This window comes from Aethalodelphis obliquidens, unplaced genomic scaffold (genome assembly GCF_003676395.1).
Source record: "Aethalodelphis obliquidens isolate GAN/ISIS:26980383/991018 unplaced genomic scaffold, ASM367639v1 scaffold2, whole genome shotgun sequence".
Classification (NCBI taxonomy): Eukaryota; Metazoa; Chordata; class Mammalia; order Artiodactyla; family Delphinidae; genus Aethalodelphis; species Aethalodelphis obliquidens.
In genome coordinates, this window is record NW_020837946.1 from 54,654,850 (window position 1) to 54,726,938 (window position 72,089).

General features: G+C 37.8%; 2 protein-coding genes across 7 annotated transcripts; one reads left to right on the forward strand and one right to left on the reverse strand.

Moving 5' to 3' along the window:
- Positions 1-5,751: 5,751 nt before the first annotated feature.
- Positions 5,752-24,620, reverse strand: RBM45 (RNA binding motif protein 45). 6 transcript variants are annotated; one of them, XR_003437183.1, is made up of 12 exons: positions 24,177-24,620; positions 20,214-20,336; positions 18,223-18,349; positions 15,942-16,063; positions 14,943-15,129; positions 11,805-11,934; positions 11,550-11,634; positions 11,189-11,352; positions 9,445-9,645; positions 6,907-6,985; positions 6,171-6,202; positions 5,752-6,005 (listed from the first exon to the last, which is right to left on the reverse strand). XR_003437183.1 is itself a non-coding variant. In XM_027127206.1 (11 exons), the coding sequence occupies exons 1-9, from the start codon at positions 24,474-24,476 to the stop codon at positions 9,453-9,455; spliced, it is 1,431 nt and encodes a 476-aa protein (XP_026983007.1). In that variant the 5' UTR covers positions 24,477-24,619; the 3' UTR covers positions 5,752-6,005; positions 6,171-6,202; positions 9,445-9,452. The 6 variants fall into 6 exon arrangements, 5 of the variants coding, with proteins under 5 accessions (XP_026983007.1, XP_026983030.1, XP_026983038.1 ...); XM_027127206.1 differs by lacking the exon at positions 6,907-6,985 and having other exon boundaries at positions 24,177-24,619; XM_027127229.1 differs by lacking the exon at positions 6,907-6,985 and having other exon boundaries at positions 14,943-15,125; positions 15,941-16,063; positions 24,177-24,619.
- Positions 24,621-30,657: 6,037 nt separating this feature from the next.
- Positions 30,658-53,174, forward strand: LOC113631136 (cytochrome c 2). Its single transcript, XM_027127310.1, has 2 exons — positions 30,658-30,826; positions 52,883-53,174. Exons 1-2 carry the CDS (start codon positions 30,658-30,660, stop codon positions 53,029-53,031), a joined length of 318 nt encoding a protein of 105 aa, XP_026983111.1. The 3' UTR covers positions 53,032-53,174.
- The last annotated feature ends 18,915 nt before the right edge of the window (positions 53,175-72,089 follow it).

Here is a 72,089-nt window from a genome sequence, read left to right on the forward strand (position 1 = left end):
CCTTTATTATCTTCTACTTTCTAGATGAGAAAACAGGTCCAAAAAGGCAATGTTGATACCATATGTGAAATATGCTCTTAGGAGAACTGAAGAATAACAATATTAACAAGACCTAGAAGACGTGATACATTCCTACATTACAAGTAACTGAAAGCTATTAAAGAGAAGCTGGGTATTGCAGGCACACTACTAATCTTGCAGGATGATGGAAGATCTACTTCCATTCTTTTTTATGAAATACTTTCTTTGAGTTACTGCAGTGAAATAAGACTGGGCTGGTGAAAGATGGGACTACATTACAGTGCTTACAGTTCCCAGATTTAGGGTAAAAGTGGTAGAAAATGAGCCCTGCTAGGAGTTTCTGATGAAGGGATTAAGCCAAGATGGTAGTAATGGGAGATGAACCCACACAGGAGTTTGTGATGGTAAAGAAAAGGTGGGTGCTCTCTCCAAGTGTACTTTTTCTTTGCCATTGTTGGTCCAATTTTGACACTGCCGAAGCAGGTCAGTCCGTCCCAGCGCTCTCATCAACTACTATAGACTCTTCCTAAAGTCAGTCCTACAAGTAACAAACTGCGAGCCTTTCTGTACCTTCCCCCAATGTCACACGGACACTTAAATTTCTTAAGTTACTAATGTACTAATGGGGAAAAGGAAGAAAGTTTTTTGTGCTAATGGATCAATAATAAAAGAATGCAAAAACTAACTTCTAGGGCCCAAAACCAATACAACAGACAGATTTGTCGATGATGAAAGGAAAATTATGTACTTTTATATATCAGATCTTCCAGTAAATCAGTAGATAACTTTAATTAGATGACTTTAAATCTCTTCTTTTAGAGTTAAAAAACCGCACAAAAATAACAGAAGAAACAAAATCCCTAAGAACTCTGTGCTAATGAATGCTGTGACCTGTGTATTACTGACATTGGAAAATGATAATATATGAGCAAGAAAATTAGTAGTACCACCATTTACCTACAAAATCAGAAACGGAAAGGTAGGACAACTCAGAATGTAGATTCATAGGAGTATCTGTGAGTAAGCACTTTGATTATCCTACTGTGCTCAATATTTTCCCAATGTTTGTGGAAAACAGTACTTGCCTTTTCACACATTCCTGATTTTTGTATCTCCAATACAAATAACTTTGCTTAAACAGCCCCCTGAGGCCTTCCTTCTACCACTTCTGCAGCAGTGTAGTCAGAAAGGCAGTCTCTAGGGTGCCACAGTAGTTGTAGTCTTGGTCAGCTAGCTCACATGGACCTGGACGTCTAGATACTGGCTGCAATTCATATACGACAGTCATTGGACTCCCTTTCCTGTGATAACCACTCAAATGGATTTTCGCAGGGCCTGGTAACTTTCTCAAACTTTAGTGGGAACTGCATATTCTCCTGAGGACAAGTCTCTTCTAATTAAATAAAGCATGTTCATTGTAATGAATGAACTGCAATTTCATATTTTAACTAAATATTTCTGTTTGACCCCCTAGCAATACCATACCTTTGGTTCCCAGGATCCATTGTTCTTGAGTTACTGTTTCTAGAAAAGGAAATAATGCAATCCATTTATTAGAATTCAGATATTAAAATGGAACTTCTTATCTAATAAGGATGACCTTTATGTTTTCTCTCTTTACTGAAATCGTATGTAAAAATTAACTGCCACGATTTTTAATAGAGCTTACCATCCACATACAGAAGAAATAAAACTTGCATGTGGCTGTACTGCTGGGTGAAAAGGCTATATAAACATTTCATTTGTTTTTGCCTTTACTGATTTTTAGTTTTACTCATTCATAACAAGTACTGACAGGTAAACTGCACTTACAAATCAACAGAATTTTTGGGTGCACCAAAAAAGCATTCATTTTATAAGAAGATTCACTTTAGGACTGCAAGAATACTCACTTACACATACAAGATTTCTGTACCCTTGTGAATATTCCATTTCAGTTTTTTAGACACTGATGATAATTATATCACCTTCATGCTCTTTTGTCATTTAAAAAGAATGACATGTACCTATGCACTTCTTTAGAGACAAAATCTGAAAACTTATTAACATAATTCACTTCAAAATAAATGTAAATAAAAAATAAAATTAGGTAGGAGCTTTGAATGGCATAAAGCAAATAATTACCATCCTTTATAAATATCAAAAAACATTTGCCAACACGAAAAAGTTGGCCTGACATTTTGCTATTTGTAAGACTGCTTGTGTTTTTCAATTTCTTATTGTAATTAATACCTACTGATATTAAATTGAGGGAAAGCAGATGCTTAATTCTATTAAATAATGCTCAAGGTAAACGACTTGGAAACTTCTCAGTGTCTTACTTTTACAACAGTCCAACCTAAGGTCCAACACACAGAATCTCTTTAGGTCAGTGAACCACAAAGTCAATGCCAATGACTACCATATTAGAATCACTTAGGGAGCTTGTTGAAAAACTCACCCCAAACCTATAGAATCAGTGCATTTCAAACAAACACCTGAGGTGACTCTTATAGACACTGAAGTTTAAGAACCACTGCTCTAGACAATACAAATTCTATCATTTCAGGCTCAGTGCCTTAGATAACATTGGAATGTTGCACTTTGTTTTTGAGTGGCAATGTTTATCACCACCTAGTGGTAAAGTCTCTTATTTCTATTCTCTGTCCATTAATACTGAGTAGGTTGAGAACTAATTTCTGAGAAAGCTACAATTTTAGAGTAATAATTTCCTTAGTATTTTGCATTAACTTTTTATCAAGGGTGGGATAAAAAAGTTAAAAAAAAAACTAAACTTGTAGGGCTTCCCTGGTGGCGCAGTGGTTGAGAGTCCACCTGCCAATGCAGGGGACATGGGTTCGTGCCCCGGTCCGGGAAGATCCCACGTGCCGCAGAGCGGCTGGGCCCGTGAGCCATGGCTGCTGAGCCTGCACGTCCGGAGCCTGTGCTCCGCAACGGGAGAGGCCACAACAGAAAAAAACAACTTGTAAATAAAACTGCACCATACCATATGAATAAAAAACAGTCTATATTTCAGAAGGATCTTTCCTAAAATCTACTCCTTGTAACACTAGTGCCTCTAAAAACATACTTATTTCACAGTGCAAACTATGGTCCTCTTTTAGAGATACAGGGATGGGGTACATTAGCATATTAAAGGCCCCGGAAGCTTCATGGTCAAAAAACCTGTGAACTAATAAATAACTGAACATTTCCTAAATATACTGGACCATGAAAATTTCTTTCCTAAAGAATACGTATTGACTTCTCTCAAGAGAACACTATTTCAAGGAACATAGTTTGGGACATGGTGCTCTAGAAGAGCAAATCTGATAGCTGCTTTTAGCATCTGTGATCTACTGTAAAAGACCTGACAATAAATTTACAAGCAAGTTTGATTGGGCTTTATTTTAAACGTTAGTTATTATGCGAACCACTTATTTGAAAGAGAATTTTATTGATCTGTATTGCTTAGCATTTTCTTTTAAGTAAAAAAAACCCATACCTAATAAAAACCCCACTATATTGGCAATTTTATTAACTGACATATGCATGGTATCGAAATATCTATACATTATATTCATATACCAAAAGTGCATTTGAGAAGTAAACATTTAGGTGAAGACATAGGCACTAGATTATTAAATGCTATTTCTTAGGTTCTAGAATTTCCTCATTTTATGAAAAATGTGAGATTCCGGCTTTTAAAGTTTTAGGGATCAACTGCAAGCACGAGAGGAAAGCAGGAATAAGGCTAAACGATTAAGATTAAGTGCAACACTGAAGCCAAAGTAACCATTATTTACTGAGGCATGCAATTGGGAGAGAAAACACAAGAGAAACTCACACTGTAAAAGCCAAGAACTGTTTTGTAGACAGAGTATACATGTATACATGTTTTTTTCAGAATTTATATGAAGGACTCAAGGAAATAAACATAGACGAGGCACTTCACTGAAACCACGACGGTTTGCTGCAACTGGCTACCTGAACTTAAATGCAGAATAGAAAATTTGGGGTCATTTAATCTGCACTAGAAAATCAGTGGATGGCAGGAGGGCATATGACAGCTACCATGTGAAATAGCTAACGTCAACAGGGTCCAGTGAAAAACTTTAAGACTAACAAGTAAAATAGCAGGGAATCAGGTTTTATGTCAATTATGGGGATTAACCAAAGATGTAATGGACTTAGGCAGGCAGTAGGGAGCTTCCCATTTTTACATGTTTAGATTAACCACCTGGCAGGAATATCTTCGGGGGAATTCAAGCATTACTTGAGTGTTAGAGCCAGATAACCTACAAGGGACAATTTAATTCCAATCTGTGAAAATGGAACTATGTGTGCAGTAAATGAGTTTGGGATGAATAAATCTATCTATTGGTAATTAATCCTCAACTCTCCTCAGTTAAGTTTTTCATTTCTAAAGACCCATTTGCTTCCTTTTTAAAATATGGCCTTTGGCTCACAGAAAGATACTTGGTTCAATTCTTGTTCAGTAAGTCTTGCCTGGGAAGATAAGACAGGATATTTTCTTATCTAAATTTATTAAAATTACTGATTCAAAAAAAAAAGGATTTAAATTTTTCAGCAGAGAAATGTCCAAGTATGAAATATGCTATTATGCTCAGTGAATTTAATCTTTTCACTATTTTTAATTTAACTCAGGATGTGAAAGGCATAATGCGGAGGTAATTAAGTGATGTTTTAACAACTGCATGCCATTTAATGTCTTTTTTTTTTAAGGTGCCAAACTCTTGACTTAGATATACCTTTTCTGATACATATCATTCACCTCAAGAGCAGATAAAATTTTTTTTCTTGGATTTTCAAAATACAAGCAGAGTAGGCTCCTCATTTTTAATCTTTTATGAAATGACTATTCTTCCTATCATAGTCTGTTCTGAAAATTGCTTATATATCATATTTTTGGAGTGGCCATTATGTTCTGTACTTATAAAGGGAAAATGTCCACCTACCAAAGCCATTGATATTTATTTAAACATATTATCAGTGATAACTTAAATTTTTTTCCCCTTAGCACCACTGCTCTAAAATCTTGAAAGGGACTTCCCTGGAGGCATAGTGGTTAAGAATCTGCCTGCCAATGCAGGGGACATGGGTACGAGCCCTGGTCTGGGAAGATCCTACATGCCGTGGAGCAACTAAGCCCGTGCACCACAACTACTGAGCCTGCGCTCTAGAGCCCACGAGCCACAACTACTGAAGCCCGCACCTAGCGCCCCTGCTCCACAACAAGAGAAGCCACCACAATGAGAAGCCTGCGCACTGCAATGAAGAATAGCCTCTGCTCGCCGCAACTAGAGAATGCCCGCTTGCAGCAGCGAAGATCCACAGCAGCCAAAAATTAAAAAAAAAAAAAAATCTTGAACGATCTGTACAAGATTACCAACAAACTGTTGTATCTTGGTATAAAAAAATCATTTCTAATGATATGTCTTTTGGCTCTTGCTTTAGAGTAAGTGTAAGGAGCCAATCTATATGTGTAGGTTGAGTAGCAATTATATTTTATTGAATCTAAGATGCAACTGATTGAAAACAGCATCTTTATGTTCCACTAAGAAAAAAAAAAAGAGGTTGTCAATTACAGTAATGGATATCAAAATATTTCCAATGTCAGAAGTGTAAAAATGTGCATCTCAAAATCAATGAAATATGTCATTTAGTCAAATTCTAAACACTGACTTTCAAGTTTTTTCATTTCTGATCTTTTACATAAATAAGGCATGATTTAGTTAAGCAAAGAAAACTTTATTTCTGCCACACATAACAACATATTGCTCTAAGAAACAACTACTATATTAGTTTTAGCATTAACGTGTGGTTTAAAAATACATGTCAACAATCCCTGCTCCCCAAGACAAAACAATGCTGTGCAGAGACTATCAGGTATGTGAAAAAAAAAAGCCGTCAACTGTCCACAAGGAGTGCGTCCAGTCACATTTTCAGTCAGTCAGCTGAGGATTATGTCATTAGTCTTTGTTCTGTAGAAAGAACACAACACAAGTATGAAAATCATCACCTGAAAGGAAATAGCTGTTGTATATAGTATACCTAAAAATGTTAGGAGTTATTCCTTTATTTCGTATACCCAATGTTACCTGCTTACTTAATCATAGATGCCCCCAAATAAGCAAAACTTAACTTACTCAGAAGGATGATGCAAGCGGGTACTGAATTTCTGGAGGGAAAATATTGTAAATTAATACAAAAATCATGCATGTGAGGATGACAGCTTTGGGTTTTATCCCTACACACCAGGCTGATGAGTGGGTGTTCGTAACTGTCTTCTTAACCATGAGTCCAACTAGAGCATGTACGCTGAAATATTTTGTTCTTTTGGGTAGCTAAACTCAACTAACCATAATTGTTCAATCATAATTGAGGGACAAGGATAAAATTCAGAGGGATTTCCTCAAAACAATATGTCAAGATAGAAAACATAGGAAGTGAAAAAAGTGACAGTTGTACAAACCGTTTTATGTGATTAAAAAAGAAGGAAATGGACCTATAAAAAAACACACACACAAAAATCAGGATGTTCTAAAATACTAAAATTTCTGTTTTCCTCAAATAGAAGAAGAAACATATTTTGCACATCAGATCCACCTCAAAATAGAACTCAGCTATTTTCAAAGTGATATTCTTAGACCAGTTTCTTCTCCTATTTCCTAGTCATGGCTCAGTTAATCCTAGGCTTACTCCTCAGAGACAAAAGGAACTAGCCTTCATGAGTAGTGTTCGTGTTCTCTTAAAATTAAAGAAACAAATGAAAAAGTGGCCCCCATCTCCCCTAAAATCTTCAATGGTTACAATCATGTAAAACTTAGAAAAGTCTTTCATACTATCTTATTGAACCTTAAAATAATATATTATTTAACGTACCAACAAAAGAGGTGAATCTCATTATGAAGTCCATGGTAAATGGGGATTCGAAGCAAAAATAAAAAAAGCCGTGCTGCAACTAGAAGACATTCAAAACCAATATAGCTCATTATGTCCTACCATTTTCAACTAATCTGACCCTACTTTACCTTTGCCCTGAATATGTATAACAGCTCACTCAATAAAGGGAAAAAGGATAGATTTATATTTCATGACTAGTCATGCTGAAGAATATGCACTTCCTCTAATGTAGGGAATTGGATGAATGCATATCACTTAAATGTGATATTATAAAGCTTCATTCTCACACACTTGCTGGCCAGAAGGTAGTTTTGTATCATTAATCTTAGTTTCTCATTGTTTTGATGAGATGACATAAAGGTTTCACTGAAGTCATCAATGCACGAGTTTAGCTCACACTTTCAAAGCAAATTAAAATTTTATTTTATAAGGAATTTTGCTGACTCATTTTTTCTCAATAACCCTATGGAAAAACTCGGCCTCAGAAAGGTGAAAAGATCTGCCAAATCATAGTTAAGTGTCAGAGCTGGAACTCCAACTCAGATCTTCTGATTTTAAGTCTAATATTTTCTATACTAGATAAATAATTATTTTAAAAAAGGCTCAATCACAGGAGTAATTTATATATTTTCCCCTTACTAAGAAGTTAGTATTATTGTCCTTTTTTAAGGACAAAGATTCTTCGAGTAAGAGTAAGAATTGTTATCTATATTTTGAAAGACTCACAGACATGAATAAGCAGTTTTGTATGCTATTTTAGAAGACAGCTTGTGTAAAGAGAATTCAGTTCTTAACGTTTTATTTGCAAACACAAAAAACTGCTTTGTTATAAGAAAGACTTGCTAATTCTTTTTCACTGGCAAATTTAATATTTCTGAATTGTATGAAGTAACGGGAGTGGATTTTGTAATTAAATAAAACATTTGAAAACATTTCTAAATTGAGATTATTCATAATGGGCCCAAAAGGCACTTCGTATTGACAACTGCCTTCTGTAAGGAGGAACTAATCACTTGACTTGCTCTATCAGAGGAAAGGTCATCAGCAGTTAGAATTCAGACAATTCATTTTGATACTTCCTAGTTCTCATAATTGGTCAGAAAGAAAACCTGGTGAAAAGAAAATTGCTTTCAAGTAAGTAACTTCAAACTGACTCTAAAGTACTTGCCAACTGCTATTATTTGACCAGCAGTGGACTTGGGAAGCTGGTGTGTGTGTGGGAACGGGGAAGCTCTCAGCTTCCCCTGAAACTCAGGATTCATTTCCAGAATGAAAAAGTGAAAGAATCAAACATTTCTAACTTTCAATAATGTTTCTCCAAACCGTGGAGATGTGAGCTGTCCTAGATATAGAAATTTAGGTTTGATTTCTTAAAACTAAAAGAAAAAGGAATTCATAAGGCTGTATGTAGCATTATTTATAATTGACAAGAGTTTCTGGAAATTGTCAAGGTTATTTTTGAAAATATATATATGCACGAGAGTATTTTCTGAACGTGCAGTTTTAATGTACAAACTCACAAATATGAGTGCAGAAAAACACCAACGTTTAGGTTCAAAAGGTTCAAAAAGATGCATTACAATTGACCCTTGAACAATGTGGGGGTTAGGGGTGGCTACCCTCCACCCAGTTGAAAATCTGAGGATCACTTATCATGGGCCCGCCATACACGCAGATACTCCTTACCCACGGTTCTGCATCCACAGATTCAATCAACCTCGGACCCAACCAACCTCAGATCATGTGGTACTGCAGTATTTACTACTGAAAAACATCCACATGTCCACAGTGGACCCATGCAGCTCAAACTTGTGCTGTTCAAGGGTTAACTGTATTTGGTATTGCTTTTTAGGCATTTCACTAGTGAATGTCAAGACATTCTTTATAAAGACTGTCATAAATTACCTCAATTCATAACTCAAAACATTAACTGTTCAAGTTAAAAATCTTTAGAAGTATTCCAATTTTAAAGTTTATGTAACCATATAGTAAAGTCCAATTCTTAATAGCAAAGACATTCACACACACACAGACACACACACAAATACCATTTAATTTTCTAAACTGAAATCTGATTTTATTTTATAGGATAGACATTCTCCCAGTAAACATCAAAAACATTTTTTAAGTTTAAAAAGTTCAAGTTTAGGGCTTCCCTGGTGGCGCAGTGGTTGAGAGTCTGCCTGCCAATGCAGGGGACATGGGTTCGTGCCCCAGTCTGGGAAGATCCCACATGCCGTGGAGCGGCTAGGCCCATGAGCCATGGCCGCTGAGCCTGCGCGTCCAGAGCTTGTGCTCTGCAACGGGAGAGGCCACAACAGTGAGAGGCCCGCATACCCAAAAAAAAAAAAAAGTTCAAGTTTAAAAAATATACTGTAAAATTATCAGCACAGTGCTTTTAAGCCACAGTGCTTTTAACCAACAACTTGTAAATCCTTAAAAAGAAACTCTATACATATTCCTTTCGTTACACTATTTAGCCAATGTGTTTCAGAATTTAGATTAAAAATAGCATACCTCAAGAATCAGTAAGTTCTTTGTCGTTTGTTAGATTCTTCTCTTGGGGAGTCTGCCAGCATAACTTTAAGTCTGACTCCATTCAGGATCTTTCCATGTAAAGTAGTAATGGCATCATTAGCACTTACTCTATCTGCATACTTGGCATACCCCACATTTTTTCCTGACACAAGGTAAACTTCGATCAGGTTACCAAAACGACTGAAACAAAGTAAAAAAAAAAGATCAACTGAAATTGATAAGTAAAGATGCTCAGGTCTAAAAGTTGGGGTCCATTCTGGACTCCTTTTTTCACTCCTTTTCCCACATCCAATCTCTAATAATGTCAATCTTCCTTCTTAAACATTTCCTCTATCAGTCAATTTCTCCTCATTATCACTCAGATCTCTTTCCTCATTCTGACCATCATTATCTTTTTCTTAGTTTACTCTAATACCTTCTTCACTAGTTTACCTGCCCCCTGGGTTTATCCTTCTCCAATCTATTCTCTATCCTGTCTTCTGAGTGATCTTTCTAAAACACAAATATGATCATTTCCTCCCTAAAAGTCCCTTCAGCTGCTCTTCATGCGTCCAGGGTAAGGACAAGCTCCCTAATATAGCTTGTGGGGCTTTCTTGACTTGGGTCCTTGTCCTCTGCAGCTTCATCTTCCCTCAGTCTCTCAAATCCCATATTCCAACAACCTCCTTCCACGTTCTCTCCCGCAGGTATAACCACCCACACGCCCAGCTTTCTTCCCTGGTTAAATTATTTGTGTCCTCCAGGCCTCCACTATACCTTGCTTCTTTCAATAAGTCTTCTCTGAGTTTCTAAGGCAGGTGCCCCTCCTATGTATTTCACAGACTGAATATTCCTTTTCACCACACAACCTCTCTAGGTTGTAATTTCCTATTCACTTATCTGTCTCCTACATGTGATTAGTTCTAAGAGGACAAGAACTATTACATCTTGTTTACGTAATATAATGTTTGTTTACACAATGTCTCTGGCACTTAGCACAGTGACTGCCTGGTACAGAGGAGAGGTTAAAAAAATAAACGAAATAAATTGGTTAAATAAAAATCAAAATACTTGAACCACATCACTGATATTTTGTGAAGTTCTTTAACAAGCTTTCTATCTTTTAAATAAATTCGCTAACATTGTAAGGCAAATAGGAAAAAGACCAAAAAGAAAAAGTTAAGGTTAAAGAAGTTACATTAAAAACAAACAAGAGTCTTCCCCCTTTTTACACTTATTTTATATACGTATGTACACACACACACACACACACACACACACACACACACATACACACACTCTTCCCTACAATCAAGTAATTGTTTACTCAATGTAGTTATATAATCTTTAAGGGTCCAATAGAGTGCTGACAAAATAGAAGATGCTTAATAAGCACTGTTCAGCTGAATTCTAGAGGACAGGTCTATACAGATGTATCTTCTATTAAGAAACAAATGATTTGTTCATTCTATGTATGCAACTTTTCAAAACAATACTCCATGTTTTATGTCTTCAAAATAAAATAAAAGGAAATTCTGTGTGGAGACTTATGACATGTAAGTAACAAAGAAGAGAAGGAAATAATTATATATTTTAAAAGGTGATATAAATAAGAACTTTTTTAAACCACAGAACGAATCAGCTGTACCTGAAAAGTACCACACACAGGAAGCTGCAAGGCTGCTTAAATGACTGGTTTAAATATATTATTTAAAAATGTAACTCTGTGGAATTGAAATCTTACCAGAATATATCCTCTAGTACATCTAAAGGTAAAGGATGTGGATTAAACACGATAAAAAGTCTTTCTTTCACCGGAGTTTCAGGAGGGGCTTTTTTTTTGCATGACGGAAGTACAACATCTGTCTGGATTTGAGGCAGCTGTGATCCAGAACTTCCTCCAAATTGCTGTTGAAGAATTAGGTTCAAAACAAAAAAGAAGAAAAACTGCACTTTAGGGATTCTTAAGTCAAGAGCTAAAGAGATGTGTATCATGGCACCTATGTGGTCTTTTACTATATCTCTGAAAATTTTCTTACACAGGTAATAAACAAAGGCCACATTTATTTTATACTACTGTGAAGGTTAAATTCTTACCTACTTACCAGAAATTGCTGCTGACTTGGGTTATTCCACACCATTGATGCAAGCTGTGCAGCTACCATCTGCGTTGCCATTTTTCTAAGGAGACTGGAGATAAGAACTGGTAATACACAGAAAACTAGAAATATTCAGTCTCTAAACAGTAACTTCTTTTGTGTGACTTCCTCACCTGAGAGGTCAATTCTATTTTTATTCTCCAAGTCATATCACGTATATCCAAAGCTTGGCTTTAGGCTAGCTCCTGGAATGGTACTTACTCTGATGCATTACTCCCATCATCAATGAAGGAAACACCTATCCGATTCCCAGGAGGATACTGAAATCCATGTAACTTGTATTTTGCATAAATAGCAGATGCTACATTAAAATACTGAACCACTCCATGACCTAAAATAAAGCAGAGAATATACGGGAATTAGAAAAAAAGCAGATTCAGTAACTAAAGTTTGTGTTGCCATAAGAATGAAACAATAGAGAAAAACACTAATATCACACAATTAGTAAATATATAATCAAATGTGTCAGAAAACCAAGTTCTGTTATACATGTGTTCAATAGCTGTGTTCCTATAAAGCAAAGTATAAACCAGATGTTGGTAAAAATATGAACATGATATTTTAAAAAAAAATGGTATCATTAGCTTAAGTTCTGTCCAATGAATTTAATTTTAAGATCTTGGCTTTTCTTATATGACAGAGAAACAGCTAAAAGCCAACCAGTTTTTCTTAAAATTTTCATTCTTTGAAATATACTTTGAAATTCTAAAATTTTCCCTATCATAGTAAGAAATGAAATGAGAAGTGATATATGAAAAGAATATATAGTCATCTTGGCTAGCTGAAGTGGTAGACAGAGAAAAAGTGATATATGTAGTAAAACCAAAAAGCAGGGTAACAGAGGGTTTCGGATCAAAAGTCACATATTTCACATTCCTTTGAAGAGCTTTTAGCTAAGGGGGTAGATTTCAATTCAGGAAGGTGATGCTACAGGGGGGGAAAATTTTATACAGGAGCCCTTACATGGCAAGCCCAGGAGCTTGTAACACAACCAAAAGGTTTTCACAATACGTTTATACTATAACTCACTTTGGGAAAAACAACGTTTTAATTTAATGTTCCTCTCTAAATCTAAGCATCTCAACATTTTAATGAAATTGAAACTCAGGAGCAAATGAACATATAAAACTAATTCAAATAGGATTCTAACTATATAATACCTCTATTAATAAAAAGGTGTTCCAATGATACACATATTTATCAGACACATCCAACCAGAGAAACAATAGAGAAGGTAAAGGAACAAATACATTTCAAAGTACCAGATAAAAAGGAAAGAAAATACAAAACAAATAGAATTACATATGAATATAATAACAGATATGCCAAAACCCACAAAATGTGCGCCTTAGAGTCACAAAAAAGAATGACAGCAGGGACTTCCCTAGTGGCCCAGTGGGTAAGGCTCTGAGCTCCCAATGCAGGGGGCCCGGGTTCGATCCCTGGTCTGGGAACCAGATCCTGCATGCATGCTACAGCTAAGAGTCTGCATGCCACAACTAAGAAGTCCACAAGCTGCAACGAAAAAGGATCCTGCATGCCGCAATTAAAAAAGATCCCACATGCTGCAACAAAGATCCTGCATGGGGCTTCCCTGGTGGCGCAGTGGTTGAGAGTCCGCCTGCCGATGCAGGGGACACGGGTTCGTGCCCCGGTCTGGGAAGATTCCACATGCCGCGGAGCGGCTGGGCCCGTGAGCCATGGCCACTGAGCCTGCGCGTCCAGAGCCTGTGCTCCGCAACGGGAGAGGCCACAACAGTGAGAGGCCTGCGTACTGCAAAAAAAAAAAGATACTGCATGCCACAACTAAGACCCAGAGCAGGCAAAATAAAAATAAATAAATTAATAGTAAAAAAAAAAAAAAAAAAAGACTGATAGCATAAGACTGGGTTAAAGTTGGAGATGGTACAAAGTAGGTCAATGACTTTTTAGTAGGTCCTGCTAAAAGACCAGTGCTGGGTAGAGTAATATTGATTATGTGGGAGTGTCTGTATGAAGGGTGTGGACACTCTAGGTCAGTCAGTCTATATAATCTGACTCATCTATTTCCCCTCAACATCCATAAAAAGACACCCTAAAATGACTAAATCAAGTATATCTATAGTACTGGAAGAGATGCCAAGTATGATTTCTCTATACCACCCCTCACCTCCAATTCTTTAAAAACCAACAAACTGAGTGCCTATTATGTGCCAGGACTTGCAGTAGATATCTTATATATATTATTTCTAATTCTTATCTAACCCTGGCATAGAAGGTACTAATAATCCCATTTTACAGATGAGGAAAGAGAGACTAGATAGAATAAGCAATCTGCTGAGGTCTTACAACTACGTGTCATTGTTGGGATTTGCACCTGAGTTGGCTGCAAAATGGAATGCCAACCTTTTCCCATTACACCACTAGGGCATTTTAAAAAAGCCTTAAAAAAATCAAAAGGCTTACAAGAATACAAAGATGGATTAACCTAACACTAGATAATAGGTTTAATCAATGAACCAGTTACCAAGTTCAAATGGCTGACATTAGAGTCTTGCTTCTATTAAGAGTGGGGAGAAGCAGAGAGAGAAGTAGGGCAATTAAAATGCTTGAAATGGGAAAAATGCTGGAAAAGGGAAGGAGCTCCATTTTGAGGTATAAAGTTTAAGAAAAAGAGACTTAGGGAAGAGGAGAAAACTTTAAGGGTTTTATCACTTTGCCTAGCATTAATGAGAAGTACAGAAAGAGACCCTATTCTAAAGTATTTTTGTTGTACAACTGGAAACAGAGAATGCTCTATTTTATGGGCGTTAAAACAGTTTTAAAAAAATACATGACTATAAAGTAGATGTATTCCCAGGGATTTGTTTATTGAGGTATCACTATATTTGAAAGTTTAAGGTAGAGAAAAAAGAAACAAAAAACTGTCATACAAACAGTATCTGACATAAAAAGTGCCATCGGAACAAACGAACTTATTTACAAAACAGAAGTAGAGTCACAGATGTAGAAAACAAACTTATGGTTACCAGGGGGAAAAGGTGGGGGGAGGGATAAATTGGGAGATTGGGATTGACATATATACACTGCTATCTATAAAAAAGATAACTGATAAGGACCTACTGTATAGCACAGGGAACTGTACTCAATACTCTGTAACGACGTATATGGGAAAAGAATCTAGGAAAGAGTGGATATATGTATATATATAACTGATTCATTTTACTGTACAGCAGAGAGTAACACAACATTGTAAATCAACTATACTCCAATAAAAATTAAAAAGAAAAAGTGCCACTGGAGGAAAGCCAGTTTAACAAAACACAGTATATTAAAAAATAATACAGACATTATTTTTACCATAATTAGAATACGGATCTCGTTGAACTTCACAGTATTCCAACCCTGGTACTATATCAAAAATGCTGAAAAGCTGCTCTTCAGTGAAAGGAACTCTTGATACAACTGACAGGCGTTTGGAGATGGATTCCTGGCCTCTGTTGTCATTCTTGTCAAAACTTGAAAATTCAGATTGTTGTTCTCCAACGATATAAAAAAAAAAAGCAAATCTTTAAATTTCTATACATTCAGAGATTCATTTAACATTTTAGATACTAGAAAATAAAATGAAGTGTCATTAAGTCCTCTGCATTGAACAAAGGCACTGTCTTTTGTAATATGCTCTTGGTCATCAGCACTATCAGGAGAGACAAGGACAAGAAAACAGACAACTCTCCCCATTTCCCTGCCTTGATACAGAAATATAAGCAGAAATGTGTAGTGTAATTTCACAGGAATACGTTTACTATGCAAAACTGCAAAATATGGCAAGTGTTTCACCTAAAGGGAAGTTTATGCCGAATAACATTTACAGGTCTTACTTTCATCACTCATGTTCCCCCTTTTCTAACTTCTACTTTTGTCATTCCTCTCCTTTCTCTAGCCCTAATTTTAAAGCAGCAGTAATTTAGGGATAAAATTTTAGGATTCATACTGAGGGGATAACTGTATATGTCTTTCATATTTCTTGGTCAGCTGCCTACAAGCAGCAGCTCACCCCCCCAAAATGGCAGTGTAACACTGCCACTGACAGTGACATAGTGTAACACTTAGATAATCCATAACTAACCACAAAAAACTATAATTGGAAATAAGTTAAACAAAATAAGCATTAAATAATGACATTAGGTGTCATGACCAACTTCTTGAAAGAAAAAAAAAAAACCTATAAAACCTATAAATTCTTTTATTCACTACGTGAACTTCAGACTGCTGATAAAAGAGTATTAAAAAAAAAACCCCTCCAAATCAGATTGCATACACTACTTATGCCATTAAAGTAAAGATAGCCCACTTACCAAATGGAAACATATTCACTCTAGGTTCATGTCCCAAAGTCTCCTGCCTCATATTACTATAATAATCTTGTTCTGAGGATTCAGATGCTTTATTTTTAGGTTCAGCCAAGATTGCCCTAAAACCTGAAAAAGAGAATCCATAAATTTCAAACTTTAGAGCAAATTTAACACACCTACAAATATACTTGATTGCTAGTGCTTGACTTAGTTTTGTAATTGTATAAAACAAAATCTACACAAACAACCATCTCCACCAGACCTACTTCTTTGCTTTTTGAAAGATGGCAAGGAGTAAATGAGAAACAGCAAGAATCCCAAATTATGGGTCAATGTAGACATGAAAGATCAGCAATTCTATTCTATCCTTTCCAGTCTCCCTCTACGACAGATGACATCATCATTCATTCTCTCAGGCTTTCCAACATCAAAATCCAATAGTGCTTCTTCACACCCAACTGTCATCAAGATTCTTCCTTTGAAATATACTTAGATGTTATCTTTCACTCCAACTTCCCTGCCTCTGTTTTAAAATTAGATTCTCATCAATTAATTACAACCCTTCAACTGATAGCTTTGCCTCTGGATCAAGAGTTTTAACTATGTACACCAGCAACGATGAGCTTCAAAAGGTGGGAAGGTTCATGAACCCTCTGAAACTTTAAACATAATGCTTATTCATATGTGCACATGGGCATATTTCAAGGGAGAAGGTTCACAGCTTTCATCATATTATTCAGTGGTTCCAAAAAGGATAAAATGAGCCTCTTTGAATTCTTCCTCTGTAAATCCACTCTTGATACTGTGGTTAGATCAACTGTGCTGAAACAGTTTTTGTTATTTTTCTCCTTTTAAAACAATCTACAAGGAATTTTCTAATGTGGACTAAGCTTGAACTCTTCATCACCTCCCGTGTACGGTTCCAATGTACCTAGATTACTCTGTCCCTGTTTCTCAACAGGAACACCAAGCTTTATTTAGATTGTTGCCTTCATGCTATTAAGCAAAGACGTTTATTTCTAGCTCTGTGTCTTTACTAACATTGCTCTCATCTTCTGCCCTGCCTACTCTACACCAGTTGCAAATCCTACCTCCAGATGTATTCCCATGCTCATTTGGTGCACTTGTTTTTCACCATTGATAGGCTATATCACATAGTTCTGAACATTTTCTCATTTGGCAAATTTTTATTGAGTCTACTATAAATGGCAGTATCTTTGCTAGAGATCTCAATAAATCTTAATTGAGTACTACTCAACTGAGTACACTACTATATCGAGTACTACTAACAGCAGTACTAGGTACTTGGGGTGACAGCAACAGATAAATAAGACACAGAGCTTTAAAAAATCTATTATTCCTTAACTATTTTTTGCCTATTAGATCTCGGCTACCCAATATAGCTGTCAATTCCTTAAATGCCAGCGTTGCTATATATTCCATTTGTATCCCTCTACTTATATTGGTGAGTATACCATAGGTACTCAGTTAATGTTGGTTGACTGAGAAATTTAGAAGGATCTGAGAGAAAATTTTGGTGTATACCTTAGGGTTATCTAAGAGTTCTACTGATTAACAATAATCATTTTCAGTATGTATCTATTTTTATAATATCCTGAAACCCACTAATTGAATTATTCTACATGTCATTTCTAAGGGTCAATATAACTAGAAGTATGACAACAAAGAATATTTTCCTTGGCCTCTTTAGAATTCTTATTCTTCAGAATGTACACCAGCAACAGCAGAAGATCCGACTAATGTCACTCTACCTTGAAATTAACCCAATGTGTATTTACTTCACAATGCTAGCAAACCTTAAAAATCCTATCCTTATTATTTATATGTTTATTAGTATACCTAACTCTATTTAGGGTTTAGGTCAAATATAAACAAATATTACAGAATACTTGAATTTCTTTAAAATATAAAGAATAAATATTAAAAAAAAACCCCAACCTGAAAGGGTTGGTAAATTTTTTAATACTTAAAATTCTAAATAATTTAATAAACCCCAAAAACCTGTAGAAATAATAACCAAAGTAGGACAACAGCATTTTCACTGAGTTAATGCAGTTGCTCATATTTTTTAAGATAGTGCCTCAATGAAAGCCTAATCACAGCCCCCAAATTATTTTCATCCTAGGACTATATATATTTAAACTCCCATTGCTGAGATTAAATTAGCAGGTATGGCTATTAGCACAAACCAGTATTAGATTATAATTAGAATAATTCGAATTTTTTCAAATGTCTATTACAATGATAAATGAACACATCCTTACTTCGATCACAGTTTTCTATTGCTTGGGCAGCCTGTGATGGTTTTAAGTATCGAACATAGCCCAAGCCTTTACTTTCTCCAGTTACTTTATTCTTAATAATGCTGCAATACTCGATATCTCCATACACCTATGAGAGTTAAAAGAAATGATCTTAGAGGAGTCAAAATTAATAACTGAACAGATTTCAGAACTAACTTAAAATTTACTTGTTCTTCTTGCTTACAAAAAAAGAAATCAGAATTTATAGCTACTTTTAATAATGGAATAAAAATGTCACAAACTAATGAGGCACTAGAAAAATAACCATAATGATGATAAAACCAAATAATAACATAACCAAAATAAAGATACTTTTTATTTACTGAGCATTTGCTTTACATATATCACTTTATTGTTATAACAGCACTTCAAGGATATATATATATCATACTGCTTATTTCACAGACCAGGAAGCTGGGCCTTAGAGAAATCAAATAACTTGCCAAAGTCATGGAGGGAGAGCAAAAACTTGTACATGGTCTGGAAAGCTCCAAAGTCTTGCTCAGTGTTGGTTAAGAGCAGAGGCTCTGGAATTGAACCTTCTTTATTTTAATCTTGGTTCAGCCACTTATTAACTGGGCAGTTGCCTATCTCCTTAGCTGTTAAATGGGGCTAATAGCTGTACCTACCTCATAGGGTTGTTTTAAGGGTTAAAAGAGCAAGTACACCTAAAGCGCATATAGAGGGTCTGGGACATAGTCAGCCCTCAGTAAATATTAGCTATAATTATTTATCTGCCTTCTAACACGAACATAAATGATTGTGTATACTTTTGAAGGAGTGCCTCTTGAAGTACATTTTAAAAATACATTGGTTCACGCAGAAAGTTAATACTCCATGTGAGAAATATGTGGTAAATGTTTACTTTTAATGTTGGAAGAAATACGGGATATAAATTCTTACTGTTTATTATTAATTTAAAAAATTTTCATGTAACCGTTAGTAACTTAACTACTATATATGTATTTAAAAATGCCACATTTGTTCACTCAGAGAAAGATAAAAGTTTATAAGTATATAAGGTAAAAACTTTATTCTTACTATTGGAGGAAGTATGGAATATATATATATTTGGTATTTGTTATTTTTGAAGTATTTTATTCAATCCTCGGTTGGGGTAGGATAGAGGAAGTTTGAAAATTACTTTTTACTACTTGTTTTCTTTCTTGCTTGTTGTCCACATGATTCAGTACTGGGAAGATTAGTAGAAAAAGAATAAAAAATTACAACTCAAGACAATTTAAAAATTGCTTTTTAATAGCTTTTGTGAAAGTGTGTCACTGCTTATAAAAGTCAATGGCTAAAAAGAAATTTTAAATTGTCTCCAAATTTCATTGACTACAATCTAGCTATAGTTCAGAGTTGTAGGTAGTTTTTTTTTTTTTCTTTAAATATAATTCCTTCAGAGGTCTAATTTTAAAACAAAAACTATAGAGGATAAGTCTTTCTGTGAACAAGTTCATCAACATGCCACAGACTTGTAACAAATGTGAGATAATACAGTTCACACACTCAGGCTTGCCTGCCCCACCTCTCCATGAGAGGCAATAGAGAGGAGTGCTAAGAGGGTGCTTTGAAAATTTCAAGACCAAGAGCAGGCTCTGGATTCAGACACCCTGGGCATAAATCTTGGCTCCATCACCTACTAGGTATGAGACCTTACTTAAAACTCTGAGCTTTATACTTCATTTTCCTGAATCTGTATTTTCATTAAATGGGGGGAAAAACACCATCATCAATATTTTCCAGGTTTTATATATTTTTAAAAAGTTAACTTATTTTAGTTTTAATATTTAATAACTAGATTGAAATAGATGACTTAAAAATAGTTATTTAATTCTCCACCACCAATCTAATGATCTAACTCAAACAAAACAAGATTTAGTAATTGTACAACCAATGTAAGACTGTAAGTTATCAAGAACCCTAGCTGATTAGAAAATGTTAAGTACCTTAAATTTTTCCCGTAGATCTTCTTCTGTGTAGGACTTTGGTATCATAACAAATATTCTTGTAAGTTCTTCATCTTCAACATCTCGGTGACTTCCAGATGATCTGGACTGAGCAATGAAAACCTAAGAAACAAACAAAACCCAAAGAATAATGTGGAAATATCAGTCAACTGTTTTCCTACTCCTTAAGAATACTTACTTCATTATTAGTATGGGATTCATGTAGGTTAAATGCAATGTAATAGCGTCTTATCAAAAAAGATTTTGCTAAAGCAATCTTTATTGCAATGACTTTTTATGAGATAACACTGATCTTTGCACTTTTTTTCCGAATTCTTTTTTCCTTTGTATTTTTTTTACCAAGAGCAATAGTCAGTGCACTGAAAGAGAGCAACAGTCAGTGCAATAGTCAGTGCACTGAAAGAGAACGTGTACTCTGCGCTTGTTAGGTAGTGTTCAATAAATGTCAATTATATAGTTGATTAATAGTGTTATTAACATGTCATATCCTTACTGATTTTGTCTACTTTTTCTGTCAGAGACTAAGAGGAGTGTAAAAATCTGAATATGAATTTCTCTCTCCTTTTAGTTCTATTAATAATGCTTCATGTATTTTGAAGCTCTATTATTGGTTACATAAACATCTGGAATTGTTATGTACTTTTTGATTGATATTTTTATTTTTAGGAAATTATTCTCTGTTAATACCCTTCCTGTTGAAGAGCATTTTGTCTGATATCACACCAGCTTTTTCTATCCTTTTACTTTCAACCTCTTTGTATCTTTATACTTAAAAGTGCATCTCTTGCAAACAGCATTTAGTTTGGCCTTTTAAAAAAAAATCCTGACAATCCCTGCTTTTTAATAGGAGTGTTTAGCCAATTTATGTTTAATTTAATATTGATACAGTTGGGTTTAAGTCTAGATGGTCATATTTTTAATTGTTTGCTTTCTAATATTAATCCTTAAAAAAAGGTAACATGACCATATTCTGGATCATCTCAGTTACCACCTGAATGACTTATGTGAGCAAGAAAATGCACAGAATGGACTGAAGCTCTATTTTTCTATTAGTAATTTAGTTTTATTGAAATATTATCTGTGACACTAGATTATTACCTGGAATTTAATTTGCTTTGTGGTATTGCTTTAATTTAATTCATAAAATTGCTTTGGTTTTATATTATTCCAGAGGAATGTAAAATCTTTAACTATGATTCTGGATTTGTTTCAAGAGCTACAAGCATAAGAATTTTAATGGCTACTCTTATTTTTTATAACTTGTAGAAATGTAATAAAAATAATGTAAATCACCAGACAGCGCCCTTGAGTATTTTTTTCCTTTCTTCTTCTTCTTTGTCTTTAAAGGGGGGCGGTATACCATTCAGTATGAGAAAACGTGAACCTATGGAATTCCAGAGGAGAAGGGAGCAACTAAAAGGACAAAGAATTTATAGAGCCACGGGATTTTAGAAATATTGAAAAATAGGGTCATTATGTTTGCTTGGAAAACAGGTGTCACAGAGGTGTAGAACCTTGCTTACAAGATACAGCTGGAGATACACCCCTAGATAGCATCTACTTCCAGTTATTCCTTTGATAAACTTATACCACATGCCAAGCACTGTATAAGGTATTAGTAGTAGAGTATTAAGTAACACAGAAATGGCCCACTAGAAAGTTAGTCCACTGCATGTATCAGTAATGGATGGTCAATAGGGAAATACAAATAGGGAACCTTTAAGTACAGGAAGACACTAGGAGAAAAAAAGAGTTTCAAGTAAGACTTGTGATTGGAGGTGCCATCAGATCACAAATTTTTAAATTTTAGAAGATTGGAGCATTTCAAATTTCTGATAAAGATGACAATATCTAAGTAGAAAACATGTATAATAATCAACCACCTACTGGATGATTTCTCCTGAGACTTTACGTTCACAGACTATGGCTCTAAATTCTCGCAAAGCTAAGAACTAAGATTTTTCTCTTGTTTTCTAGGTTTACCCTTTTCCTCAAGATAATGTAGCTGATCACTCACAGAATGAGTTTCATTTGGACAATCTTTTCTGGCTGTAGGCCTGGTATTAAAATTTTCTTATTTGTCTTGTAGGGCCTTTGGAACTTTGCAAAAGCAAAGTACATGAGAAACACTGAAGGTGAATTAATTTAACTGGAAATACTGAAAAACAAAACAAAAAACCCCACTACATTCCAGCAGAAGACAGCCCAAGTTGAAGCTGCTGAAGAATGAATTTAGACTGTCTAGCTAAGGCACTAGTGCAACAACCCTCTGGCTGAAACTGAGTGGACAAAAATGTGAAAAACAAAACTTAAGCTTTAATTATCTTTGTGAATCATTTAATTTCTCTGTGGTGAAAAGGGGGGGATACATTTTAGTGCTGGAACTTTTACTTCTCTTGTAGGAATTTAATGAAGGCAAGGGGGGGTCTATAGGTTTCAAATTTGGGACATTTTGGGGAGTTTCCAAGAAGATCTCTGTGGTTATACTATATTCAAAGTAAAAAAATCCTCCCTGCTAAGATCATAATTGGAAGGAGATGAAAATTATCAACCTAGTGCAGGAGTCAACAAACTTCAGCTTCCTGTTTTTCTACAGCCCATGATCTAAGAATTGCTTTTACATTTTTAGAGGGTTGTTAAAAAACAAAAAGAATGTGTGACAGACTGTGCATGACTCACAAAGCCTAAAATATTTACTGACCCTTTACAGACAAAGCTTGCCACCCCCTGATCTAGTATATACTGTGGCCTTACACTTAATTTCATTGATGATCTGTCCTGACTCAGAGGGTCTGGGAGGTGGGAGGAGAGGGAATGTCTATTGTCTAATGTGTTGTTGGTGTATTCCTAGGCTCCTCTCTTTTTTGCAAGAAAGGCCTACAGAGACTGCTACTATGGACAAAAAGATGTACTGAGGGTTCACCTTGTACTGGCTCTGTGCTAAAAGGAAAGATTAAGTCAAATACCCTCAAAATCACCCTTCCTGCCCTGTGTCAGTATATTAATTTTACAGAGAAGTTAAGTGTGGAAACTTAATATAAATACCACCATTGTTAATTAAGAGTATTCAAAGAGGCATTTAATATTAATACAATTACACTGCCATCACAATGATTTGCCTCTTTTTTTTTTTAAATTATATACATGCACGGCTTCCCTGGTGGTGCAGTGGTTGAGAATCCGCCTGCCAATGCAGGGGACACGGGTTCGAGCTCTGGTCTGGGAAGATCCCACATGCCTCGGAGCAACTAGGCCCGTGCGCCACAACTACTGAGCCTGCGCGTCTGGAGCCTGTGCTCCGCAACAAGAGAGGACGCGACAGTGAGAGGCCCGCGCACCGCGATGAAGAGTGGCCCCGCTCGCCGCACCTAGAGAAAGCCCTCGCACAGAAACTAAGACCCAACACAGCCAAAAATAAATAAATAAATAAATAAATATATAAAAAAATTATATACATGCATACTTTGGTACTGGGAAAATGGCTAACGGGAGGGCCACAGTTACATGTACTTTTATCAAGTCTTTAAGCACCTTACCTACCTGAGGAAAAGCAAAGTTACTTGTTTTTATACACGGTAAACCGCGAGGTCTGAGGAGGATCAGAGAAGTCCTCAAAGTAGGTCAGGGTCGGAGCTGGGCGGTGGATTATCGACGGCGGGGGCGCGGGGCTGTCCGGGCACCGCAGCTCTGCAGCCGGAGTAGCCGCAGACGCCTGGTCCGACCCGGGAGCGGACGTTCTCTCTGCATCCCCCATCCCCCCGCACCCCAGTGCAGCCCTGCCGGCAGGGGGTCCGCAAGAACACTCTCTGCAACGCCGTCCTCCCCTCCCCGACCCCCACCCCGGAATGCCAGGTGCTGCCCAGTCCGCCCCCGCGAGCGGATGTACCACCCCTACCGCAGCCTGACACCGCCCCCGGGGGCACCCCGACCCGGCCCCCGCACCTTGATGGGCTTGGTGTCGCTGGGGCTGAGGCACTGGCCGTGCATCTCCTCCATGGCCCTGCAGGCCTGCGAGCTGCGGGCAAACTTGACGAATGCAATGCCCTTGGACTCTTTGGTGTGCTTGTCCCGCACCACCCAGATGTCTTGGATCTCCCCGAAGGGCGAGAAGCGCTCCCTCAGCACCGACTCGGGCGTGTACTTGCTGATCACCAAGAAGATGCGGCTGTTGGGCGGCTCGTCCAGGCTGTCCACGCCCGGGCGGAAGCCTCCGCCGCTCGCACAGCTCCCAACTTCGTCCATGGTGCTCCACTCCGGCGCGGGAGCCAGGCCCGCACCCCTTTACTCCTCCTCGCTCCCGCCGTGCCCGCCACTGCAGTAGCTGCCCACCCAGTCGCAGCCAGCCTCGCGTCCGCTTCCGGAAGACGGAAGGGTCTGGGGCCCGGCGCAGGCCGGCCACGCAGTGTGCCGGCTTTGGGGTCGGGGAGCTGCTGCGCCCCTAGCGGCCCGGGGGAGCCTGACGCAGTCTACGGCGCCAATCCCGCGGAGCCAAGGCCCACGCACCAGGTGTGTGATCCTGGTTCCCTGTTGCTGTAAGTCTCTGGTGCGCGGGCTTTCCCGTCGCTGGCTCTGCCCCACTCCCAAAGCCCATGGTGTCTTCCCCCAACCTTGCCACCTTGGTCGTAAGCTCACTAGAACAGCTCTATAGGACTGAGTTAAAACGTTCAGCCTTAGAGCTGATCAACCAACTCCAGCCTCATTGTTGAGAAAACTGAGATGAGGAATTGGGGCCCATGGAGTAGCAAAAGGTAATAGAAAAACAAACAACAGAGCCCAAACCAGAAACAACTCCATCTTCTGATCTACTCAACTCCCAGAAGCAACCGTGGGAGGTTTAAGGGCAGAAAGAATGCAGCGCACAGCTGTGGAACTAGGAGAAATCCTAAGGTGCAAGCAAAGTGGGAAATCTACTGACTTCTAAGGCTTGTTGTTAATGGGCCTTGAGGAGAGGTCAGCATAAAACTGGCAGAAATCCAGAAACAAGGCAGTGGCACTGGAATGAACTGAAAGGAACAAACCAGAAAATGGTTCAGGAGCAGAGCTTCTTAAATGTTCAAGTCCAGGGTTACTATGAATGAAAATAGGTAAATACTGTTCATCGGGTGCCAACCGTAAGCCAGGCTCTGTGCAAGGAGATAGACATACAATGCAGAAATGGAAGAACATGATGCCTGCCCTAAGAGAGCTTTTTTTCTATTGTGGAATTCTTACATGAAAATATATAATGCAAAGTAATATCAGATTGTGTTAAATGCTTTTGTCACTGAATTGTGTGAGCTTGGACAAATTACCTCATGCTTCCAGCTTCAGTTTCCTCAACTGTAAAGTAGAAATAATATTACCTACTAAATAGCATAGTTGTCAAGCTTAATTAATTCATCCATTCTATTAAGCCAGAAATGTTTTTGACTGTCTAGTATGTGTTGGGAACTGTGCAATACCCAAGTGATATGTCTTAAACAAAATGATCACTCTCCTTGCCTCATGAAGTTAATAGATTGGGCTTGTCTAGTTAGGATTATTTGAGATAATATATATGGAGCTAATAGCTTAGTGATCAAATAAGATAATATGCGTACAATGCACGATGGAGATTTTCTTATTCCATTTCACTATGGTGTCCACTCCCCCACTCTTGATATTGTACCGTTGTATGATGGCAACCGAAAGTTAGGGATTCTGGGTTCCCACTCAGGCTTTAGCACAAAATTGTGACAATTTCTCCTTGTATTACAGTCCACATCTGTAAAATGAGGGCTCTGTTTACCCTGGAGCTTAGCAAGTTAAGGAAGTATCTTATCTTAACTTTCCACTTCTCTTTATCTTACCCAGACCAATCAAAGTGAATGAAAACAATGTGGTAATGTAATAATTTTATTGATGTGATGAAAGTGTGGATTCTAGCAACACTATTTTCCACCAGTGCCATCTAGTGGAAAATGTATAATTTTCTTAAACTGCACTTACTGGGAAATTTCTATTAGTAGAACAAGATTACTGATTGGTATACTGAAAATTTTAGAGCAGTTAATTTTATTTTAGAAGGGATAAAAGATTGGATAAAACAAAACCAGAATCAGAAATATTGGGTAATGCTGAGAAAGCAAAATTTCTTTACCATTTAATCATGTGAAATACCACATATTCAATGAAAATAAGAAATTTACTTATAAGTTACTAAATTATAGTAAATATATCTTTCTTTGACTTGTCTATTTATTTTAAACAGATTTATTGAGATATAATTCAAATATCACACAATTCACCCATTTAAAGTGTTCACTTAAATGGTTTTTAGTATTCACAGAGTTGTGCAACCATCACCACAATTGTAGAACATTTTCATCACTCAATAATGACAGATTTGTCATGTTTCAAATCATATAAAATCACATTTGAACATGAATCACATGTAACTAAAACAGCTGAAAATTCTGAGATTTGAAAGGATGATTATTAATTTGTCTTATATTAGAGAAAAGATATGCTGGGCCTTTGCAGATTAAATTAAATAAAACACATAGCCTATAATGCACAATTATTAGAATAATAAACACATTAGAATGATAGACACTGAATTTCACATGAAATTCAGATTTCCCTTGAAATTTTTTCTTCTGAAGTTCTCACTAATTTTTTTTTAAAAATGAGAGATTATATTGTAACTTATTTTTGAAATGCAAGGATAAAATAGTAAATTCTTGTCATTGTTTTACAAAATTTCTCCAAACTATGATCTATTTACAATGAGGCTTATTGGTTATTGAGATTAGTCATCATACATTATATTTAAGTAAAAATGTTTTGCCTGATTTGCACATTTTTACTAGATTTTACCACTGATATTTGTTGGTGATCAATTAGTAACTTTGAGATTGTTCTGTAGGAATATGGTCCAGAGTATCCATTTTTTTCCCATCCTGTAAGGCTACTGGCTACTGATAATATATGCAAGCACATAGCCTGGCTTGTGGTAGCTACTCAATAGTCTCCTTTTATTTCTTGAGTTTGAATGCTTTGTTTGAGTTTGAGAATAATATTTAACACCAGATTTTTTCCCCCTTTTGATTCAATTTGATGAAATACATCTTTTAAATATGTAGCTCACAGGACAGAACACATAGGTATCACTTGGAGTAGTTTCATTCAACCATCTGGTAATTGTGGCTATTAAAATTAATTAAAATAAAAAAAAATCAGTCGCATTAGTCACACCTCAAGGGCTCAAAGTTACTTGCGGCTAGTAGACAGTGTCCACGCTGAATATTTCCATCATGGCAGAAAGTTGTATTGGACAGAGCTCCAGAGAACAAGAATATGGGTAAATCTCACACTTAACTATTACACAAAATTTAATAAATTATTTTAATATTCCTATTTCTCTGCTACAGCCTTACCACTCACATCTCACTGAATTAATTATGTAACCACAGGTAAACTACTTTTCCTTCTCACGTTTTCCTAAACACGACTTTGACTTTCTTACGTTTCTGCCTTCAATACCCTCGTCTTCTTATAGCTTTCCCAGTCCTCTCCTTTATATCTTCCTCCCTCGCTCATTCTCTCTCTGTTTCTATTCATACTCTATTCTGCTCTTTTGGCGATTAACGAGCAGCTTGCAACCTCGCTGTCCGTTCTTGTATTATTGCACTTTTTATGTAGCTCATTTATAATGATTTAACTTTTTTTTTTTTTTGATTTAACTTTTAATGTACTTAAATCTTGCCCCAGCTGGATTATAACTCATAGAAAATTGGCGCTTCAGGTCAGTGTTTGTCCTTACGAGTTGCTTGGCACCGTGTCTTGCCCACAGAATAAGTAGTTGCCTTATTCATTTATTGACGTGATTTGACACCCGCAATCAAATACTAACGGACCATTCATAAAACATTGGATTCCTACTTCAAGCAAGAGCTGGTACATATTGTGAATATACATAGATAATTTAACTCTTCAGTTAGGTAAAAGTGAAACAAACAAAGCCGGACCCTTACTCTGTCACGTTTACACTCAGTCACTGACGGCTCGGCAGCGCGAAGCTTTAGGCCCCTGCGAGAATTGCGATTCCGTGGGATTTGGGAGCCAATCAGCAGTGCCGATGGAGCCCCGCCTACCACTGGCTGGCGTCCACCAGAAGCACTTGCAGGCCCGGCGTTTCAGTGCGGCCTTACCAGGCGCTGCAGCCGACGGGCAGCCAGACTTGAACTTGGGGCGCACGCTTTGGCCGAGCCGCCGCACAGTTGACGTTAAAGGTTCTCTGGGGAAGCGGAGGACGGAGCAGCTGGCCCTGTGGTAAGTATGGGACTAGGTAGGAGGGGGTGGGCCGGGCCCTCATGTGATCTGAGCACTGGTTATGGGCCATGATGCAATTTGGGCCTGGGTTCACTCAGAGAGGAGGATCCAACCGTTTGGTTAGTAAGAAGCTCGCCTTAGCCCCAGCGAGGTGGGGCCTGGGTACCCCTGAAAGTGCTACAGAAGACAGTTTCTAGAAAGGGACCTCTCTGCAGCAGCCTTTCTTTCTTTTTTTTTTTTTTTTTGCGATACGCGGGCCTCTCACAGCTGTGGCCTCTCCTGTTGCGGAGCACAGGCTCCAGACGCGCAGGCTCAGCGGCCATGGCTCACGGGCCCAGCCGCTCCGCGGCATGTGGGATCTTCCCGGACCCGGGCACGAGCCCGTGTCCCCTGCATCGGCAGGCGGACTCCCAACCACTGCACCACCAGAGAAGCCCCTCGGTTGAGTTTTGAAGGTAAAAATGTGCTTAGAACTGTACTGTCAAGAATTAGGTATTTTAGTTATTTATGTAACAGTAACCCTTATGTGGAATCCATTCCCATTCCCACCTCCCCCGCAACCATTCTTTAAAGAATACAAACTGCAGGAAAACAAAACCCAGGTACTGCATTTTAAACTAAATTTTTTTCAATAAGTTAAAATTATTTTAGTTTTTATATCATTTTGGATGGAAGAGGCATTTATTTAGGTACATAACAGAGTTTTTGGCAGTCTTTTTTTTTTTTTGCGATACGTGGGCCTCTCACAGCTGTGGCCTCTCCCGTTGCGCAGCATAGGCTCTAGACGCGCAGGCTCAGCGGACATGGCTCACGGGCCCAGCTGCTCCGCGGCATGCGGGATCTTCCCGGACCGGGGCATGAACCCGTTTCTCCTGCATCAGCAGGCGGATTCTCAACCACTGCGCCACCAGGGAAGCCCTGGCAGTCTCTTTTTAAAATTGTTTTTTATTATTTGTAAGAATTCTTTATTTTATTTATTTATTTATTTAAATTTATTTTTGGCCGCATTGGGTCTTCATTGCTGTGCGTGGGCTTTCTCCAGTTGCAGCGAGTGGGGTCTACTCCTCGTTGTGGTACTAGGGCGTCTCTTTGTGGTGGCTTCCCTTGTTGCGGATCCTGGGCTCTAGGCGCGTGGGCTTCAGTAGTTGTGGCGTGTGGGCTCAGTAGTTGAGGCACGCAGGCTCCAGGGCACACAGGCTTCAGTTGTTGTGGTGTGCGTGCTCAGTAGTTGTGGCTCGCGGGCTCTAGAGTGCGGTCTCAGTAGTTGTGGTGCACGGACTTAGTTGCTTTGCAGCATGTGGGATCTTCCGGACCAGGAATCAAACCTGTGTCCCCTGCGTTGGCAGGCGGATTCTTAACCACTGTGCCACCAGGGAAACCCCGAGTTTTTGGCAGTCTTACCGAAATATCTTTAGGCAGAATTTATTGTGTATGTCTATCACTGTGTAACAAACCCCTCCTTACTTAGAACTGTATATTTTCTACTACATGTACTAATGCTGACTGAACTCAGTAATGTTTGATTGTTTTTAGGTAGTGCTTGATTTAGTCTGGTAGATTTGTTTACAGCTGAGAGTGTAAGGTAAATAGGAAATTATGTATTACATGTAGCTTGCTGTGGCCTCATTTCTATATGGTTTTTTATAGTTTTGTCTATTATTGCAGGCATGTAAATAATCATAATAAATATCATATTTAATCACCTTTCCAATTTGTTATGTGATTATTTTTAAGTAAGGGAATACCAATTTAGACATATATGCTTCACGTCATTGTTTGCACCTCTACTTTTTGGAAGTGAAAAGAAAAATAGAATATTGTTGTCTTAGGTAAATTACTGTAATTGTTTGAAGGCTGAAGGAAAACCAGGCTTATACCAACAGCAATTTCTGAAGTAGCAATGGCTAGAAATTCAAAATAAACCTGATAAGTGAGATGATTCTTTATAAAATTGGATGCTATGTTTGTGTTTTTGAGCACTCAGAATTTAAAGCATGTCTGCTTTAAATTATATTTTGGTTTAATATCATTAGTATTCACTTCAGTCAAAGTGATGAAATTCCTTTTTATCCAGCCTTGCAAATCAGATATTTTCTTTGGTTTGTGGTTTAATGTTTCATTGCAGAACAAAATGGCAAATGCTGAGGCAGGCAAGAAGATCTTTGTTCAAAAATATGCTCAGTGCCACACAGTGGAAAAAGGTGGAAAACACAAAACTGGTCCAAACCTCTGGGGCGTTTTTGGCAGAAAAACAGGACAAGCACCAGGATTTTCTTATACCGTTGCAAACAAAAACAAAGGTAAAAACTAGGCAGTTGTTGGAGAGAACCAGAAACTTTGTAGCAAAGAAGAAGCCACAGGATTTGATATAATAATTTCCCAATTTGCAGAATTAAAAATGAAATCCACATGTTTATATCATGGAAATATTGATTTATGTCATAAGATCTGTGTTTGGATAACTGGTCATCTTTATGATCAGAGAAATTAGTAATCCTCTGTGGCATAAGTTTTTTTGCCTATACAAGGAACTTCATTTTATGCAATACATATATCTTGAAAAAGCATGAGCTAAATTAAAAAAAATCAAATTATGTTTTAATGGCATAATGGCAATTTTTTATTTGTAGTAGCAGGGTGTGGGGAATGTTATATAGTTTGAAAAAGTATATTCAATCATTTCTTTGTTGGTGGAAAGCGTGTAGATGACAGTTAATTTTAGGATTGAAATTCAAAATGGTTGCAAAAGACTAATATCTTTGCAAAGCAATTTATTACTCTTGGAGATATCTATATCTCTATATACTTACGTATATAATTAGCATTCACTTAAAAATAGGGTACAACTCTAGTTTTTAAGCTGTTCTTGGTGTACAGAATGGACTTGAGGACAAGGTGGGTGGGGAAGGGGAAGCTGGGATGAAGTGAGAGAGTGGCATGGACATATAGATACACTACCAAATGTAAAATAGATAGCTAATGGGAAGCAGCTGCATAGCACAGGGAGATCAGCTCGGTGCTTTGTGACCACCTAGAGGGGTGGGATAGGGAGGGTGGGAGGGAGACGCAAGAGGGAGGAGATATGGGAATATATGCATACATATAGCTGATTCACTTTGTTGTACAGCAGTAACTAGCACAACATTGTAAAGCAATTATACTCCAATAAAGATGTAAAATTAAAAAAAATTTGTTCTTGGTATCTCACCATTTCTTACAGGCCCAAATTTCAGATCACTACTACACCACTGTTTGGAAAGGTTTTTATTTTATTTGTTTTGTGTTATTTTACTTTATTTATTTTTCTTTCTATTTTTCTAATTGAGATGAAATTCACATAACATACAATTAGCCATTTTAAAGTGTAAAATTCAGTAACATTTACTGTATTCACAGTGTTGTACAATCACCACCTCTCTTTAGTTTCAAAACTTTTTCATTATCCCAGAAGTATCCCTGTACCCATTAACTAATCACTTTCCATATCCCCCTACCCCCATCCTTTGGTAACCACTTATCTGCTGTCTCTATGGATTTGTCTACTCCAGATATTTCATATAAAAGGAATCATGTAATACATGATCTTTTATGTCTAGCTTCTTTTGCTTAGAATATTTTCAAGATTCATTGAAGTTGAAGCATGTATCAATATTTCATTCTTTTTTTATGGCTGAATACTATTCCATTGTATGTATATATCACAATTTGTTTATCCGTTCATCAGTTGATAGACATTTGGATTGTTTCCACCTTTTACCTGTTGTGAATAGTGCTACTATGAACATTTGTGAAAAAGTGTTTAAGTCCCTGTTTTCAGTTACTTTAGATCTATACCTAGGAGTGGAATTGCTGAGTCAGTTAACTACGTTTAACTTTTTGAGGAAAGGTCAGATTGTTTTCCACAGTGGCTGTACCATTTTACTTTTCCATCAGCAGTGTAGGAGGATTCTTATTTCTCTGTATAGTCACCAACACTTGTTCTTTTCTTTTCTTTTCTTTCTTTTTCTTTTTTAATTGCCGTCCTAGTGGGTATGAAGTGGTGCCTGGTGAGTTTGCTTTGTATTTCCTTAATGATCCATAATACTGAGCATTGTTTCATGTGCTTGTTGGCCATTTGTATATTTTCTTTGGAAAAATGTCTGTTTATATTCTCTCCCCATTTTTTATTTGGGTTGTTTGCCTCTGTTGTCGAGTTATAAGATTTTTTATGTATTCTGGACACTAAACCCTTATCCAATAAGTGACTTGCAAATATTTTCTCTTATTCTGTAGATTGTCTTCATTTTTTAAAATAATGTCTTTTGATGAACAGTGATTTTTAATTTGTATGAATGCCATTTATCTATTTTTGTTGTTGATGTTGCTTGTGTTTGGGTGTAAAATCTGAGAATCTATCATGAAATCTAAGGTCATAAAGATTTACCCTATGTTTTCTTCTAATAGTTTTATAGTTTTATCTCATATTGACATTTAGGTTACTGACCTACTTTTAATTAACCAAAATTAATTATCATTAATTTTTTATATAGAGTGAGGTAGTGGTCCAACTTCATTCTTTTGCATGTGGTTATCTAGTGTTCCTAGCACCATTTGTTGAAGAGATTCTTTTACGGTTGAATTGTTAAAAATCATTTTACAGCCTTGTTGAAAATCAGTTGGCCATATATGTTAGGGTTTACTTCTGGACTTTCAATTCTCTTTCATTTGTCTGTACATCTATTCTTATACTAGTGCTACACTGTTTTGATTACTGTAGCTTTGTAGTAAATTTTGAAATTGGGAAGGGTGAGCCCTCCAACTGTGTTTTTATTTTTCAGTATTGTTTTGGCTATTCAGGGCCCTTTGCAATTCCATGAGTTTGAAGATCACCTTTTCCATTTCTGCAAAAAAGGCCTATGGAATTTTGATAGAGCTTGTATTGTATCTGAAGATTGCTTTGGGGAGTATTGCCATTTTAACACTATTAATGTTACATTCTGTGAACGTGGGATGCCTTTCCTATTATTTAGGTCTTCTTAAATTTATCAGTATTTCGTAATTTGCAGTGTGCAAGTCTTTCACCTTCTTGATTAAATTTATTTCTACCTATTTTATTCTTTTAGGTACTATTATTAATAGAATTGTTTTTAAAATTTCCTTTTCAGATTGTTCACTGCTTGTGTGTAGAAACAGCTGATCTTTGTATGTTGATCTTGTGCTATGCAACTTTGCTAAATTCATTTATTAGCTCTAGTAGATTGTGGATTCTTTACAATTTTCTATATAGAGAATTATGTCACCTGTGAATAGAGATAGTTTTAGTTCTTCTTTTCCAATCTGAGTAGCTTTTATTTCTTATTCTTCCCTAATTGCTCTGGCTAGGACTTACGGTAGAATTCTGAATAGCTCTGGGGAGAGTGAGCATCTTTGTTTTGTCTTGTTTGTTTTTTGGTTTCTTTTTAAATTAATTTATTTAATTTATTTATTTTTGGCTGCGTTCAGTCTTTGTTGCTGTGCATGGGCTTTCTCTAGTTGAGGCAAGCGGGGGTTACTCTTTGTTGCGGTGTGCGGGCTTCTTGTTGCAGTAGCTTCTCGTGTTGTGGAGCATGGGCTCTAGGCATGTGGGCTTCATTAGTTGTGGCACATGGGCTCAGTAGTTGTGGCCTACAGGCTGTAGAGCGCAGGCTCAGTAATTGTGGTGCATGGACTTAGTTGCTCTGTGGCACATGGGATCTTCCCGGACCAGGGATCAAACCCGTGTGCCCTGCATTGTCAGGCGGATTCTTAACCACTGTACCACCAGGGAAGTCCTTTGTCTTGTTCTTGATCTTAGGGGGAGAGCTTTCAATTTTTTACCTTGAATAAGGTGCTAGCTGGGGGTTTTCCATAAATCCTGTTTATCATGTTAAGCAAGGTCCCTTCTATTGCTGGATGTTTTTATCATGAATAGGTGTTGGATTTTGTTAAATGCTTTTTCTGCATCTGTTGAGATAATCATGTGGTTTTTTTTTCCTTTTGCTCTGTTAATGTGGTATATTATGTTGATTTTCTTATGTTGAACCATTCTTGCATTCCTGGGATAAATATCACTTGGTCATAGTGTGTTATTCTTTTAACAGTGCAGTTGGATTTAGCTTGCCAGTATTTTGTTGAGGATTTTTGCATTAGAGATATTGGTTTTTTAATTTTCTTGTGATGTCTTTATCTGGGTTTGGTGTTTGGAGAAGTTTTAAATATAAATTATTGGCAGCTGTAAGTCCTCTTCATAAGTGATTTGAATTTAGTATTTAAAAATTCCTTAATTGGTTTTTTAGTGCTTGTATAGACTAAAGTACCTCATTTGATTGAGCTTTGTAGACCATGTTGCAGGAGAAGGGCTTTCATAAGGTGAGTTGGCATCTTGTGCATTATTTTTTGAGCGCACATATAGTAGCTTACACTTTGTCAAAAGAGGGATTCTACTTATCTCAACCTGTGTTAATGTTTCTAGTAAGATAGTGTTTGCAGTTCGTTTCAGCCTGTTGCGGTTTTTGTTTGTTTGCTTGTTTTTGTGAAACTTGTACAGGCATACCTTTATTAGACTTCTCAGATGTTGCAGGTTTGTGGCAACCCTGCACCAAGCAAGTCTCTCAATACTATTTTTCCAACAGCATTTGCTCACTTCGTGTCTCTGTCACATTTTGGTAATTCTCACAATATTTTAAACTTTTAAATTATTATTTTACTTGCTTTGATGATCTGTGATCAGCAGTCTTTTTTTTTTAACATCTTTATTGGAGTATAATTGATATGGTTCTTATTATGATTGCAAGACACACTTTACTTTAGCAACAGCCATCAGGAAACTTTGAAAAAAAACAAAGTTTATTACTCACATGTCCTGGAGGGTACACAGCATGTGTGGGGCTACCCAGTGTGGTATCAGGTAGAAAGAGAGCGTGGGCTTGGGGTTTTGCTTTTATTGGGGCTGAGAGTGGGGTGCCTAGGGTTTTGTGGGTTCACTCTTTATTGGTGAATTTAAAATATAAAAGCAGGAATTAAAGCATGGGAAGGGAAAAAGCAAGGCAGTCAATCAAATGGTCAGTTATATGGGTCTGCCTTTCTGAAAAAAGGGAACTTCATGGGTGGGCATCCTTGCTCTTTATCTACTTTTATAGCTGGCAGTGCATTTATTCAAGATGGATGTATTTGAAGGGGATGCCTCAGCAATTAAAAGCTTAATGTCCAGCACTTACATTACAATCAAAAAGGCTAATTGTCAGTTACTTACACTACAGATAGATAAGATGTAAAGAAATTTTTGTTACCTGGAATTTTTGGGAAAGAAACCTTATAGATAGTCAAATGGTTTGGTTAAAACAAAGTTCACACATGTCTAGATTGTCAGTTTTTTTGTGTATGTGAAAATAAGATACTTTGCATTTTCTCAAAGCCTTGAGAGCAATACAGTTTAGTAGGATGGAGGGCTGGCAAAGCCATTTGTTCCTAGACTTGGGTGTCCAAGCAAACTAGGTTGGTGTGGGGAGTATATGGTAAGTCTGTTTTAGAGCACTACTACTACATCTTAGCATTTGAGGATGGTAATAGTTTCCTAGGGCTCCTGTAACCAAGTACTATAAATTAGGTGGCTTAAAATAGTGAAAATTTATGGTTTCATAGTTCTGGAGGCTAGAAGTGCAAAATCAAGTTGTTGGCAGGGCCATACTCTTTCTGAAACCTGAGGGCAATCTTCCCTTGCTTCTTCCTAGCTTCTGGTGGTTTGCCAGTAAACTTTGTGTTTTGGGCCTACAGCTGCATAACTCTAGTCTCTACCTTCATTGTCATATTGTCCCAATGTGTCTCTGTCTTTACATGGCCTTCTTACAAGGATAATAGTAAAATTGGATTGAGAGACCTATCTTACTCAGTGTGACCTCTTTTCAACTTAACTAAACACACCTGCAATGACCTTATTTCCAAATAAAGCCACATTCTGAGGTACCAGGGGTTAGGGTCTCAACATAACTTTATTCAGGGGGCACCCACAGTAAAGGACCACATATATATCAAATAAATACATAGATAATTTATACAAATACTTATATTAAAACAACATAGAATAAAATTTAATCTTTGTCAAGTCAAGCATGTTTATCACCTTCTTAAACATCAGTGTAGTTGTTAGTAATACAATATCATTGTATTTAGTATATGCAGAAATGCTGGTTAGTAGATACTCTATAATAAAGAATTGTCTGGTCTTTGTCTCAGGTTCCTGGGAGGGATCTCTAAAACCTTGGAATTTTCCAGTGATAGGAGCATTTGTTACTCAGGGTTGGGTTCTGGGACTACAGCCTGTGTTTATGCTAATGAGATGACTTGTGGTAGGCTCCTTGATAGTTTCAGGATGAGGGCTGGGCAACCTGGAAAGACCAACCATGTAATTAGAGAATTGAGGCTTTGGGCTAGGTGATATCAGTCTGACCTCCAAGGATAGAGGACAGGGGCTGGAGATTGAGTTCAAGCACATGGCTAGTGATTCAATCAATCATGCCTACGTAATGAAACCCCAATAAAAACTCTGGCCACTTTCAACTGGAAGCTCTACTTGAGCTTCCTGGTTGGTAAACACATCAATGTACTGGAGGGGGATGAGTCATGATTCCACAGGGCCAGGGCCAGGAACCTCTGTGTTTGTGAGTTTCCCAGACCTCACCATCTGGGTCTCTTCATTTAGCTGGTACTGATTTATATCCTTTATAGTAAAACTGTAATTTTTAAGTAGTGCTTTCCTGAGTTCTGTGAGTTGTTCTTGCAAATTATAAAACCTAAGAGAGTCCTGGGAACCCTTAAATTTATAGTCAGTTGGTTAGAAGTTTGGATGGGCTGGGGACCCTGAACTTGCAGCTGGTGTCTGAAGTGAGGCAGTCTTGTTGGGGACTTTGGAGTCTGTGCTAACTCCAGGCAGTTAGTATGAGAATGGAATTGCATTTATTGCAGTAGGATTTACAATTGATAGACTATTGAATAAATCAGTCTTAAACTTGCATTTATTGTATGAATTTATATGGCTCTTTAACTTTTAAAGTAATATTTTTCTATAGTGTCATTTTATTATTTTATTATCCAATTATAAGAGCAGTCAACTTTTGAAGTCCTGATTTTTAGAACAGTTATAACCTAACATTTGTCCCTCTAGCTGCCAATATGTTAAAGACTGTTTTGCTTATTAACATTGATTTAAAATCATATTAAAGCTTATTATAAATATATCTTTTATTATAGGTTTTTATCAAAGATAAAAGGCTGTATACGGCTTGGCTTTAACATTATTTAATAATTAGAAATAAAATTTTCCAGAGTCAGATTGTTTAATGAATACTTATGACTTATTTGGGGATATAATATTATTTGTTAGTTCTACTAATGAAATAAGAATAATAAGTAGCAGAATGAAATTGAACTCTTATTGTTCACCACTGACAAAAATTAATTTGAAATGGATTAAAGATTTAAACATAAGACCAGAAACCATAAAACTTCTAGAAGAAAACATAGGGAAAAGTTCCTTTACATTGGTCTTGACAGTGATTTTCTGGATATCACACCAAAAGCACAAACAACAAGAGCAAAAATAAATAAATGGGACTAATTAAACTAAAAAGCTTCTGCATATCAAAAGAAACAGTCAATAAAATTAAAAGGCAACCTACTGAATGGGAGAACATATTTGCAAATCATATATCTGATAAGGGGTAAATATCTAAAATATATAAAGAACTCATACAACTCAATAGAGGAAAAACCAACCAGATTAAAAAATGTACAGAGGAACTGAATAGACATTTTTCCAAAGAAGACATATAGATGGCCAACAGATACATGAAAAGGTACACATCATTACTAATAATCACGGCAATGCAAGTGAGATTATCACCTTACACCTGTTAGAATGGCTATTATCAAAAGACAGGAAATAGCAATTATTGGGAAGGATGTGGAGGAAAGGGAACCCTTTTACACTGTTGGTGGGAATGCAAATTGGTAAGCCACTGTGGAAAACAATATGTAGTTTCCTCAAAAAGTTAAAAATAGACCTACCATATGATCCAGTAATCCCACTTCTGGGTATATATTCAAAGGAAATGAAAGCAGAATCTTGAAGAGATTTCTGCACCACCATGTTCATTACAGCATTATTTACAATAGCCAAGATATTGAAATATCCTAAGAGTCCATCAGTGGATGAATGAATAAAGAAGATGTACTGTATATACACAATAGAATATTATTCAACCATGAGAAAGAAAGAAATCCTGCTATTTACAACAACTTGGATGAACCTTGAGGGCATTATGCTAAGTGAAATAAGTCAGACAGAGAAAGACAAATACTGTATAATACCACTTACATGTGGAATCTAAAAAAGCCAAGCTTAGAAAAATTGAAAGTAGAGGGGTAGTGACCAGGGGTGGGGAGTTAGGGTAATGGGGAGATATTTGTCAAAGGGTACAAACTTCCAGCTATAGGATTAACAAGTTCTGGGTATCTGATGTATAACATGGTGATTATAGCTAATAATACTGTATTATATACTTGAAAGTTGCTGTATTATATACTTGAAAGTTGCTTAAATGTTCTCACTACAAAGAAGAAATGGTAATCATGTGATGGGGTGGAGGTTTCTGCTAATGCTATGGTGGTAATGATTTTGCAATATGTAAGTGTATCAAATTAACATATTGTACACCTTAAGCTTATAGAATGTTATATATCAATTATATCTCAGTAAAGCTGGAAAAAATAATGTAAGTAGCTTACTAGGTTAATTGAACAGGATTTTAAAATAATATTATTTAGAATAAATAAAGATTTAAAAAATACTTTAGGACAGCTTGATCAAAGACAGACTTGATAAGAAGAGCCAAGAAGTCAGTAGTTCAGTTTTAATACAAATTGTGGAAAACTGTCAGCCGTAGTTTATTTTCCATGTATGGTGTTGGAAATAATTAGACCATTTTAGTTTTCAAAAGAATAAGGAAATTCTCATATTTTAAAGACGATTGTTCCATATGACTTGCTTAGAGTATAGTTTTACAAAATTCATGATTGTGGCAATAATTTTATATAGTGTGGTTTAAAAAAATTGTAGCTAAATATGTATAACATAACATTTACCATTTTAACCATTTTAAAGTGTACAGTTCTGTAGCATTAAGCACATTCACATTGTTCTGCAGCCATCGCCACCATCCATCTCCAGAAGTTTTTTATCTTCCCAAACTGAAACTCTGTACCCATTAAACAGGCCCTGGAAACCCCCATTCTGTTTTGTCTCTGAATTTGACTACTCTAGGTACCTCATATAAATGTAGTCACATGGTATTTGTCTTCTTGTGACTAGCTGATTTCATGTAGCATAATGTCTTTAGGGTTTATTCATGTTGTACCATGTGTCATAATTTCCGTCCATTTAAAGGCTATATGATATTCCATTGTATGTATATACCACATTTTGTTTATCAATCAGTGGACACTCTGGTTACGTCCAGTTTTGGCTATTATGAATAATGATGCTATGAACACAGGATATAAATATTTGTTCATGTTCCTGCTTTCACTTCCTTTGGGTGTAATACCCAGAAGTGGAATTGCTGAATCATATGAAAATTTTGAGTTTAATTTTTTGAGAAATAGCTTGTACCATTTTCCATAAGGGCTCTATCATTTTATGTTCCCACCAGCAATACGTAAGGATTCCGAGTTCTCCACATCTCAGACAACATTTGTTATTTTGTTTTTTGTTTGTTTGTTTGTTGATAATAGCTTTCCTAATGGGTGTGAAGTGATATCTCCTTGTGGTTTTGGTTTGCATTTCCCTAAAGATTAGTGATGTTGAGCATCTGTATTTTTTTTTTAAACATCTGTAAATGGATACAATTTTTCTTTTGAGAATAGTACTTTATACATATTATTGAATAACTATATGCTGTTTGCATTTTGGGGGCAATGATAATTGAAACAAATTGAATTAACTCATGATTTGCCCAGGGTTGTGTGCTAACAAGTGATATAACTAAGATTCAGACTCAGATCTTCTTCAGCCTTTGATGAAATCATATCATGGGGTTAACATATTAGCTGAACTAACATTATTATTATTATCTTTTTCCTTTTGTCATGTCAGATCTGTTAAAATAAGCAGTAGGACACATAAAATCATAAATGTACTAATAATTTAAAAAATATTTTGAAACCTATTTATATTATATGAAAATTCAGATAGTTTAAAAGGATACTTACCAGTATGAGTGATAGGAAATTATGTATATTCATGTCTCCCTATACTCCCCTATTCCTTTCCCTTTACCAACTAATTTTATATGGTAATATTATTCTTTATAATTTTAGTGGCTGTATTCATACTTTAAGTTATACTGTATGCCTCTATTATTTTATTTAACTACTTTAAGCAATATCTGTCTATTCTTCACTCTGAAGGATGAGAGAATCAAAGTGGTTATACAACCTCCAATTTTTTCATACTCTTTTTTTTTTTTTTTGCGGTACGCGGGCCTCTCACTGCTGTGGCCTTTCCCGTTGCGGAGCACAGGCTCCGGACGCGCAGGCCCAGCGGCCATGGCTCATGAGCCCAGCCGCTCCGCGGCATGCGGGATCCTCCCGGACTGGGGCACGAACCCGCGTCCCCTGCATCGGCGGGCGGAATCCCAACCACTGCGCCACCAGGGAAGCCCCAATTTTTTCATACTCTTAACTGAGCTACTTATGTTGTTATTTCTGATTTGACATGATACACATAATTTATATCCTATGTAACTATAATTACCACAGTTGCTTTAACATTTGTTCTACATTTAGATTGTATTAGTGCTTATTCCCAGCTTTTACCACAGTGTCTATATTTACTTTTTGGTTGGTAGAAGATTATCTATCAGTAGTTATGCCAAGAAAGAATTACTGGAACCATATTACTCCAGTTCTTGATGTTTGAAAAGATCGATGGATTCCCATTACACTTGAATTGTTTGGCTAGACGTAAAATGATTGGATGATACTTTTACTTCCTCAGGATTTTGTATGCTTCATGTTGAATTTTTCTTTGGAGAAATCTGAAGCCAGCCTGATTGTTTTCCATTATAAGTTACTTGTTTTTATTTTTATTTTACTCTTTTCCCCCTAAGTTTCAGTAAAATTCGTATTGAAATTTAGTAATTTACTAGGCTGTGTATAAGCCTTGATTGATCTGTTTCAGATTTTCCTGGACATGTGTTCTTCCAATTGGCAGATTCAGGACTTTTTTTTTTCTTCTTAACATTTTTATTGGAGTATAATTGCTTTACAATGGTGTGTTAGTTTCTGCTTTATAACAAAGTGAATCAGTTATACATATACATATATCCCCATATCTCTTCCCTCTTGCATCTCCCTCCCTCCCACCCTACCTATCCCACCCTTCTAGCTGGTCACAAAGCACCGAACTGATCTCCCTGTACTATGTTTCCCACTGGCTATCTATTTTACATTTGGTAGTGTATATGTGTTCTATATACACTACCACTCTCTCACTTTGTCCCAGCTTACCCTTCCCCCTCCCCGTGTCCTCAAGCCCATTCTCTAGTAGGTCTGCGTCTTTCTTCCCGTCTTGCCCCTAGGTTCTTCATGACCACTTTTTTTTTTTTTTAGATTCCATATATATGTGTTAGCACACGGTATTTGTTTTACTCTTTCTGACTTACTTCACACTGTATGACAGACTCTAGGTCCATCCACCTCACTACAAGTAACTCAATTTTGTTTCTTTATATGGCTGAGTAATATTCCATTGTATATATGTGCCACATCTTCTTTATCCATTCATCTGTCAATGGACACTTAGGTTGCTTCCATGTGCTGGCTATTGTAAATAGAGCTGCAATGAACATTGTGGTACATGACTCTTTTTGAATTATGGTTTTCTCAGGGTATATGCCCAGTAGTGGGATTGCTGGGTCATATGGTAGTTCTATTTGTAGTTTTTTAAGGAACCTCCATACTGTTCTCCATAGTGGCTGTATCAATTTACATTCCCACCAACAGTGTATGAGGGTTCCCTTTTCTCCACACCCTACACCCTCTCCAGCATTTATTGTTTGTAGATTTTTTGATGATGGCCATTCTGACCGGTGTGAGATGATATCTCATTGTAGTTTTGATTTACATTTCTCTAATGATTAATGATGTTGAGCATTCTTTCATGTGTTTGTTGGCAATCTGTATATCATCTTTGGAGAAATGTCTATTTAGGTCTTCTGCCCATTTTTGGATTGAGTTGTTTGTTTTTAAGGACTTTTATTTTTGAAAGTTTTCTTGAATTATATGTTTTAATAATTTTATACTATTTCATTTGTTTTTATTAAATCTTACTTGGGCCATCAATTGTGCATATTTGGGATATCTGTTGTCTAAATGTCTTCTATTTCTGTTATTTTTCCTATGATGTTTTAAACTTTTTATTTTCATTTTGTTTTTATCAATATTTTTAAGCCTGATTGTGCTATCAGTAGTATCTATTCTTTTTGGTGTTATTTATGTCTTTCTGTTTTATCATCTCCTTGAACCTTTGTAGCTCTGCTATAGGCCCTTGATTTATAAAGACCTTTTTTTTTTAGCTGATAAGTTGTTTTTTTTGGTCTTTATTGGAGTATAATTGATTTACAATGTTGTGTTAGTTTCTGCTGTACAACAAAGTGAATCAGCTATATGTATACATCTATCCCCATATCCCCTCCCTCTCGAGCCTCCCACCCTCCCTATCCCAGCCCTCTCGGTCGTCACAAAACATTGAGCTGATCTCACTGTGCTACGCAGCAGCTTCCCACTAGCCATCCATTTTACATTTGGTAGTGTATATATGACAATGCTACTCTTTCATTTCATCCCAGCTTCCCCTTCCTCACCTGTGTCCTCAAGTCCGTTCTCTACATGTCTTCATTTCTGCCTTGCCACTAGGTTCATCAGTACTGTCTTTTAATTTAATTTATTTACTTTTATTTATTTAATTTTATTTTTTAACATCTTTATTGGAGTATAATTGCTTTACAATGGTGTGTTAGTTTCTGCTATATAACAAAGTGAGTCAGCTATACATATACATATATCACCATATCCCCTCTCTCTTGCATCTCCCTCCCACCATCCCTGTGCCACCCCTCTAGGTGGTCACAAAGAACCAAGCTGATCTCCCTGTGTGATGTGACTGCTTCCTACAAGCTATCTGTTTTATGTTTGGTAGTGTATATATGTCCATGCTACTCTCTCACGCCATCCCAGCTTACCCTTCCCCGTCCCTGTGTCCTCAAGTCCATTCTCTATGTCTGTGTCTTTATTCCTGTCCGGCCCCTAGGTTCTTCAGAACCATTTTCTTTTTTTTTAGATTCCATATATATGTGTTAGCATACGGTATTTGTTTTTCTCTTTCTAACTTACTTTACACTGTATGACAGACTCTAGGTCCATCCATCTCACTACAAATAACTCAGTTTCCTTTCTTTTTATGGCTGAGTAATATTCTATTGTACATATATGCCACATCTTCTTTATCCATTCATCTGTCGATGGACACTTAGGTTGCTTCCATGACCTGGCTATTGTAAATAGAGCTGCAATGATCATTGTGTTACATGACACTTTCTAAATTATGGTTTTCTCAGGGTATATGCCCAGTAGTGGAATTGCTGGGTCATATGGTAGTTCTATCTTTAGTTTTTTACTGTCCTCCATTCCCACCAACAATGCAAGAGGGTTCCCTTTTCTCCACACCGTCTCCAGCATTTATTGTTTGTAGATTTTTTGATGATAGCCATTCTGACTGGTGTGAGGTGATACCTCATTGTAGTTTTGATTTGTATTTCTGTAATGATTAGTGATGTTGAGCATCCTTTCATGTTTTTGTTGGGAGTCTGTATATCTTCTTTGGAGAAATGTCTATTTAGGTCTACTGCCCAGTTTAGGATTGGGTTGTTTCTTTTTTTGATATTGAGCTGCACTAGCTGCTTGTATATTTTGGAGATTAATCTTTTGTCAGTTGCTTCGTTTGCAAATATTTTCTCCCATTCTGAGGGTTGTTTTTTCGTCCTGTTTATGGTTTCCTTTGCTGTGCAAAAGCTTTGAAGTTTCAATAGGTCCTATTTGTTTAGTTTTATTTTTATTTCCACTTCTCTAGGAGATGGGTCAAAAGGGTTCCTGCTGTGATTTATGTCATAGAGTGTTCTGCCTATGTTTTCCTCTAAGAGTTTCATAGTGTCTGGCCTTACATTTAGGTTTTTAATCCATTTTGAGTTTATTCTTGTATATAATGTTAGGTAGTGTTCTAATTTCATTCTTTTACATGGAGCTGTCCAGTTTTGCCAGAACCACTTATTGAAGAGGCTGTCTTTTCTCCATTGTATAGTCTTGCCTCCTTTCTCAAAGATAAGGTGACCATATGTGTGTGGGTTTATCTCAGCTTTCTTTCCTGTTCTATTGATCTATACTTCTGTTTTTGTGCCAGTACCATACTGTCTTGATTACTGTAGCTTTGTAGTATAGTTGGAAGTCAGGGAGCCTGATTGCTCCAGCTCCATGTTTCTTTCTCAAGATTGCTTTGGCTTTTCGGGGTCTTTTGTGTTTCCATACGAATTGTGAAATTTTTTGTTCTACTTCTGTGAAAAATGCCATTTGATAGTTTGATAGGTATTGCATTGAATCTGTAGATTGCTTTGGGTAGTAGAGTCATTTTCACAATGTTGATTCTTCCAATCCAAGAACATGGTATATCTCTCCATCTGTTTGGATCATCTTTAATTTCTTTCATCAGTGTCTTATAGTTTTCTGCATACGGGTCTTTTGTCTCCTTAGGTAGGTTTATTCCTAGGTATTTTATTCTTTTTGTTGCAGTGGTAAATGGGAGTGTTTCCTTAATTTCTCTTTCAGATTTTTCCTAATTAGTGTATAGGAATGCAAGAGATTTCTGTGCATTAATTTTGTATCCTGCTACTTTACCAAATTCATTGATTAGCTCTAGTAATTTTCTGGTAGCATTGTTAGGATTCTCCTTGTACAGGATCATGTCATCTGCAAACAGTGACAGTTTTACTTTTCTTTTCTGATTTGGATTCCTTTAATTTCTGTTGCTTCTCTGATTTCTGTGGCTAAAACTTCCAAACTTTGTTGAATAATAGTGGTGAGAGTGGGCAACCTTGTCTTTTTCCTGATCTTATTAGAAATGGTTTCAGTTTTTCACCATTGAGAATGATGTTGGCTGTGGGTTTGTCATATATGGCCTTTATTATGTTGAGGTAAGTTCCCTCTATGCCTACTCTCTGGAGGGTTTTTATCATAAATGGGTGTAGAATTTTGTCAAAAGCTTTTTCTGCATCTATTGAGATGATCATATGGTTTTTCTCCTTCAATTTGTTAATATGGTTTATCACATTGATTGATTTGCATACATTGAAGATTCCTTGTGTTCCTGGCATAAATCCCACTTGATCATGGTGTATGATCCTTTTAATGTGTTGTTGGATTCTGTTTGCTAGTATTTTGTTGAGGATTTTTGCATCTATGTTCATCAGTGATATTGGCCTGTAGGTTTCTCTTTTTTGACATCTTTGTCTGGTTTTGGTATCAGGGTGATGGGGGCCTGTAGAATGAGTTTGGGAGTGTTCCTCCCTCTGCTATATTTTGGAAGAGTGTGAGAAGGATAAGTGTTAGGTCTTCTCTGAATGTTTGATAGAATTTGCCTGTGAAGCCATCTGGTCCTGGGCTTTTGTTTGTTGGAAGATTTTTAATCACAGTTTCAATTTCAGTGCTTGTGATTGGTCTGTTTATATTTTCTATTTCTTCCTGGTTCAGTCTCGGAAGGTTGTGCTTTTCTAAGAATTTGTCCATGTCTTCCAGGGTTTCCAATTTTTTGGCATATAGTTACTTGTAGTAATCTCTTATAATCATTTGTATTTCTCCAGTGGCTGTTTTTACTTCTCCTTTTTCATTTTCTAATTCTGTTGATTTGTCTCTTCTCCCTTTCTTTCTTGATGAGTCTCACTAGTGGTTTATCAATTTTGTTTATCTTCTCAAAGAACCAGCTTTTAGTTTGATTGATCTTTGCTATTGTTTCCTTCATTTATTTCTGATCTGATCTTTATGATTTCTTTCCTTCTGCTGACATTGGGGTTTTTTTGTTCTTCTTTCTCTAATTGCTTTAGGTGTAAGGTTAGGTTGTTCATTTGAGATGTTTCTTGTTTCTTAACATAGGATGGTATTGCTATAAACCTCCCTCTTAGAAGTGCTTTTGCTGCATCCCATACGTTTTGGGTCGTTGTGTTTTCGTTATCATTTCTTTCTAGGTATTTTTTGATTTCCTTTTGGATTTCTTCAGTGATCTCTTGCTTATGTAGTAGTGTATTGTTTAGTCTCCATGTGTTTATATTTTTTACGGTTTTTTTCCTGTAATTGATATCTAGTCTCACAGAATTATGGTCAGAAAAGTTACTTGATACGATTTCAGTTTTCTAAAATTTACCAAGTGTTGATTTGTGGCCCAACGTATGATCTATTATGTGGAATGTTCCATGAGCCTTTGAGAAGAAAGTGTATTCTGTTGTTTTTGAATGGAATGTCCTATAAATATCAATTAAGTCCATCTTGTTTAATGTATCATTTAAAGCCTGTGTTTCCTTATTTATTTTCATTTTGGATGACCTGTCCTTTGGTGAAAGTGGGGTGTTAAAGTCCCCTACTATGATTGTGTTAATGTCAGTTTCCCCTTTTATGGCTGTTAGCGTTTGCCTTATGTATTGAGGTGTTCCTATATTGGGTGAATAAATATTTACAATTGTTATATCTTCTTGGATTAATCCCTTGATCATTATGTAGTGTCCTTCTTTGTCTCTTGTAATAGTCTTTTTTAAAGTCTATTTTGTTTGATATGAGAATTGCTGTTCCAGCTTTCTTTTGATTTCCATTTGCATGGAGTATCTTTTTCCATCCCCTCACTTTCAGTCTGTATGTGTCCCTAGGGCTGAAGTGGGTCTCTTGTAGACAGCATTAAACAGGTGGTGTTTTTGTATCTATTCAGCCAGTCTGTGTCTTTTGGTTGGAGCATTTAATCTATTTACATTTTTGGTAGTTATTGATATGTATGTTCCTATTACCATTTTGTTAATTGTTTTGTGTGTGTAATTGTAGGTCTTTTCCTTCTCTGTGTTTCCTGTCTAGAGAAGTTCCTTTAGCATTTGTTGTCAATCTGGTTTGGTGTTGCTGAATTCTCTTTGCTTTTGCTTGTCTGTAAAGGTTTTCATTTCTCTGTCGAATCTGAAAGAGATCCTTGCTGGGTAGAGTAATCTTGGTTGTAGCTTTTCCCCTTTCATCACTTTCTATATGTCCTTCCACTCCCTTCTGACTTGCAGAGTTTCTGCTGAAAGTTCAGCTGTTAACCGTATGGGGATTCCCTTGTATGTTATTTGTTGTTTTTCCCTTGCTGCTTTTACTATTTTTTCTTTGTATTTAATTTTTGATAGTTTGATTAATATGTGTCTAGGCGTGTTTCTCCTTGGATTTATCCTGTATGGGACTCTCGGCGCTTCCTGGTCTTGATTGATTATTTCCCTTCACATATTTGGGAAGTTTTCAAGTATAATCTCTTCGAATATTTTCTCAGTCCCTTTCTTTCTCTCTTCTTCTTCTGGGACCCCTGTAATTCGAATGTTGTTACATTTACTGTTGTCCTAGAGGTCTCTGAGACTGTCTCAATTCTTTTCATTCTTTTTTCTTTTTTCTTCTCTGTGGTAGTTGTTTCCACTATTTTATCTTCCAGGTCACTTTTCTGTTCTTCTGCCTCAGTTATTCTGCTGTTGATTCCTTCTAGAGAATTTTTAATTCCATTTATTGTGTTGTTCATCATTGTTTGTTTGCTCTTTTGTTCTTCTAGGTCCTTGTTAAGCATTTCTTGTATTTTTTCAATGATTTTGGATCATCTTTACTAGCATTATTCTGAATTCTTTTTCAGGTAAACTTCCTATTTCCTCTTCATTTGTTTGGTCTGGTGGGTTTTTACCTTGCTCCTTCAACTGCTGTGTATTTCTCTGTGTTCTCATTTTGCTTAACTTACTGTCTTTGGGGTCTCCTTTTCTCAAGCTGCACGTTCGTAGTTCTTTTTGTTTTTGGTGTCTGCCCCCAGTGGGTAAGGTTGTTTCAGTGGGTTGTGTAGGCTTCCTGGTGCAGGGGACTGGTGCCTGTTTTCTGGTGGATGGGGCTGGATCTTGTCTTTTTGGTGGGCAGGACCATGTCCGGTAGTGTGTTTTGGGGTGTCTGTGACCTTATTATGATTTTAGGCAGCCTCTCTGCTAATGGGTGGGGTTGTGTTCCTGTCTTGCTAGTTGGTTGGCATAGTGTGTCCAGCACTGTAGCTTGCTTGTTGTTGAGTGGAGCTGGGTCTTAGCGTTGGGATGGAGATCTCTGGGTGAGCTTTGGCCGTTTGCTATTACATGGGGCTGGGAGGTCTTTGGTGGAGCAGTGTCCTGAACTCAGCTCTCCCACCTCAGAGGCTCAGGCCTGACACCTGGCCATAGCACGAAGACCTTGTCAGTCACACGGCTCAGAAGAAAAGGGAGAAAAAGAAAGATAGAAAAAAAGAAGAAAAGAAATAAAATAAAGTTATTAAAATAAAAAATATTGTTAAAAATTTAAAAAAGTAATAAAAGAAAGAAAGAAGCGAGAGACCAAACCAGAAAACAAATCTACCAATCATAACAAGCACTAAAAACTATACTAAGAAAAAATACTAGACAGGCAGAACCCTAGGACAGATGGTAAAAGCAAACCTATACAGAGAAAATCACACAAAGAAGAATACAGTTACACACTCACAAAAAGGGAAAAAGGAAAAAAATATATATATTTATAAAAAGAATAAAGGAAGAGAGCAACCAAATCAATAAACAAATCTGTCAATGATAATAAGCTCTAAATACTAAACTAAGATAAACATAAAACTAGAAACAATTTAGATGCAGAAAGCAAACCCCCAAGTCTGTAGTTGCTCCCAAAGTCCATGGCCTCCGTTTTGGGATGATTCCTTGTCTATTCAGGTATTCCACAGATGCAGGGTACATCAAGGTGATTGTGGAGATTTAATCTGCTGCTCCTGAGGCTGCTGGGAGAAATTTCCCTTTGTCTTCTTGTTTGCACAGCTCCTGGGGTTCAGCTTTGCATTTGGCCCCACCTCTGCATGTAGGTCGCCTGAAGGTGTCTGTTCCTGCTCAGACATTATGGGGTTAAAGTAGCAGCTGATTAAGGGGCTCTGGCTCCCTCAGGCCAGGGGGAGGGAGGGGTACGGAATGCCGGGCGAGCCTGAGGCTGCAGAGGCCGGCGTGATGTTGCTACAGCCTGAGGCGCGCCGTATGTTCGCCTCGAGAAGTGGTCCCTGCGTCATGGGACCCTGGCAGTGGCGGGCTGCACAGGCTTATGGGTGGGGAGGTGTGGATACTGACCTGTGCTTGCACAGAGGCTTCTTGGTGGCTGCAGCAGCAGCCTTAGCATTTCATGCCTGTCCCTGGTGTCTGTGCTGATAGCCGCGGCTCGCCCAGTCACTGGAGCTTGTTTAGGCGGAGCTCTGAATCCCCTCTTCTTGCGCACCCCGAAACAGTGGTCTCTTGCCTCTTAGGCAGGTCCAGAGGTTTTCCTGGACTCCCTCCCAGCTAGCTGTGGTGCACTATCCTCCTTCAGGCTGTGTTCTTGCAGCCAACCCCAGTCCTCTCCCCGGGGTCTGACCTCCGAAGCCCGACCTCAGCTCCCAGCGCTGCCTGCCGTGGCGGGTGAGCAGACAAGCCTCTCGGGCTGGTCGGTACCGATTCTGTGTGCGGGAATCACTCTGCTTTGCCCTCAGCACCCCTGTTGCTGTGCTCTCCTCCATGGCTCCGAAGTTTCTCCCCCACCATCCCCCATCGTCTCCACCAGTGAAGGGGCTTCCTAGTGTGTGGAAACTTTTCCTCCTTCACAGCTCTCTCCCTGAGGTGCAGGTCCTGTCCCTGTTCTTTTTTTCTGTTTTTTCTTTTGCCCTACCCAGGTATGTGGGGAGTTTCTTGCCTTTTGGGAAGTCTGAGGTCTTCTACCAGCGTTCAGTAGGTGTTCTGTAGGTGCTGTTCCACATGTAGGTGTATTTTTTTTTTTTTTGTAGTACGCGGGCCTTTCACCGTTGTGGCCTCTCGCGTTGCGGATCACAGGCTCCAGGTGCGCAGGCTCAGCGGCCATGGCTCACGGGCCTAGCCGCTCCACAGCATGTGGGATCTTCCCGGACTGGGGTGTGAACCCATGTCCCCTGCATCGGCAGGCGGACTCTCAACCACTGCGCCACCAGGGAAGCCCTGTAGGTGTATTTTTGATGTGTTTGTGGGGAGGAAGGCGATCGCCACATCTTACTCCTCCGTCATCTTGAAGGTCCCCATATTTATTTATTTAAAAAAAATAAATTTATTTTCAAAAATAAATTTATTTATTTATTTTTAAATATTTATTTATTTTTAAAAGTAAATTTATTTTTAAAAATTTATTTATTTTTTAAAAATAAATTTACTTTTAAAAAATAAATTTATTTATCATTGGCTGCATTGGGTCCTTGTTGCTGTGCGTAGGCTTTCTGTAGTTGCACTGAGTGGGGGCTACTCTTTGTTGCAGTGCACTGGCTTCTCGTTGCAGTGGCTTCTCTTGTTGTGGAGCATGGGCTGTAGGCACAAAGGCTTCAATAGCTGTGGCATGTGGGCTGAGTAGTTGTGTCTCACGAGCTCTAGAGCACAGGCTCAGTAGTTGTGGTGCGTGGGCTTAGTTGCTCTGCCGCAGGTGGGATCTTCCCGGGCCAGGGCCCGTGTCCCCTGCATTGGCAGGCAGATTCTTAACCACTGTGCCACCGGGGAAGTCCCAGTACCTCTTTTTAGATTCCATATATGTGCTTTAGCATACGGTATTTGTTTTTCTGTTTCTGACTTACTTCACTTTGTATGACAGACTCTAGGTCCGTCTACCTCATTACAAATAACAAAAACCTTTTCTGAATCCATGGGAATGTGCTCCTGATTTTTTCTGCTTGGTGTATATAATTTTTGTTGTGTATATTTCATTTAACTTTTTTTATATTCCTTTCTGCTGTGTGTGTGTATGTTGTGTGTGTGTTTTCGGTACTCTTTCATGGTGATTCCTTTCTGATTACTACTCATCTTTTGATTAGGACAATTTGTCCTTGATTGGTTATTTGCAGAAGGACAGTAAGAGTGAGGATCTGAGTGTTCCAGTTGGTTATAAGATCTTCCTCACCCACAGTTATGTGTTAGAGCTATGTGTATGTGTATATGTTTGCTGCAGGGTTATTTGGCTCTTCAGCTGACAAAGACGGGCAGCTCCAGGGTTATCCAACACCTCAAGTTTCTCTTTTATCCTATTACAAGGTAGAATCTTTCTTTTAAAGATGTGTTTTCTTCTTTACTCCTGGCTCCCCTGGCCCTCCATGTTATCGAATTGAATTTAGGGAGACTTTCACAGCCAGCCAATATGTACTCTACTCTCTTTGGGCCCAACAGAGGGTTATGACTCTGCACCTCAGGATTTGTCACCTATTTTGGAGAACTTTTCTCTTCTTTAGAAATTAGTGAAAAGTGTCCTTTCACTCTGGTCCAGGTTTTATGTCCTTGGTAGTCTTCTAAGTGTATCAAGTTTGGTGGAAGAGGCACTCACTCAAAAATTTTATTGAAAGTGGAACTAGCATTTCTGTTTCTCTTTGTTCATGTTCTTTTCAACTGGCTTTAGAAAGGAAAAACGTTGGATGCAACCTCTCTCTCTCATTGTAAAACTGGATTCCTGAACGCATAGGTTTTTGTTAGAGATCCTGACAGAGGCAGCTTGGTGTGATTGGGAAAAAGAGAAACAAAAAAACATGGAAATATAAGTTACTAGTTACCAGTTCTTTACTCTATATAGCCTTGTCATCTTAGGGTAAGTTATTATCCTCTCTTTGGGTCATCATTTACTCATCTGCAAAATGAGGATTTTGGTTAATTGATCTCTAAGATAGAAGGAATTCTCTGTGATTCTAGGAGGATGGCATACTGCTTAGGCCCAACATGTCTGGGTTGGTCATTGGTGTACCTTAGATAATCTTAAACAGCATTGGATTTCTACAAAGAAGCCCAAGAGTAGATCACCGAAGACTAATTTTGGAATTTGCTTGTAGGTCAGAAACTAAGTATTCTCAGTTATAATAACCTTCCTACTGAGTCCAAGAGTAATCTTTTGTTCACAAATGTGGGTCACATCAGAAAGTAAACCTTACAAATGTAACTTCACAAACTTAAAACTTATTTTCACCTTTATAGGTGTTATCTGGGGAGAGGAGACTCTGATGGAATATTTGGAGAACCCAAAAAAATATATCCCTGGAACTAAAATGGTCTTTGCTGGTCTTAAAAAGAAGAGTGAGAGAGAAGATCTTATTGAGTATTTGAAACAGGCAACATCTTCATGAGATGCTCTTACAACTTAAAAATTATTAGTTATAAGCCAAATTTTTCCTATTTCAAATATTGCATGTTTGAAGAAGTCATATTTGACCTTTCCTGATCAGCTTGTAGTAAGTTTAACATTTTAAAATAAAAGTTGATTATTTTTTTTTTTTGCTGTACATGGGGCTCTCACTGTTGTGGCCTCTCCTGTTGCGGAGCACAGGCTCCGGATGCGCAGGCTCAGCGGCCATGGCTCACGGGCCCAGCCGCTCCGCGGCATGTGGGATCTTCCCGGACTGGGGCACGAACCTGCGTCCCCTGCATTGGCAGGCGGACTCTCAACCACTGTGCCACCAGGGAAGCCCAAAAGTTGATATTTTTCATTGTGTGTAATCTACTGATCAAATGTCCTTCAGAGTCTGAACTTGATTTTATCTGGTTGCTAAGGATGTGGACAAGGTCAGGATGGAGGAAGAGAGGGAAGGAAACTGAAACATTGCTCTTCAGTAGTCTCTACATGCACAAATATTTTATAGGCCTAGCAACTGCTGTTGATGATGGAGATAGCTTCCACATACTTATTTCTCTGCAATTTAAATGTAAATATAGCAGACATTAAGTTTAATTTTCATTAAGCTGTTTGGTTATATGTTTGCCTTTTATTATAAACAATACTTAAAGTAACTTTAAGGGAAAAAAAGTAGGGAAGATGAAGGCAAATATGTGATCTTAGGAATATCATTGGGGAAAAAAAGGCAATTGTTGACCATGGGTGACATAAAATAAAACCTAGAGAGAAGGAGAAAAGCATGTTCCATGTTAATATGCATTTATATTACATAACATTCTTTTTCTGAATTAATCTTTTTATGATGCCCTTCTAATCCTGAGTAATATAAGGCTGGACTGTAGGGAGGGATAGCAGGGACCCTGAGAGAGAGGGAGAAAGAAAAACAACCCTCACCCTAAATGTAAAAGACCTCCCACTTCACAGTAAGTGGGAATGAGGCATGGTGGGGCAGGTCCACAACAGGGCCCGTGTGGAAGGGAACGGTGGCTCTGAGATGGCCCCTGAAATGGCTTTGAAATCCTACAAGTACTCTGTCACTCAAACGACACGGCCCCATACAAGGACAAGCTGTTTCCTTACCGGAGAGGTGGATAATGGACTGGTCAGGGTCATTATGGGTGAGGATAAGATATTCATTATCTCATTTCCACTTCACGACAACACCTCTGTAAGGTGAAGTTTACCTTCTACAGTGAGACTTAGAAAGACCTGGTGCCAGAACCAAAACTTAGATCTTCTACTCCAATTCTTGGTGACTTTTCAACATGTCCTAGGAATATGTTAGCTAGTTAACTTACTAGCAAATGCCACTACTGAGAAGATATTCCTGTCAGAAGGTTTCCAAAGTGAGGGGAATGTGGTTGAAAAAGCTGTGATTTCCAGAAGGTTCCTCTATATCATTTAAGTGCCTGGTATCACTCTTAATGCTTTGGCAAGTGGGAGAGAATGAACTCCTCCTGGAGCCCAGGGCGGGTGTTGAATAGCAGAGTGTGTCCCTGTGGGCCAACAGAGGGCCTTAGGCAAAGCTGTCCTTGTAACTTTCTCCCTGGAGGAGTTCTTTGATGAGGGCAGAGACATCTGTAGGGACTCCAAGCATGTATTAAGGATGTTGCCAGTGTCAGAGCTGAGTTGGATTTGCAGGGATGTAGAACTGGGTGACATACCCTGTGTTCTAATTTGCATGAGACATAGAGCTCTGTGAGAAAGAGCTTGAACTCAATTCAGATTTATAATTATAGTTCAGATTTATACAGTCCTGATAGATAAACTTGGTGGTACTGAGAAAAAGCCACACTGCACAGGAGCAAGAAGGCCTCCTGTTTGGAGTTTAAATACTTTTTGACTTAGGAATAGTAGAAAGAAGATAGTGTGAGAAGAGCTGAAATGATAAAACGTAGTTGGTGGAAATGGAGAAGCATTAAGTAGATTTTTTTACATTTAAAAAATTGTTGAGCTAGTGATAAGGTGTTGAGTGTTGTTTTACATTTTATGTTTGTCTAGGTAAGAGCAAAATAAGTACCTCTTTGCTGGTAGAAATGTTTCTAATATTAGATAGGAAAAAAATTTGGAGGAAAATTTGCAAATAAATACAGTAATTAAAATTCTGTATTTTCATAGGCTTTATCACTGAATGAATATATGTCGACTTTGAGAGGCTTAAATCCATCTTAGGATCAATTTACAGTCCATGAAGGAGCTTCTGGGCACTGTGGTAATTTGATATTGTGCCAATTTAGCTAAGTTGGAACTGTGTTTTCCAGAGCTCTCTTCTCTGTATGGCTCCTGGTTAGGTCTGGTCACATGAGAAATCTGCCTGAGATTTGGAAAGCAGCAGTTAAACGGAAGCCTTTACATTTGTAAGCTCCATGTAGGGTCCCAGGTGCAACTCATACTTGTCACTACAGCAGCCTTTGGGTGGTGGGGCAGCAGCTGGGCACTCAGCGCCTCCAACTCCTACCAGATCTTTTTCAGCTTTTCTGAGTCCTAGACCAGGGGTTCAGGGTATGTGCTGCTTTGAGGGGGAAGGCTTAGGTCAGGTCATCCATATAATCAAGGTGTGAAATGGTGAGAAACAGACAACACTGGTACCAGTTTGTCCTCACAGGTTTGTCCTTGCTCTCTGTAGTTTGTTCTCGGCTCTTCTTCCTGACTCCCTGCCCTGCTGACCTACAGGTTCATCACCAGATGCAGAGACAGTAACCTTCCGTAATCTTCACCAGCTCCCCTTTGTGGTCTTAGGAAATTTGATCCTTTAGCTGTCCCTTTCTGAGACATTATTTATTTCCTTAGCTTCTCCCCAAATTATGTAAAGTCTAATCTCTGTAGTAATTCCCTTATTCACATCACTCATAGCGGTCCTGCTTTCCTGGTCAAACCCTAACTGATACAGGCACCATATCTGTGCAACATACCTTCTTGTGAATAACAGGACCCTCTAGGGGAATTACCCTCTGAGTGCTCTTCAAGCTAAATTTGGTGTACCTTGACAGAGCAAAGGAAAGAATAATTAACTTTACAGTGACCTAATGTTGTCAAGGTATTGAAGTCTGCCAATGTCTCCTAATCTTGAATTAAAGATTCAGTAGAAAAAAGATTCATGTTAATAAGAGAACACATTCTTATTATTATGAAATCTAAAATAAAAAGTAAATGTCCTTGTTTTATAGCACCATTAATAGGAACCAGGAGACTTCAGTGACCAGGAAATGTTATGCTGTTTGCATACTAACAAAAAGATATCTGAAATGTATTGTAGACAGTTGGATGATTATATAAGATCTACATTTATTACTTTTAGCATAGGCAATTTTAATATATATCTTGATAGGGATCTGGAAGAATAAAGTGTTATTTCATTTAATTAGAGTGAAAACATGAGATCACTTGGCAATTATTTGTGTCTTGGAAGGAAAAGAGAGAACTCATCAGAAAGCAGTGGAACATTGTTAGTTCCTGTGTTCTTAAAATTTTTTACACTAGTAAGTGAAGTACTTCTCAGATGTAAACCTCTAGTCAGGGGTTCTTGTGGGAAACAACATACCATTTGTTTCTTAAGAAGAGTAACTTTTTGAATTGAACCCTTGTGTCCTACAAGAGGTTGTGTATAATACAGCATGATTTTGAGAATATTTTATTGGCTTATTCTCCCTCATCATCACATTAGAATTTAGAATCAAATTTTCTTTTCTGTATTTTTCACTCAGTGATCATTGTTACCAGCTTGTGAGTTTGAAATCACAATCTCATGGAGTTCTTCATCTTGAATTCCTCATTCCCCACAGAGTTGGGCCTCATTTAAGCACAGAATACTATGGTTGTAGGGCAGCTGAGAGTAGGGAGCCACTGGAGGGGTGAGGTGTTGTACGAAGGAACGAGAGCTGATGACAGGCACTAAGAAGGCAGAGGGAAGGGTGCAGAAAGGGGCGAAATCTATAAAATTCCTCATCTATAAAATGGGGGTTTGGGGCCAGATCTCTCATTTTCAAATACATTTTATTTACAGAACCATTTGTTTATATGCAGTCCTCCGAAGAAAACTCAGTATTTAAAACAAAAGTACTCTGATTGGGGAAGGGTCAGACACATCCCTACTCCCCCACATCTTATTTCCCTGCCTCCTATGAGTAAAACTACTTTTGAATAAAGTATACAAGCTAGAAAACGTTTGAAAACTGTTGGTTCCCATATTCTCATTTTATAGTTGAGAGAACTGAAGTTCAGAGACTTTTCCAAAATCAAACACTTAGTCAGTGTTAACCTTCAAAACTGAGACTAGAACCTGTGTCCTGATTTCCAAATATCTGATTTTTCAACTTTTTATGTGGGATTCTGGCTAAGTCCATACTCATTTAATTACTGTTGTCAAATCTACATCTTCACATTTAACTTTCCTTTATAAAACTGCAACAATGATATGGAATCAGAATCTTTGAAATAAAATCTTTCTGTGTTAATCCTGCCAAGAGGTTTATTTTTGGTTCATTTTCCTTTTTTGGAATAGTGTGTGAAAATCATGACTATATAAATGCTGTTTGATAATGAAAATAAGGGTGATGATTTTAAACCATTGTGTGCCTATCTCTACCACAATAAGAATATGGTCTGCTACAGTAGAAGGTTATTAATAAGTGAGCTTATATAATAAATATTTATTGTGCATCACGGCAGCTGGTCTCCAGAAATGGTGGTCAGTAAACTGGCTTGCAGGTATTCGTGCCTTTTGTAGTCCCTTCAAACGTTGAATCTGGGCTGACCTTGTTTCATTTTAATGAATAGAACGTGGTAGAAGTGATGGTATGCCAATTCTGGTCTTAAGCCTTAAGAAGCCTGGTAGCTTCCTCTTTTGCGTTTTTGGAAGATCTAAGCCACCATGTAAGAAGTCTGGCAATCCTGCTGGAAAGACCACATGGAGAAACCTTATGGTGAGTGAGAGGGCCTGAAACTGTCGCGAAAGAGAGAGAAGGAGAGAGAGAGAGATTGATTTAGCTGGCAGAGAGAGTGAGAGAGAGAAATCAATTGATTCAGCTGTTCCAGAGACCCACTGAGCCCGGACTTCAGCCATCTCTGTGAAGGGGCCACACAGCCTGGGCCATTTAGTCCAGCCAAGCCCCCAGATGACAGCAGCCCAAAGATTGTTTTATGTTTAACAGTCACAGTCCTTTTGAAACACTGTCCTTTTTTTTGTGTGTGTGGTACGCGGGCCTTTCACTGTTGTGGCCTCTCCCGTTGTGGAGCACAGGCTCCGGACGCGCAGGCTCAGTGGCTATGGCTTACGGGCCCAGCTGCTCCACGGCATGTGGGATCTTCCCGGACCGGGGTACAACCCGTGTACCCTGCATTGGCAGGCGGACTCTCAACCACTGTGCCACCAGGGAAGCCCTAAACACTGTCCTTTTAAACACAGTCCTTTTTTAATACAACTGTCTCCAAACATCTTTTTAAATTTTGTTCTTATTGTTGATGGTTCTTTGTGCTTATCAGGGTTTCATGGAGTCATATTCTTTTTCTGAGCCATTTCTCAGCCCCAAGACTGTCTTATTTGGCCTTTGTTGCACAGAGTATTTTCAAATTCTATCTGAAGTTGAAATGAGAAACAGTTGTAGCTTTCAAGGTGGCAACTCCTAGGATTTCTGGGTTCTCTATTTTCCCTTGCATCATGCTTGTAGATAGGCCTGTTCTTTTCATGAGCTCACCTATTTTGTAGAATCTTGTTAAATACAGCTAAGAATGACCAGAGTACACTAGTAACATTTTGTTTTGCATTCTCTTCACCCAAAGCCATAAATTTATTAGGGTTATTACCTGCTGTTTAAGTTATTGCAGGTGAAAATTTCACCAAATATTTGATCCTTGCATAACACGGGTCACCATTTTTCTAGCTCCGAATAATAGTTTCCTTGCCACCTGCTATCTGGTGCAGAAGGTAGGGCCACATAGCAGCACCCCACTTCTAGGTACCAATTTCTGTATTAATCACCTTTGCTCCAGTAACAATATCTTAGGGGCTTGCAACAATAAAACATTTATTTCTCATTCACATGGCTTGTATCCTGTAGTCAACTGTGGCCCTACTCCAAGTGTCTTCTCATTCTGGATCATGTTAAAGGAGAAGTACCTCTATGAGACAGTCCCATTTCCCATTCTTATGGAAGAGGAAAAGATCAAGAGTCCTGGAAGAAGCTCCTGATGCTTCATAAAGCTTCTGTTTAGGTGTGGCATACATTGAGTGACCAAAACAGGGTAAGTGGCCTAGCCCAGTACCAGTGAGGTGAGGGGGTATGCTCCCTCTGCAGGAGGAATGGCAAGCCATATAACAGTAGTAGGTCATCCCTTCAGAAGGAAGAGGGTAGTGAATAATGCAAGCAAAATACCATCCACCGTAAACATGTGTATGTATTTTTTTTGCTCATATTTTCACTTCAGACAGTTACTCTGTTGGACCCAGCCTTTTCGCTCTTTGATTTACCTGTTACCCTGATCAGTCATGCTATATATAGGTGTTAACTTTGCTCTTTTTTTAAAGTTAATTTTTAAATTTTATTTTTTTAAATTGGGGGTTGACATATAGCATTATATTAATTTCAGCTGTACAACATAATGATTCAAATTTTTATATACTGCAAAATGATTACCACAGCAAGTCTAGTTAACATCCATCACCATACATAGTTACAAAACTTTTATTTCTCCTTGATGAGAACTTTTAAGACATACACTCCTTAACAACTTTCAAATATGCAATACAGTATCGTTAAATATAGTCAGTCACCATGCTGCATATTATATTCTCATGATGTATTTATTTTATGAGTGGAAGTTTGTACCTTTTGACCACCTTCATCCATTTTGCCTATCCCCCACCCCCACCTCTGGCAACCACCAATCTTTTCTCTGTATCTTTGAGCTTGCTGTTTTTGGTTTTTAGATCCCACATATAAGTTAGATCATTTGGTATTTGTCTCTCTCTGTTGGACTTATTTCACTTAGCGTAATGCCCTCAAGGTCCATCCATGTTGTCACAAATGGCAAGATTTCATCCTTTTTTACATCTGAATAATATTCCATTGTGTATATATACCACGTCTTCTTTATTCATTCATTCATCGATGGACACTTAGGTTGTTTCTATATCTTGGCTGTGGTAAATAATGCTGCAGTAAACATATGGGTACAGATATCTTTTTGAGTTAGTGGTTTTTTCCTTTGGATAAATATGCAGAAGTGGAATTGCTATGCCATGTGGTAATTCTATTTTTCATTTTTTGAGGAACCTCTGTACTGTTTTCAATAGTGGCTGCACCAAATTGCATTCCCACCAACAGTACACAGGGTTCCCTTTTCTCTGTATCCTCACCAACACTTGTTATTTCTTGTCTTTTTGATAATAGCCATTCTAGCAGGTATGAGTTAATAATCTCATTATGGTGTTGAGTTGCATTGCCTTCATGATTAGTGATGATGAGCACCTTTTCATGTATCTGTTGGCCAGCTGTATGTCTTCTTTGGAAAAATGTCTGAATGTTCCTCTGCCCATTTTTTAATTGTTGCATTGTATGAGTTCTTCATATATTTTGGATATTAACCCCTTATCAGGTAGATGATTTGGAGATATTTTCTTTCATTCTGTAGATTACGTTTCCATTTTGTTGATGATTTCCTTTGCTGTCAACTGCTGCATTCTTGTTTCTCAATTCTCTACTTGCTTGCAGCTGCCTACTCTCATTTCAGACTTGCTCATATCTGCATTCTGGATTGTGAAACTATCAGCTTTGCTCTAACTATCCCTACCCTCCTACTACTTCTCCAATTCTGATATGTGAGGAAAAAAAACCAAAGCCTTTGAAAATTCCAACTTTAGATTAACTATACACTAATGATCAAATTATTGTGCAGTTTTACTTGAAGCATGAAAAATTAGCTACCTTTGGTAGCTAGGACTAGAAGATTCTATTCTACTATTATATCTGAGAACTTCGGTAAACTACTCAATATAATTTATCATTGGAAGTTAAATTCTGATTTAGAAGAGACAGTCACTTCTCTTATAATTCTGGATAGGATAAACATGGTCTTCTTGGAGAGTTAATTTTACTTGATAAAAACCTTTTTTGGATTTTTATTCTTTTGAAAGGTTTTATTCTGATGTGGACGAATGTCTTTAATACACTGTTGAGTAAAGAAAGTAAATTTTTTGGGGCTTCCCTGGTGGCGCAGTGGTTGAGAGTCTGCCTGCCAGTGCGGGGGACATGGGTTTGTGCCCCGGTCCGGGAAGATCCCACATGCCGCGGAGCGGCTGGGCCCGTGAGCCATGGCCTCCGAGCCTGCGTGTCCGGAGCCTGTGCTCTGCAATGGGAGAGGCCACAACAGTGAGAGGCCCGCGTACTGCAAAAAAAAAAAGAAAGTAAATTTCTGATCAATGTTACAGAACGGTTCAATTTATATATGTTTTTCTTCTGTGCACATACAAAAATATGTATATATAAAGGTATCTGTATATCTATTTGTCTATTGATACATACTATACTGATAAGTGTGTTTCTAGGGAACAGGGATGGAAGACTTTTATTTTTCCTTTATATAATCTTGTTATATTTAAATTTTTACCGGTATATATTATCCTGTCAATAAAAAGAAAAAAAGAAAGCACAAAAGTCACTAAAATTTTGTTGCTGATGTAAAAGTAAAATCTGTGAATTCTTTTTGTGTGTCAGTAAATCTCATTTTATGAAAATTTAGAAAGAAGAACATTTCCATGCATAGTGAGTTATTGGGAAGCTTACTTTGTGTGTATTTTGGGAATGTGGAGTTAGTTGTACCGCCTGCCGGAAGGCATGGTGGCTACTGTAGCAGGGAGCAGTAATGCTGACACGTCCTGAGAGGGCTGGTTGTGTTGATCTGCAAGACTCCCCTGAACATGTGCAAAACCAGGACAGCCAGTTCTTTTGAAAAGCAAGTGCGTCGTCTTTCTAAGCAGTGTTTTTTATTTGTTTGTTGTTTGTTTTTTGGCTCCTCAAATTGGTTCAATTTCCTGCCACGATTGTGCTCTTTCACATATTTAGTTCTGTTAAATTCTATCTTTCTCTACAGTGATTTTTTTTCAGTTACCCCCAACTAGCAGAAATTATGGTTTTAAAAATAATTATTCATGTCAGCATTTATGTTCCTTAAAAATATTGTATTTAAAATTGTATTTCCTTAAGGAATATGGATTGGTGGTTAAAATAGTGATAGCAATAACAATAATAGAATAGCTAACATTTACTGAGAGCTTACTATTTGCCAAATACTGTTCTAAGTGCTATACATGTATGAACTCATTTCATCCTCCAGACAATCCTGTTAGGGAAATGATTCACATTTTATAGACGTAGAACCTGAAGCATGGAGAAGTTAAGTAAGTTGCCCTACCATACCTAGCTTGAAACTAATGAAAATATGTTAAATAGAAATTCTGACCAACCTAAAATCATTAAGGGCAGTGACAGAGATTGCCTTGTGCTCCCCACAATGGCCTTCACTGTGACCATGATTATGATAGATAGCAACACTCCCACTTCACTAGGGAATCTGCTAAAGGAGAAAAGCCAGCCTACAAAGTACGTATTTAAGACACAAGTTTGCAATTTCAGAAAAAAAGATCGGGTTAGAAGCAATACAATGAAGTCACTACCACAGACAAACAAACAAACAAAAAATGCTTTAAACTCCCTCCAAGGTCATTGTCAGAATATCTTTGGAGGGTAAAGATCATTTAACAGGGAAAATTTGGAGAAGCCCAATCGAACAGATGGATGAAAGAGTGCAAGAAAAGGCAGCCAGGCTGAAAATGACAAATTTTACTTTGCTGGAAAGAGTATTTGGATGAGAAACTGAAATTAACCACATTCTTTATCTTATTATTGTATTATGGCATGAATTTAATAATTTGGCCAAATTTTTTGTTTTTCTCTTTACTATATTTATTATGTTGATATCTGGTAAGACATTTAAATTGTTCTATTTCTAGGTGGTAAAATAACTGGTAAAGAAATTTCCTACACTTACAAGAGTCTCATTAAGAAGCAGGTTTTGTGCTGAAAAAAAAAATATATACACAGTGAGAAAATCTTTCAGAGGCTAAATTTCGGGGGAAATATCCAGCATCAGGATCTATCTTGGATTGACTGTTTGCATAATGCACAAGGCTACACTCATTATCTGTTCTACAGCACATAACAATGATGTGATTAGAGTTTCTGGAACGGTAACTAATTATGTTAGCTGCTATTTCACATTATATCCTATATTAGGAAGATTATTTTGGCAAGAGATTCATAGTTTCTCAAGTTCAAATTGTTTTAATTTTGATATATTTATTTGGGGGAAGGTAAATTCTAACATTAAAACATTATAAATGTTTTATGGAGAGCATGTGGTATGTTGTCAAAAATGTTTATTTAAAACTTATAGATTGGCCTTGTTCTCATTTATCATAATCACTCGAAAGATAAAAAATAATTAAGAGCTGACATGTTTGCTTTTTGATATTAGTTGCTGTTAAAGTTACTCTTGGGAGTAATATTTCATCTTTGAATCAAACTGTAAATAACAGATGAGACAAATGGAGACTGTCTTTTAAGTGATAAGGTATCCTCATTCTATTCTTACAGTGTTTTTCCTATAATACATGTAAAGCAGTAACTGGAATGATTAATTACTTTTGATTTAGTGAATGAAGGCATGGCAATTAAGCAGAAAGGCCTCAGTATTTAATATTTATTATCCTTCTTCTTATGTGTTAATTCCCTAAATGAAAACTGAACCATCTGTAGTTGAATTTTCCTCCAATTTTTTCCTCCTTTTGTTCTGGTATTAGTGGGCCTACACTTTCAATATTAATACTAATTATGGATTATTATTAGATATAAACAATATCATACGGCATTTAAGAATACATCTGATTTCTTTTTATAGATTTCCTTGTCTGTCCTACTCCATCAATGGTAGCTTGTAGTGTCAGCTGTAGTTTAATGTAAATATCTCCCTAGCTAGACTATAAATAATGTTCTTTGAGGAAAGGGATAATCCTTTGACTATTTTATATTCTCAGCGTCTAACTCAACATTTGATTGTTTAAGATAGTTTTAGCAAAGTTACCTTTATAAAGATTCAAGGAATTTTTAAAATATTAAATTTGTGCGTATTCTACTAAGTTTGAGTCTCCAAATGTAGAGAAAATATTTTGAGACTGTTAAAAGCCAATGAATTAATTTTATCAGCATATCATTCTTCAGCAAGATACTTTGATTATTGCTGATTTTTCTTCTGAGATAAAATACTCTATTGATTTTAAGAAGAAGAAAACAGAATATGTAAAACATTTATGGCATGATATGGAAACATATTTTTCTGTATCTTCATGGGTCATTATTGTTCACCTAGATATCTTTTAAAATTTTTAAATTTACCTTCTAGGTACTTATTTTTCTTTAATACAATTATGAATGCGGGTGGGCTTGTTGCTCAGAGTGGTTTCAATTTTTTAATTGAAAAAAGAAGAGATAAATAAAAGAATAATAAAATGTGCTTTGATGTAAAATTTTTTAAAATGGAGAATTAAATGCATCATATTGGGTTAAATAAATACCAAGTATTAAATAATTTATAGCAGATATCTGACCAAAATATATGGAAGCAGGAGGACAGATCACACAGGAGGATAGAACACTGCTTCTCATTATGGAAACAGGTAAAACTTCATGTAGGATGTGACATTTCAAATGGGTCTAAGTGGAACAGAGAAGTTAGAGAGGCAGGACAGGGGAGAAGGGCTTTTCAGGAGGAAGCCAAGAAGAGAGAAGGTATCTGCATGCTTGGAGACTGTGTGGTAGGGAGTAGCAGAAGATGAGAACAGAGATGGAAGACAGAGATACAATGATGAAGGATCTAATATTTGTTTCCCAGGGTTGTTATAACAAATTACCCCAAACTTGGTGGTTTAAAGCAGTAGAAATTATTCTCTGACAGTGCTGAAAGCCGGAACTCCAAAATCAAGGTGTTGGGAAAGGTTTATTTATTTATTTATTTTTCTGGAGGCTCTGCGGGAGAATCCATCTCTCACGTCTCTTTTAGCTTGTGGTGGCTGCCAGCAATCCTTGATGTTCCTTGGCCTGTAGATGTATTACTTCAATCTCTGCTTCTCTCTTCACGTTGCCTTCTCTTCTATGTATCTCTGTTTTCTGTTCTGTATCTTATAAGGAAAACTGCCACTGGATTTAGGCCTAAGTTCAGGATGCTCTTATCGTGAGATCCTTAACTTAATTACATCTGCAAAGACCCTCTTTCTAAATAAGGTCACGTTCACAGGTTCTGGGAGGACATGTCTTTTGGAAGGCTGCCATTCAACCCACTACATGTCTTTGACAAGGACTTATGTCTATAAATAAAGAGTTTATTTAAAAATAAAGTTTATAAGTAAGGCTGTACCATTATTACACTTGTTATGTGGAAGACAATACTGTTCAGTAGAGAACTGGACAGTTAATGAAGGCTTGAATTAAGGCACGTGGGTTTGGAGGAGAGAATCTGGTTTCAAAGAGAAATTTCTAAAGTAAAATATATAGAATTGAATGACCTAAGGTGTGGAGGAGTGAGAGTGATGTTGGAGATGATAAATTTGAGGTGTCTGTGAGATATTTAGGAGCAAATTTCTCGTAGCAATTGTAAATGTGGGTTGGGGATTCAGGGGAGAGCTTGTGTGGTTGACTGTCAAATTGGTGGCTCCCAGTGAACCACAGCTGTAAGGATTCACATCCTTGTCCTTCCTCTGCATTTAGCTTGGCTATATGATTGGCTTTGGCCAGTGGGATATTAAGTATGATGCAAGCTTGGTAAGCTCTTGCACATTGGGCTTATCTTCTTGAAACACTCCCCCTTGGAACCCAGATGCCACACTGTAAGGAAGGACAGGTTGTCCTTCTGGAGAGAGAAGCCATATGAAGAAGAACTGGAGGATGAGACAGTGAGAAAACTGGAGGCTTCTGTGGCAAGAGCCCTCCTGGAGGAGAAATGAGTAACACCAGCACTGAGGTCCTGGATGTGTGTAAGAGGCCTTCTTGGAGGTTCCAGTGCATTCCAGCGGCCAGCTAAATGCAGCCATAGAAGCGATTCCTGCTAATACCAAGTGGCACAGAAGAACCACTGGTCAACCCACACAATTGTGATAAGCAAAAAACCAAACAAACAAAAAACACCCCTTAGTTTTAAGCAACTAAATTTTGAGGTGGTTTGTTATGCATGTGTTATGGACTAAATGTTTGTGTCCCTGCAAAATTCGTATGTTTAAGCCCTCACCTCCGATGTGATGGTACTTGGAAATGGGGCCTTTGGGCGGTAGTTAAGGTTAGGTGAGGTCTTGAGGGTGAGGCCCTGGTTTGAAGAGATTAGTGCCTTAATAAGAAGGGACACCAGAGAGCTTTCTCTCTCTCTCTGCCATGTGAGGACACAGGGAGAAGGCAGCCATCTGCAAACCAAGAAGAGCGCTCTCACTAGAACACAGCCATGCTAGTACCTGACCTGACCTCAGACTTTCGGCCTCCAGAACTGTGGGAAATAAATTTCTGTTGTTTAAGACACCTAGTCTATGGTATTTCATTATGGCAGCCCAGTTAAATAAGATAGCATCTGTTGGTAGAAAACGGAATCACCTTGGAACATGATATATGGATTGGGGAGTATAAAAACAGGAGATGCAGTCATGGGAATGGACCTTAAATGAGTAATTGCAACAATTAAGGAAGGCCACAGGAGGTAGAAAAACTAGTGAGATAAACTGAGAAATGATGGTTACTCATTGTTTTGAGAGAATGTAATTAAAATCCATTCAAGTAATACAGAATCAGGAAATGGTGCTGTTGAGAAAAAGTTTCACGAACAGAGCACTATCATAAAACTAGGATGAGGATTAAAATGGACATTATATTTGACAGTTGGGAGGCCATTGAATGACACTGGTGAATAAACACTGAATCTTAGGGCTGCAGATGATCTTAGAGCAGCACTCCCAAATAGAACTTTCTAAGATATACACAGTCCAGTATGGTAGCCATTAGCCACACATGGCTATTGGGCACTTGAAGTGTGAGTAGTTTCCCAAAGAACTGAATTTATAATTTTATTTAATTTTAATTAATTAACATTTAAATTTAGTTAGCCACATGTGGCTAGTGGATACCATATGGGATAGCACAGTATTGGGAGCACTAAATCTAAGGAAGCTGAGGTCCTTGTAAGTTAAATATGAGAGCTATATTTTGTTCAAAGATAATTTGGGGAGAAATAGCTAAAAATGGTAATAGTGAGGGGAGGGAAAAAAGACAATTGAAATGGAGTAAAAAAGAAAATTTAACATTAAAATATTTTAAACAAAAAGTATACCATTGTAATTTGTTGTACATGACTATTGCTAAGAGTATAAGAGCTATTGAGGGCAACCTGTTAATTTGATTAGTGATACTAGGAATTAAGTCAGTTATACTTTGTAACACAGCTATACTTGTCTAGGTAGCGTGTAAATGCGTGCTTCAGAATTTACATGCACAGTTTCTTCTTCTGCAGTTAAAGAAACAGACTTCAATCCCAAATGCCCAGCTGGACAGTGCTAATCTAATTTATCCCTCCTGGTGTATATTAATCCACACAGTTACTTTATATATTTACCATTCCCTTGTGAGTTACTATGGGTTACAAAATTTCACTGGATTAAGGTGAAATCACTACTGGGATAGGGAGTGACAATTTAAACAGGCACATGTAGAGATTCTGCACAAATAGAATGGGAAAAAACGGTGCTTACAAAATTTAAAAGCAGGTAAGGTACCTGTAGTGGTTAATTTTATGTGATAAATTGAGTAGGCCATAGAGTACCCAGATTAAACATTGTTTCTGGGTGTGTCTGTGAGAATATTTCTGGATGAGACTAACATTTGAATTGGTGGACTCAGCTCTTCCCATTGTGGGTGGGCATCATCCAGTCCATTGAAGGCCTGAATAGAACAAAAGGTGGAGGAAGAAGGAATTCACCCTTTTTCCCCTGCCTAACTGCTTGAGCTGGGACACCTCATCTCATCTTCTCCTGCCCTCGGACTGGGATGTACATCATTTGCTCCTCTTGCTCTCAGGCCTTCAAACTCAGACTGAATTACGCTACTGGCTTTCCTGGATTTCCATCTTGCAGACAGCAGGTCATGGGACTTCTCATCCTCCATAATCATGTGAGCCAGTTCCTCCTAATAAACCTATCTCTGTCTCTATCTCTATCTCTGTCTCTATCTCTCTTTTCTCTCTCTGTATATAATCCTATTGGTTCTGTGTCCTCTGGAGAACCCTGAGTAACACAGCACCTCAGGTTTTGGATTTGGTATAGACTATGACCAATTCTGATAATGAAATTTCTATAAAGGTAAACATCTCTGTGGAAGTTTTCATCTTTTTGGAATGGGAATAACCCATCTTCTGTTTGATCCTGTGGACTCCTATTTCCTAAAAGAATACTATGCCAATTTTAATTAATTTTGAAGTGAATGTTTCATTTTGAAAATTGGATCAGCGTATCTGATGATGTTTACTGGCCACATTAATGGAAGTCTGTTTCAGGAGATGGAATGATTATGAGACAGGCTTAGGCAACAGAATTTCTTTGGCTTCAAGAGGTTGGTATCGAGTTCTGGGATGTATGGGTAGGATGGAACCAGGAGCAGATCAGAGGTCGTTCTTGGCAGGTGACTTTGGAGGAGTTAGGTGTCTGCTCTGGATCTCAATTTACACATATGTGAAATGAAAGTGGAGTATTAGATTATCTCTAAGGTTTCATCCAGTACTAAAATTTAATAGGTCTTCTTTGGAATAACAAAAGTTACCTTGCAAGTAACCCAGTGCTTTGCATGTTGCTCAATAATGGCAGTGATGAAGTAATGAATACTTGGATCATTATTCTTGAAAACTAGTTATTCTTGAAAAGTACAAATAGGAGGGCCCCTTTATCTTCTCCGATGAGAGGCTACTTGGTCAATATTTACAACTTGGTGGAAAGGGGGAAGTGTAGATAGGGAGGGAGTCTGCAGAGTTTCTTACTTGAGCTGACTATCTTCACAATATTGTATCTTTTCAGGGTGAGTGCCATAGAGGGTTTTGTTGACTGCAAATGTAGTTGTAGGGTGTATTATAGACAGATTGGTGGAATTAGCAGGGAGCAGAAGAGGGCAGAATTACACAGAAAATTCTCTGGAGTTATATAGCATCCATTATTTCCTAAGGGGACTCCTTCAAGGTTCCATTTTGGGCCAATTATTTTCCATTTGCCCCTGAAGATCTTACACAAATCCCTTGTCCTATTCTACTCTCTGCCCAGGAGGGATGACATATGGATTCCATCCACAAGCTCCTGACCTCTAGCTTCTAGCTAGGTCTGGTCAGGATATGAGGGAGGGAGAAAAATGAAATCAAGGTATTTATTCCTGATATCCCACCCTTTGAGGTCAGCTTGAGCTGTCCATGTCCTTTGACATGTTGTTACTGCTTCTCTGAAGGCAATAGTCACTCACAAGTCTCTCTTCTTCTGGGTCCTGGTAACTGTTCCCTTCCTGCTCTCATCAGGTCTAGGGGTGGTGATTTCTCTGCTGCTGTGAGTCCCAAGTTCCTTCACTATCCCTGTGGTTTACCTGTGTAATTAGTTCCTTTTTAAATTAACCCTCTTAGAATTACTTTGAGTGTGCTCTGTTTCCTGCTGGAACCATGACTAATAGCTATACCATTCTACAAATGGAGAATGGAAATGAAATGGCAGCTGGTGCCAGATCGCCACACATCTTATCATGCAGCCCTCCATCACAGCCCTCTGGAGCATCTTAATTGTCCCCTCTGTCACCTTTTCATTTTCTTCTTCAACAGTTGGCTTCTTCAGTGGCCTCATGGACCAAGCAGGGAATAAGGCTATAGCCAATTCAAAACCAAGCCGCAAATGCTCATTTCCTTCTCCTACCCTTCCCAGTATTCTACTCCAGCTCTTCTTGGCACTGTAGACTATGAGATTCTCAATCAAAGGCAGAGATTTTGTCTTGGTCTTCTTTTTGTTCCTAGAGCCTGGAACATAATACATGTGAAACATCTGCTTATGTAATGAATACATGGAAGATGGAATTAAGGAAATGTCTATTTATTAAGCCCTGTTTCCAGGCAGCCCAGGGGTGCTCTGCTTCTCTCCCTTCCTTGAGGATGCTCATTGCTTTTCTTGCCTCCTTGCACAGCAGTGCTGCTCTGTTCTGACCAGTCATGTGCTTTTGTAAATGGCTTTTGTTTTTTTTTCTATAACAGCTTTAATGAGATATAATTCACATGCCATACAATTCACCCATTTAATATGTACAATTCAGTGTTTTTAGTATATTCACAGAATTGTGCAACCATCACCACATTCAATTTTAGAACATTTAATTACCCCCCCCAGGCCTTATACCCATTAGTGGTTACCCCTCCCCCACCAAACTTTCGTACATCTCCTCTTGCCCTCATCTTCTGGCAACCACTAATCTATGGATTTGCCTATGCTGGACATTTCATATAAATGAAATTGTACAGTATGTGGTCCTTTGTGAGTGGCTTCTTTCACTTTGCACACTGATTTCAAGCTTGATTCAAGTTGTAGCATGTATTAGTACTTCATTCATTTTTGTTACATCTAAATTTATTCTACTATATGGATACACCACATTTTATTTATCCATTCATCAACTGGTGGGCAGTAGAATTGTTTCCTCTGAATTCTGGTAGGTATTTGACAACTAGCAATCTGGGAAAAAAAGTCCTTCTTCATAGCATTTGTTGATTTCCTTGGTGTAAATACCCCCATCATGGCTGATTGCAAGCTACATGATGTCACTGAACATGGAGTTGGAAAGAGATGCTAAAACAGGCTCTTGTGAGCCCCTATAAGCCAGCTCCAGCATACCGCTCTGACCATCTTTACTGATGGGTCACCCAAGTTACCAGAGATGTGGCCACACACTATTACTTTAGGATAATAATAATGATAATAAAAGTAATACAACAGGGAACATTTATTGAGCACTTTATGTGTACCAGGCACTGTGCTAAGCTGTTTTTTCTCATTTAATTCTTCATCACAACTCATCTCCTTAGCAGCCTGCAGCTCCAAACTACCAATATTCTGTGCTTGGTTCAATGTCTCCTAGCTGGTCCCCTTACTGTTTCTTAAGTACTCCAAACACATTACATCTCACAACTTCAGCACATTTCCTCTAACTGTTACACTCTTTTCCACAGATATTAACATAGCTCATTCCCTCATTTCTACCAGATCTCTGCTCAGGTATTCCCTCCTCAGAAAGGCCTTTCTGCCACCTCATCACTTTATTTAATACTTTGCCAAGTTTTGTTTTTCTTCATAGCACTTATCACTGGCATTCTCTTATTCTGTATACAGTTGACCCTTGAACAAAGTAGGAGTTAGGGGTGCCGACCCCTGCAAAGTTGAAAATTCGCCTATAACTTATAGTTGGCTCTCTGTATCAGTGGTTCTGCATTCATGGATTCAACCAACCCCGGATCATGTAGTACTGTAGTATTTGCTGCTGAAAAATATCCGTGTATTAGGGGACCTGCAGTTCAAACCCCTGTTGTTCAAGGGCCAGCTGTATTTACTTTATTTGTTTACTGGCTGTCTCCCCACCACACTGTAAGCTCCGTGAAGGCAGAATCTTTTGTTCACAGTTGCATTGCCAGTGCCAAGACCATGCCCTTAATCACACTACTAAGCTGGGAAATTTGGAATTTTCAAACAAGTGCCTCTCTTCTCCCTCTCTGCTCCTCCTGCTGCTGTCAAAGGAATGTTTAGAGAACATTATGCCCCAGTCCCTGCATCTCTGTTACTGGCCCGAATCTCAGTAGAGCTAGGGCTCAACTGACACAGGTGGGAGACAATCCAGTGATGTGGCCGAGCATGCACCTCACTCTGGG

What these genes read in the sequence shown, in the direction of transcription:
- RBM45 (XM_027127221.1), bottom strand. Translation starts at nt 24,476, where the DNA reads ATGGACGAAGTTGGGAGCTGTGCGAGCGGCGGAGGCTTCCGCCCGGGC. An exon ending in GAGTGAATATGTTTCCATTT is followed by an intron (nt 15,130 to 15,941) that starts GGTAAGTGGGCT and finishes TTTTTTTATATC; the next exon opens with GTTGGAGAACAACAATCTGA. An exon ending in AGATCCGTATTCTAATTATG is followed by an intron (nt 11,935 to 14,942) that starts GTAAAAATAATG and finishes GCTTTATTTTAG; the next exon opens with GTCATGGAGTGGTTCAGTAT.
- LOC113631136 (XM_027127310.1), top strand. Translation starts at nt 30,658, where the DNA reads ATGGCAAATGCTGAGGCAGGCAAGAAGATCTTTGTTCAAAAATATGCT. An exon ending in CGTTGCAAACAAAAACAAAG is followed by an intron (nt 30,827 to 52,882) that starts GTAAAAACTAGG and finishes TCACCTTTATAG; the next exon opens with GTGTTATCTGGGGAGAGGAG.